The sequence below is a fragment of the Phoenix dactylifera genome, chromosome 11 (assembly GCF_009389715.1).
Source record: "Phoenix dactylifera cultivar Barhee BC4 chromosome 11, palm_55x_up_171113_PBpolish2nd_filt_p, whole genome shotgun sequence".
NCBI classification, from domain to species: Eukaryota; Viridiplantae; Streptophyta; class Magnoliopsida; order Arecales; family Arecaceae; genus Phoenix; species Phoenix dactylifera.
Genome location: NC_052402.1, coordinates 1,469,366 through 1,531,264, shown reverse-complemented (window position 1 = coordinate 1,531,264; position 61,899 = coordinate 1,469,366). Strand labels below are relative to the sequence as shown.

At 43.0% G+C, this 61,899-nt stretch overlaps 7 protein-coding genes across 10 annotated transcripts in view; 2 read left to right on the top strand and 5 right to left on the bottom strand.

The window, feature by feature from the left end:
* The window catches only part of LOC120112309 (pentatricopeptide repeat-containing protein At4g01030, mitochondrial), a 3,263-nt gene extending 3,037 nt beyond the window's left edge, over positions 1 to 226 (bottom strand). Inside the window, exon 1 of the mRNA XM_039131201.1 lies at positions 1 to 226. This exon is cut by the window's left edge and continues 3,037 nt beyond it. Coding sequence (XP_038987129.1) covers positions 1 to 91 — 91 coding nt within the window. The 5' untranslated portion in view covers positions 92 to 226.
* A 1,996-nt stretch (positions 227 to 2,222) lies between these two features.
* On the bottom strand, positions 2,223 to 14,033 carry LOC120112308 (polypyrimidine tract-binding protein homolog 1-like). 4 transcript variants are annotated; one of them, XM_039131199.1, is made up of 12 exons: positions 13,911 to 14,024; positions 9,988 to 10,208; positions 9,688 to 9,897; positions 7,519 to 7,581; positions 7,359 to 7,432; positions 7,179 to 7,274; positions 5,896 to 5,953; positions 5,697 to 5,801; positions 5,529 to 5,610; positions 4,140 to 4,252; positions 2,532 to 3,090; positions 2,223 to 2,452 (listed from the first exon to the last, which is right to left on the bottom strand). In XM_039131199.1, exons 2-11 carry the CDS (start codon positions 10,171 to 10,173, stop codon positions 2,554 to 2,556), a joined length of 1,524 nt encoding a protein of 507 aa, XP_038987127.1. In that variant the 5' UTR covers positions 10,174 to 10,208; positions 13,911 to 14,024; the 3' UTR covers positions 2,223 to 2,452; positions 2,532 to 2,553. The 4 variants fall into 4 exon arrangements, with proteins under 4 accessions (XP_038987127.1, XP_038987126.1, XP_038987125.1 ...); XM_039131198.1 differs by having other exon boundaries at positions 2,223 to 3,090; positions 9,988 to 10,198; positions 13,911 to 14,033; XM_039131197.1 differs by having other exon boundaries at positions 2,223 to 3,090.
* A 3,574-nt stretch (positions 14,034 to 17,607) lies between these two features.
* Positions 17,608 to 18,374, bottom strand: LOC103708333. Its single transcript, XM_008793210.3, has 3 exons — positions 18,237 to 18,374; positions 17,943 to 18,090; positions 17,608 to 17,845 (listed from the first exon to the last, which is right to left on the bottom strand). Exons 1-3 carry the CDS (start codon positions 18,311 to 18,313, stop codon positions 17,783 to 17,785), a joined length of 288 nt encoding a protein of 95 aa, XP_008791432.1. The 5' UTR covers positions 18,314 to 18,374; the 3' UTR covers positions 17,608 to 17,782.
* Positions 18,375 to 29,674: 11,300 nt separating this feature from the next.
* On the top strand, positions 29,675 to 30,939 carry LOC120112499. The gene is made up of 2 exons (XM_039132050.1): positions 29,675 to 30,352; positions 30,457 to 30,939. Exons 1-2 carry the CDS (start codon positions 29,675 to 29,677, stop codon positions 30,937 to 30,939), a joined length of 1,161 nt encoding a protein of 386 aa, XP_038987978.1.
* A 2,214-nt stretch (positions 30,940 to 33,153) lies between these two features.
* On the top strand, positions 33,154 to 35,229 carry LOC103708334 (pentatricopeptide repeat-containing protein At2g13600-like). The gene has a single exon (XM_008793211.4). It carries the CDS (start codon positions 33,154 to 33,156, stop codon positions 35,227 to 35,229), a length of 2,076 nt encoding a protein of 691 aa, XP_008791433.3.
* A 4,118-nt stretch (positions 35,230 to 39,347) lies between these two features.
* Positions 39,348 to 41,001, bottom strand: LOC103708336 (MYB-like transcription factor ETC3). Its single transcript, XM_008793215.3, has 3 exons — positions 40,862 to 41,001; positions 40,683 to 40,770; positions 39,348 to 39,662 (listed from the first exon to the last, which is right to left on the bottom strand). The coding sequence occupies exons 1-3, from the start codon at positions 40,914 to 40,916 to the stop codon at positions 39,530 to 39,532; spliced, it is 276 nt and encodes a 91-aa protein (XP_008791437.1). The 5' UTR covers positions 40,917 to 41,001; the 3' UTR covers positions 39,348 to 39,529.
* A 14,475-nt stretch (positions 41,002 to 55,476) lies between these two features.
* LOC103708335 (transcription factor CPC-like) lies at positions 55,477 to 57,429 on the bottom strand. Its single transcript, XM_008793212.3, has 3 exons — positions 57,213 to 57,429; positions 57,034 to 57,121; positions 55,477 to 55,811 (listed from the first exon to the last, which is right to left on the bottom strand). The coding sequence occupies exons 1-3, from the start codon at positions 57,352 to 57,354 to the stop codon at positions 55,679 to 55,681; spliced, it is 363 nt and encodes a 120-aa protein (XP_008791434.1). The 5' UTR covers positions 57,355 to 57,429; the 3' UTR covers positions 55,477 to 55,678.
* Between the last annotated feature and the right edge of the window lie 4,470 nt (positions 57,430 to 61,899).

Here is a 61,899-nt window from a genome sequence, read left to right as displayed (position 1 = left end):
AGGCGGGAGCGATCCTTCTCTTTCTCGAGTTAGCGGACGGCTTTATGGGAGAAGACGACATGAAGCGAGGAAGGGAAACGGTTTGCTCCATGAAAATCCAAAATTCCGCTGTTAAAGAGCTTGGAGAGGAGAGGAAGGAGTAGATGCAGGAAGAGAGAGACACCGTGCACCACTTGTTAGATCCCGAATGGATAAGGATTAAGGCCCGTTGCCTGTCACCAGACCGCAATTGCGGGAATGGGTTCGACTCTCCACACCTAACGGTGCTTGCACCCCTCTTTTGTTTAAAAATATCGTACGAATACTTGTGTATAGAAAAATTTTCTGCGGTGCAGCAGTTCTTCGACACCAACGTAGCTGCCTAGTCCTGCTATTGGCATAATGATCGGTACACCATAGGCTGACCAAACCCTATTCTCTCGTACTAGGGTTGGCTCCTCGCAGTTCTTCCTTTAACACCAACGATAGATAGGAACCGAACTGTTTTACGATATTCTAAATTCAACTCGCATATCACTTTTATCGGCGAACAATCAAACCCTTGAGAACTTCTTCAACCTTAGGATGTGATGAGTCGACATCAAGGATCCGTCAATAAGAGCTATTAGGAGTCATCAACCTGTTATCTTTCTCGGACCAGAATTTTGGACTGTCTAACTTGGCAAGTTTCAAACTAGGATCCGGCTTGATAGACTTAGAAGCCATTTGTGAGACAGAAGCCAGCTCTGGATGCCTAGCTGGATAAGTCAATACAGGAATATGGCTATTTCTGATTTTTTTTTTAAAAAAAAAAATCCTTCTTATAGAGCTATTGATGCAGGCTGGAAACCGGCTAATCTAATCCAAAAAACTGACCCAAAATATAAGATTCGGGTGATGAAAAATAAATCCAATAAACTATTGGATTGGGCTGGACTTTTAAAATTATACCTAAAGTATTATCCGGTTAAACATAACCATATTGGAAGAAAAAATTTATACATAAACACACGTACATGCACCTACCCATCCATACACACATAGTCGTATATATAAATATATAATTATAAATATAGTATATAGTTTCTCCTTTTGCGAGGCTGAAATCACTGCCGCGTGAAACTCTACTATCAGAGCCCGGCAACAAATTGTGCGAGGGCAGCGATGAGGAAGGGAGGAGGCAAAAAGGAGGTGGAGGAGAAGGATCGAGATGAGGTCCTGGATAAAGTCCGGCTAGGATTTCGCCGATCCAATTTGCAATTCAGATTGGGCCAGATCAAGTCTCCAATATATCAGATTAAGTGGGGATGTTGGTCAGGTTGGGTCAGGACCCGACAGCATACTTGTCTACGCCCATCAAGTAGAAACTCACGAGCAAATTCTTCCGGGAACCATTAAATGTTAATTAATACGCATCATTTCTTAAAAAAAAATCTTTTCTTACAAATTACAACTTAATAATTTTTTTAATGCAAAATTCGCAAGTTCCGACGTACATCGTGCGAAACAACCCTGCTTTTGATCAAGAATTCAAAATCTACATAACTTGACCTAGTTTCGGGCTATCAAACCGGGACTCGCGTATGGCACAACTTTCAAATCGAGACGGTAAGATGCGTGAAGAGTGAGTGGTACGAGGATTGGAAAGCGACCTGAAAGGCTCAGCAGTCCTTAAAAAATTACAAACATTTTCTTTAGCTACTTATATTTGTTATTTTAGCCCCTCCATAAATATTGCTTTCCACTTTTTACTCTCTCTTTTTTTAATAATATTATTATAACCATTCCCCCTACGCAAGGATTTCATATGAAATCGGGGAGGATCTTCATCCTCCTCTCGAAAGAAAAAATAAAATAAAATTTTGCAAAGGAACCAATTTTCCGCCTGCATGGAAGTTAGAGCAAAGAAGAGCCCCCTTCCAAACGAGGCGAGGCATACAAAGATTCAGCTCAAGGCTTTTTCAGCCAATGCTTCCCCCATAGCTCCATCGTCTGAGAGATATCATAGGCACAAGAAAGTTAAACCTAGAACAAACATAATCTGGGAACAGGGATTTTATTCTCCAAGTTTTCAATGAAGCGCAACAGAAAAGATCAAATGCTTACCTGAAGCAAGGTTCACAAACTTCTCGGGCAAAGCATGACTCGGACTAAATCCCTTGTTGCAAAGCAACCTGTCCTGTTTGCCATCTGCCCAAAGTACTCATATTCTATATTCCTCCTCGTCACAAAAATTTAGAAAGTTTGATGAAATATGAGCAACCAACAACACAGTGGCTTGCCAAATATACCCATTGATCTATAACTTGATGAGAGATCAGTTTTGAGCTTTCGCAATTTAAGCTTGTTGTAATTACATCATGAGTTTTGAGCATGCCCTTGTATTACAGTTTGATGCATCCATCTCGAGCCACATGGGGCACATTCATGTTCGGCCCGCTTAAAAGGAATGCACAAAATTAAGAACGAGAAACTGCAGGACAATAAAAAGATGTTTGGTGCATGACAGCTGAGATGGAAAGATCAAGCAATGGTTGTGGAGTATAGAATACCGTAGCATTGCAGAAGGTTTGCCTAACGGCTGTAAGGCAGTGAGAATGGCATGGGGAACCGTTGGCTTCCTTGATCAGGAAACTGCATCATCTGTGTACCCATACCTGGAGGCATGGCCCTCTGTTGACTTCCTTGACCAGGCAGCAGCTGCACCATCCGAGTCTGAGGACCCATAATACCTGGCACGGCCCCTTGTTGGCTTCCTTCACCAGGCAATGGCACCACCTGAGGATTCATACCTGGTCGTGGCGGCCCCAGTTGGCTTCCTTGACCGGGCAAGGGCATCATCTGAGGACCAACACCTGGAGGCATAGCCCCTTGATGCATGTACATTTGATTCTGTAATTGGGCAGGTAAAGGAGGTACTGTGCCAGCTCCTGTATCCCAGCTTGCTCCAGGCTGAGGCTCTATCATTGCATTGGGGGGTGGATATGGAACACTGTTGTATGGAGCTGTCCCACCAAGCCCGGGGATCGGCTGAGGACCAAGAATTGATGGCTGGTTGCTCATCGTGGCTGTGTTTCCTCCAGTATAGTCTCTGCCTCGATCATTGTTAATCTGAATCAAGGCATGTCCATCATATATGTTAATGTTTTCCCGTCTACAACTTACATGCCACTATGCCAGATGAGTCTAGAATTAACTCTTCCTTTAAAGAGCTTGATATTTAAACTGACTCTAACGTAAAGCATAAAATCGTAATCTACCAGGATATCATCACCAGCTGAATACTTAGTGCACGTGCAAAAACAATTAAATCATGAGTTTCATGAAAAAATCCTATATACGAATTAAATCCTAGTGATGTGTTTCGCAGGTGTACTGCACATTCATCTTAATATAAACACTACCATGCAACAAAGGAGACATAGGTATAAATATTGATGTAATAAGAGGGGAAGATATTAATGAACATAATCATATACCTGACAACCACAATCTAAGCTGGCCCACCAGTAATTAATAGTCTAGTTGTGCAAAATTACCCAGATATGCTCCTAAATTTTAAATACAACTCCAAGTAATCTGAAGGGAAATAAATGTCAGCTGGTACCAAACCTTGCAGGCAGGATAGTAGGACTACCTTTGGCACAATAGCAAAAAACATAAACCATGGGCAAAAAAAGAGCTGTGTAACAGTCTCAACATGCATGTATCTGCTTCTGGATTCTACTTACATGACCAAGTGCACAGTCCTGTATATGCATGCAGACATGCCGCAGACATGCCCCACGTGTACATAAACAAGCAAATAACTAGATATTCCTCAAAATACTATGAAGCAAAGCAACTAAACTACTTTATGCATCCTATAAATAATACTGGAGATTGCGCAGCACTTTGCTAACCCCACATACCGGCTAGAGATGCAGCAACTTCCCTAATACCTTCATAAATACTGAACACAAAATTATTGCTCCTATAATTTCAACTTATGACCAATTAACACTGGTAAATTTTATACAGTGGAAAGAATATTGTGATGGTTTCTCAGCTAATGGGATTAGGGTTGTAATTAACTGCTGCTGTACTCAACCATACACTTACAAGTTATAGAGACAGTTCAACAACCTTTGGGCTGCAATTGCATACTGATTCAATTTTACCTTTACGTTCAGATTGGTATGATGTGAATATGTCAGATGAAGCTTGCAAAAACCTCCCCCATAGATACAGTGTCCTTCTAGGGATTCCTTGGCAGTTCTAGCAGTCCGAATGTCTGCAGTGAAAGCATATGACTAACAAATGACTGAGAGAACCACTCACGTCCATTACCATGCACAATCAACAAAATATTTTCAAATAACATTTTAGTTCCATGTATGAATAAAAAGAGGGAAAGAATAAATGGTGTTCAGCAGCTGAACAACTTATAACGCAACTAAAGGCAATCCTTCTAATCATAAAATATGTTAGAGTTTGGCAAGTACTTGCAGACAAGAAATTATTATATATAAGAAACACACGTAATGATTGCAAACAGCTAAGAAGCAAGATTAACAAAAAAACACACAATGTTAAGAAACAAACTGACTAGTTATTTAGGCTTCAACTTAATTTATAAGATAAAATCAAAAAACAGATGGGACCAAAAAGCACCATAAGCATGAGTAACAACATTTTCCATTCAAAGACTGCAGGGTTTTCAGCTTCTGGATAAGCTCAAGTTCTGGGACCTCTTGCAAAGCCTAGATGTTGTACCAATAGATGAGCAACCTCTCAAGAAGCATGAATAAATTTTTAAACAATTATAGTCATTTGTTGCAAAACATAATGAAAGGAGGAAAACTGTTGCATATAGTTTTTCATGCCCCAATGAACTTTGCCACATTTGATAGATTAGGAGAACTTTAACATGACTTAGAAAAGGCCACTTAAGAATAATTAAAACCCTTCATGCTTGTGCATCAATTTAAGGTCTCAGCCAGCAAGTTAAATATGAGTTGTGCCAATAATTGATATCAAAATATTTTGGCTAATAAATCTAGTCGCGTAATACTGGGATGTTATTCAATGTAGACAAGCAGGACACTCCTCATGCTATCAACCGAGCATATGTTATTTTCACCTCCCGAGGATTCCAAAATGAAGGAGATAGCATTTTACTTTAACTGCACAGAGATTTCCTATCATTGCAGAGTAGATGGCATGATTAATAATGATCACATTACAGATAGATTGTTCAGGAAGATTATTTACATAACATCACATGGCATACAATTAACAGAAATAGCACGTCATTCATCAATCAAAAAGCAAACAGAATATAATATCCATGCATGCTTACAAGAGAACAAAAAGAAGACCCACATGGAACATTTATAGCATTGGAGTTTATGTTTTAAAAGACTACAACACAACAAAGAACATCACTCATGTAGTGTAACTCTATGATACATTCCCAAGGAAACAAATGCTACAATTTACCAGTCAAAGATATCCTACAGAAATAAAAGGCATAACAGCCCATTGTCAAAGTTGCTTCTTGTATTTACCAGCGTACTGAATTAGGGCCTGAAATCCTGAATTCTTCTCAAAAATAGCAATCTTTTGAACAGTGCCAAATGCAGAAAAGACCTGTCAAAGAAAAAAAAGACAGAAATTAGTAGGAGTTGCATTTCAGCATTCTTAATTTGATTAGCAGATGGAAGTGAATGAGTTACCATGTAAAGAACATCAATAGTAATAGCATACTGCATATTTTCAACTGATGCAAGAAGAACATTGCTCTCTGGTTCTTGCTTTATACCATCCTGACCTAAAACAGGCTGCATTGATGATAGAGAAATATAAGAGAACATATGGCATCAATCATGGTGTTAATTAAATGAAAAATAGATCACCTACTGCCAGTTGACTTGCCTGTCCACTACCATCAATAGCTGATGGAGCAACCGGAAGGTAAGGATTTGTGTAGTCCCTGATGAAAATGGCATCAGTAACCACAAACTCAAATGAATAAAAAGCGCAACATACTAAAATTCATACAGTTCAAAAGCTTAAAGGAGGGAGAGCGCTATTGGTATGTGACTATGTCTGCATTTATATGTTGATTCCTAGAATGGAAGGAGAAACATAGGAAAAAACTTCTTTTCCGAGCCCTTTGTGTGGCATTAAATCAGAAAAAAACCTAGGAACTACAAATAGCATGCAGAATTTATGGTGTTAAATGTGGATAGAACAATTTTGCGTGGAAGCTAGATCTTGACTGGCCAAAAAAGAAAAAATTGCAATGTTTAAAGGGCTTGCATAACCATATTTATTGTTTCAGAAATAGAGATACTTTTTGCATAATAAGTCAGGACCAGCATTTTAATGGCAAAAATATGGGAAACTACCACATTCGATATATGTGCCAAGTAACCTCATATAGCACTAATACAAAGCACACCTGTCTCCAAGGCTTTCTAGTGGGTCAAGAAGTTCTAGGCCTTTTAATTGAAAAGTTTCACTTCTCCCATATGCAGTCAGTTAAATAAATGTTGAAAAAGGAATATATCACCTGACACATCATCCATTTCACCAAATTTCTCAAAAATACAACATGTAATGGAATTTTTGAAGGACTTGTTTACAGAATCAAAGTTATTACTCATCCAAGTAAAAATATTTTACAAATCTATCTGATTAGTTAAATGTAAGAATCACAATTACCAGTGCACAGAATGCATGGTTATATGCCAATTTAGAAAAGAAAAAAATAAGGTAAAAATGAATGTTTTATGATCAGCACTAGAAGTCCAAGATATCACTATTCTAATGAAGACTGATGTCTCAATATCAACACATAATGGCCCAAGTTGCCAATATAAAACTGAACCTCGAATATGTGCAATTGGCAAACACTAATTGTTGTTTTTTTTTTGTAGGGAAGGGATGCATGAAATTAAGTTGATGATCTCAGCACTGGCCCGCCAGGAAAAAAAGAACTTGATATGTTTTAAAGAACTGCATGCTTCAAAACCAACCTCTAGTTGAAATCGCCTTGCATGTTGACATAAGGGGAAAAAAGGAATTCTAACATAAAATCTAGCTTATCTGATTCATAAAGGTAATTCAAATTGAAAGGCCTTGCAAGAAAAAATTTGTGCAAAATTTTCCTAAATGTTCTCTCAAAGAATCAGTGAGGTGTTAATTCCAATTACCTGCTCCTGTGACTCTGAAATTTCACATTCAAATCTGTATGTGCAGAAAAAGTTATCCTCAGGGCACAAGCCCCAACATGCTCTTGAAGCAAGTATCTGCATGTAAAGCATGACGATTTTTTTTTACCTTTTTTTCCAGGCAAGCCTTAGTAAAAAGAAATATAACATTGCCTACTCTACCTAGGAATACTCCTTCCATCAAGGGCATTTTTTGCTGTAGACGCAGTTTCAGAATCAGAAAATTGAACTAGCGCCTGTACACAAGAGAATCCATACATTACAACATAAAAAAAAAGCAGATTCTAATATAGTCACGGATAGGATAGGCCAGAAACAATACCTGGAAACCTGCTGTTTTCTCAAAGGTAGCAATCTTATGAACAAACCCAAAAGCCGAGAAGACCTACAATGCCACATTTTTCAAATTGTCTCAAAAGGACTCAGTAAATGACCTTGTAAAATGTAAAAAAGAAAAAAAAAAGTTTCTTTCCCTAACTTCACAAAAAGGGTCAGCACATATTTACAGAACAAATTGGTTGTACAAAACTTAATGTGTACAGAGTATAGACATTAGCATGGAAGTGCAGCCAACAGTTATATATAAAATTAAACCAAAGCAGCACATCAATGGAAGAAATGAAATAAACATAAGTACATGGGCGCCTCATAAGAGTGATTAGTACATGCACAAAAAGAAAGATTTCCTTCACAAGCTGATACTTAAAAAAAAAATTATGGATCTAGAATGTTTCATCATATCTTGTGGTTCGAGACTCACATTTCCTTGCAATTACAAGCATATTTGATATTCTTATTTGTTCCTGATATCATAGATCTTTTTGATAGTAGAGGGCATGACAGCAACAAGCCGCATATCATAATCAAATGAGTGCTAATCAACTTCTTCTAAGAAGCCGAGAAAGTGTGCTGGATAAATTTACCAAAATAGTCTTTACGTGGACTGAAGATGTAAGAAATTCTTTGAAATCGAACGGCAATGCAAGCACCTTATAACTAAGGATTGCAGGAACTTCAAGAACCTGTATCAAGCTCTGTCATGGCATGAGGTTTTCATTTCATTGAGAGTTAAACCCTCAAGACAGACCTTTCAATGCCCTTAATAAGCTTAGGTCCCAACAGAAACTACATGGTTCCTTTTTGATTTTGCTTTTGGAGAAAGATACTCTTGTTATATCAATGTTCATCTTTGTGTTATTTGGTCATGGTTCCCAACATGTCTAATGACCAGTTTTTATAACTCTTTATTCTTCATCCAGTTCTTCGTTAGTGCCAGCTTAACTCTATAGAAGTATCCAGACACAACCAACATATCTTTGATGATAATCAGCACAACAAAAATTTTGCACTCAACCACTAGCTTCGCGTCAGTTGTATCCTGGGGGCATTATCATGCATACACAACATTTCAGGCGATATGGTTGGCATTTTTCAGTGTCCACACTCCATTGACCAAATGAAATACTTCAGACCTCCATGTGTCTTGAAGCCAACTCATCTTCTGATTTTCTTTCCTTCCCACTTGCATCACCAGTTATAAAATATTTTCATGATTTGATATTTTGTTACATTATCTTGTGCAATTGATAGACTTCACACATAGATACCTGCTAATAGGGAGCAAAAAGGGCTCCCAACACTTACTTTATATCCTTGGTGATTTAAATTTGATTTAGTTCTCATGCATTAAAGACCTTATAATCAATTGAAATTTGAGTTGTTTATATTGGTAAAAAACATTGTGAAGGTCTATATCTGCATTGTAAATTAATACGGACAAATTAGTTTAGTTGGTCATTGTCTACAGCAAATCTAAAAAGGCTAAAAATACATGTGCATCATCTAGTTTTATAACCGTTGCCTAATGCTAATGTGAATATACAATTTAACCACTTGAAGGGTAAACAAGTATTCACAGTTAATATATACTATATTAGACCAAAAGGTTAGAAAACAACAAAAATGATCAGCACATACATTTTTTCCTAAGGAAAAAACAAAAAGCTTATTTTTAGAGGCATGAGAATAAGATTACTTATAGTTGCACTAATTCTACTAAGAAGAATCACTTTTGCATATATAGCATGTAAAACAGACAAAATCACTGTCAATGAAAAAGAGAAGTTTAATGTTGCTAAAAACAGGGATACCTAAAAAAAGGATCTGGAGAGAAGGATGAGGGATAAAGAGAAGAGAAGAAAGCAAACAGCCTAAAACTACAGAAGGATAGGAAGAGGAAAAGGGTGAAGGGGCAGTGGTAAGCAAGGGAGAGGAGACAAACACACATGCGCTTTCTCCCAATGCAGTAGGCTGTCATCGAAGATGATTCCCTGACATAAGCCTGCTGATCCATTTAGATTGGTGTCAAAGAACAATAAGCTACTCATAGAGAACTCTATCATAATCATTATCATCCTGTAAACGAAAATGAGCTATTATAAACAATTAAGCCCTGTGCCTCTCATAACTAGAAAGGTAATAATTTTCTTACCACATGTAGAACGTCAATGCTGACATCACCCGCTTCAACACCCTCAATTGTAACTAGCAATACATTGCTTGGAACATCCCCTGTAGTTTTGTTATTGATGATTTCTTGCCTGTTGGAGTATTGAAGATAGACAGTTTTTCCACGTAGCTGTGCTGGTTCTGCTGATGAAGCATAATATGAAATCATTGCAATTGCTTGATTTAAATCTGCCTGCAAAAAGAAGATAAGAGCACAGCAGGAAAAGTCATAAGCTGACCAAACAAGAAGACTGGAGAATGGTGATAACTGCACAATACCCACAAATTCAATAAATGCTTGATTCCGGTTAGCTCCAACATTGGACTTCGTGTTCACAATCTTACCAAATGGCTTTCCTAATTCAATTAGTTCTTCCTCAGTACACTCCCATGGTAGGTTTCTCAGATGAATTACTTTAGATGGTGGTTGGGTGTTGCGGAACTGGAGCTGACTGGAGGCAGAAGCCATCACAGCTCTGCTGCAAATGATGCAACTGTAATTATCTAGCAAAAATAAACCCATATTAATGCTTCTATGCATGGGATTTCCTCCACAGATATCTCAAAAAGTTTACTAGATAATACATAAAACTGGCTTTTCATCACAAAAGAGCAACGAAAATAGAACATTATAAATAAAGATAGCATCATAATCATCTCAAATATGTAAGGTCAATGGCAATATTGCTCATTTGCAATCTGTCATATGACAAATTACTTCACAAAATTGATTGCCACCAATGTTTCTCAGTATGCATATATGTTAAAGACAATAAGGATTTGTAGGATTCATCTATTGTGTAATTAAGACAGGTAAATAAAATAAAGTAGAATCACAATTACAATTAATATCTGTCAATTAAGTTGTGTATCATGCTGTTATCTGAGAACAGAAAAGCCTCATTTTTAGTAGTGTTTCCATGAAAATGAGTCATCACCACCACCACCCAAGCCTTTTCCCATCAAATATGGGATCACCTACAAAGCATGACTATATGTTGAAAAGGCTATTTAGACTGACCAGATTTTACACTGCAAATCTAGGCAAGAGAGGGGATTATCATGAAACCTGCATGGCTTCTTGGCAGTTAGGGAAATCTACAATATCAGTTGTGATCCAAAGTCATCAAACAAGGAGCAACTCTCCAAAATCCTCCTAACCTTCAAAAGAGTCTAGGCAAAGAAGGAAGGAAGGGGACAACTTGTGATGTTGGAAGTTATGTTCATCTCAAAGGCTAATAAGCCAAAGAATCATACTAAAGCAACCCCAATAAGATTAAAGTCCCCGCTGAATTTGAACATTATTAAATACATCACAATCTATTTTTTGGTATAATATTTTAGCATAATGTCATAGGTTGATATATATGTGAAGAAAGTTTTCTACTTAAGGATATTCATTTGAAGAAAACTACCAGCAAATATCAGTAATCTAACAAAATATAAAAAGTAAGGTCATGGAATTTTTAACATAGAATTAAAACTTCGTACTTCTCTTAATATTGCTTTACTTAGGTAAGTTCAAGACTAGCAATGAGCCATTATTGTAGCTATTAAACCTTCTAGATATAAGGATCTGGCTTGCAATGTGTCCAATCATCAACAATTTTCCATTTTCTCAATTATAATGATATCAATTGAGGCATAATGTTTATTATTTTAAATTTTAGGATTTTGGCATAGATGTCAATGAATCAAAAAACAAGAAATTTTCAAATCCAATGTAGAATTTTTATCACTCTGACCAACAAGTCTGGATCCAAGATAGTCTGAGCTCCTAAGAATTAATTTAAAACTAAATAGAATACTTCATTGGCACTATTATCCATGAAAACTGCAAACAGAGATCAAGGTCAAGAGAAGAAGGCAGCTCAAAGACCAGCATTTCTCATGATTCATACTCACAACATGATAGCAAGAAAAACCATCTTTGCTGCCTTTAGCTCTTCAGGCGCTGAACACCAAATGTATATATCTTAATAAGGCTAAAAAACATTGTCTCTAAAATAATTTCCCAAAAAGTCACAACATATAAGTCAGTGGGCTCCATTTCCCTTCACCTATTGACATGAGAACATCTGTTACCCAGTCATATCTAAGGCTTGTCTAGATGACCAGATGCTGCATCCACAGGATATCTCCTGCATGGACTGAAGCTGAGAGATGAAAAGGCAGGGAGAGAACAGAATGGTGCTATTAGGGAGATCAACAACAACAAAAAATCCCAGGAAAGCAAGGATGACCAAGAACTGCCATTTAGAAGGACCTGACCTCCCTATTTTTTTCAGGATACAGTGTGACTCGGCTACCTCCAACTGAACAACTTCTTTCTTTACTTGTCTCTATGCCCCTTCTCACCTTTGGTTTGTGCCGAGGATAGCTTCTGGAAATGACGTGCAGGCAAACTGCAAGCCCATATATTATTGGAACAAAAATTTTCTTATCATTGATGCAAAAAATGAATTGCTTTTTCCACCATCAGACCATTACAACAATGCTTATAAGATATACATCAAGAAGTTCCATGCCTATTCTAACTCAAATCATGCTATGACCACATAAATAAGTATAAGAATAGCAGATCAAAATTATCCAAAAATTCTAAGATCTCACCCTTCAAAACATTGTCAAAACTTCGGGCACAAAAGCACTCTTCCTGTTAGGCTCCCAAGAAACATTCATAAATTTTGTCTTTATATTAGGAAGCATCCAAGAGGAAAGCTTATTTCTTAAAATCAGACTTCAGCAGTGTTATCTGGACACTTCAAATTTTAGGTTCTTTGATGTGTTGGAACTTGGGACACTTCATCACACTCTCTAACACTTCCTACCATCCAATCATTATGTCACCATCATTACATGTCCACTTTTAACAAGTATCAACTCTAATCAATTATTTTATCAAATTTTATGAACTTAACAAACATAGGTCTAGCTCCCTGTTAATTATATGTTGCAACAATATGGATTTAGAGATACATAAGACATAGACATGTCCCCATGTCCGATTTCCAAAAGATTCCTATATTGGATTATTCTCATTCTCAGACTTAAACATCTGACACCCTTTCCAAGTAAAATTGGACTTTTCTAGTTGCCAACATAGTAACATATGTCAATATTAACTGTATTGACTCTTAAAATTTTATTTATAAACACTCAAAACTAATCTATCCCAAGTCTGAAAAAATAGTCCACCCGATCATTTTAACTCATCTTTCTAGATATCACAGACCCCCACTATTCATTAGGATCCATTTGCCAAGCAAATCGCTTTTCCTTTTTCTCATCCTCTAACTCCCAACCTCTATTCTATTTACCTGGAGAGACTTGTGTGCCAATTAACAGATAAATTAATATATTAAGATTGCACAAAAAACACATATATTGATAGGTTAGTATAGAAATCTGCTTTCATATCTGTATGCAGAAGCTATGACTAAGAAAGGTATATTTGCAAGGAAGATGACATTTGAACAATGACAGGCATGATCGTCGTTGCTCCTCTAACAATGGCAAAAGTTTTGATGAAATTTCACAAATATGAACTATTTATCCTTTTATGTCTAGCGCATGCACATCAGGCAAGGCCTTGATTAAATTCTCATATAAGCTCCTATCAGAATCGAACTTCAATGAGCTGATCCTATCAAATCAGGGCACATGTTCTTCCAGATTACATAATGGGAAGAGTTATTTGGATGCAATGTAACATTAACCAGACCTTCAATCTTTCCTGGTCTCTAAGTGCCAAGAAATAGTTTATGCCTTATGCCCTAAGTAATTCTTCAATAAAATCCATTAACCAGTTATTGGCATATTCCATAAAAAGCTTGTCCTCTCTCTCTCTCTCTCTCTCTCTCTCTCTCCCCTCGCTCGATGTCTGGAATCTTGACGCAGATTATCACATATAGAGCAGCAACATCTGAAAAACTAAAAAGAATAAGCAAAAGAGGGGGAAGATCCAATCTTGTCAATAAAGCGACATTAAGGGTCCCGTGAAGAACGATGTGCATAAATAATTTCACATATAAAAAACTCTATTACAAAATCCATGGCGCCGCCAGAAATATAAAAAGAAGACAACAAATTATAAAAAAAAATTCTCCCACGGTTTCAAGATCATTGGAAGAATGATACATAGAATTGGATGAAAAAGACGAGAAATAAGGCAGATTATACTGAAAAGTAAGGAATGAGGGATGCCTGAAGCAGATTTACGGCGGGCTTCGAGCGATCAGGAGAACGACGGAAGGGTCGACGAGGGATTCTTGAATCCCCTTTCGTTCTTGCTCCGTTTTTCCGGAAGGGCTAGGTTTAGGGTTTATTTTTATAATTTTTTAGACGGGGTTATTTATAATGTGGCCGCAAACGTGCAGCCGTACCGGTTCCCGAAACGATGACGTGGCAACCTCTCCACGATGGTCTCGTAACTTTTGTAGAAGGCGTAGCGGTCTAGAGGACCCGAGATTGAACCCAAGGGTGGGCTTGATCCGTCCGGTTCAATCCAACCGGATAGACCCGTCAAAGTCAAGGTGCATCTGGACTCGGCCCACCTGGCCCAAATATTAAGACTGTAGCGAGGAGTAAGTGATCGGACCGATTAGTATCGGCCCCAGAATTTGGACCCGGAGTTGGCTTAGCCCAAACGGAACAAATATGGATAACACAAACAGAACGAAGAAATTATGAGACTCTAAACCGAAACAGAACTGTAACATAGGAGGTGATTGAGATCACTTGGTACTTAGCTATTGTTGAGATCACGGATGAAAAAATAAATAGATAGATCATCATTGATACTTGTTGGATAATTAAATTTTATAATGGTACTATTTTTGTTATTTGTTATGAATTTTGATCATTATTTTTTAATGATATTGAGATAGTAATAAAATTTCACACCATGCATATTCTCTAAGACCTTGTTGTCGGGTGCATGCGCATGGTCGATTCGGATACTGGTTTCAGGGTGCAAGAGTTCCAATCATAGTTTCCATATCTAAAGTCATTTATGGTGGGTGGGTTAGTGTGGGTTGGATGATTCCAGTCGATAGAAAAGGTGCCTCCCGTGGTATTTAATCGGGTCTCAACTTCCGCTTCTTAAAATTCCTCGCAACATCGTTGTTAAGATAATTAAACAAAAGGCCTTGATAGCACGCTATATTTTAGAGCTTTCACATTATGCATAGTAGTAAGCAATTTTTTTTTTTCCCTTGGAACTGGGATGGGAGAATTGCGGTTTGAAATCTAAGCCAGAGTGATGCTGGAGCTAGATTTTTAATACTAATAATCCAAAGAAAGTTTACCAATCATACTAGTTGGCATGCTGAAGTCTCTCAGACTAATGGGTCTTGGATTTATCAATTTGCACATTCCTCATCGGTGCATGATAAGCTCTTTGCTAAAATTACCATTCATCTCGAAAACTTAAATTAGTAGAATGAAATAGATTTATTTATATATTTTATATTTTTTTATACTCGCTTTTCTTCTTTTTTTTTTTCCTTTTTCTTTTTTGCTTAGGAAGAGAAGTAGGGCCGTAGGGGGGAGGAAGAGACCAGCCCACCCCCGCGTAGCAGCTCTCACTGGGCCCCCGCCCCGTCAGGAGCAAGTTTGATACGGGTAGACACCGTTTTACTCACATTCTCCTCATCCGAAGATGAGTACGTCACACGTGGCACCACCAAGATACAGGTGGAAGGAAATCATAACTGCCAACGAGCCAACCGGGCGTGGGGCATCCGGTCTCCGAATTTAATCGATGCCTGCGTATTTCAAATCCGGATAGCTCGGACAAAATTATCGCCTCCTTACTATCCAGCCACCGTCTTAGTGGCTTTTTATACTCTTGGTTCAAAGTTCAGACTTGCATTTCTGCCTAATCCCTGTACGAGTTGGAACATAAAAGTTGTCACCGGCCCAACACAAAGGTTACTGGGAGCCAAACTGAGATGGCAGAGCAAACTCATATCATTTGCTCAGCCACCCTCCGCAACGTCATATCATTTGGGCTTAGGAATCTTTTTGGGTGCGCTCAGCCAATCTTCCCATCGACACGTGCCTTAGTACCTACGTACAACACTGCGACTGAGCCAGTGGTGGGTCTGGTCCTGCCAGACCAGTCTTATAGAGTCCCATCAGATCGGGTTATCTTTCGCGTGAGGGGATGATTCACCTTCCTGCAGAACGCCAACAGTTGGATACCCATTATGCTTTCAGATCCGTGCAATATGCAATTCAATGATTGATATTGCCCAAGAAGGTCAATTATTCTTTCCATGTGAAATATACAACTCGAAACCTAGCAGGCCGAGAACTGCAATTTTCGGTTTGGGATATGCCATAAGCATCTCTCTTCCCTACCAATTGGAGTCGCTAGGTTAAAATGTCACGCAGGAGGCACTTGTAAGCTCTCAGTAGGTAGAGAAATCATACTCCACACTACATACACCAGTACAGTCGTATATGCTATCAATTACCAAGATGTATTATTATAAGTTCCATTCAACATGCGCTCATCTAAATAATAGGCCCACAGCAATGTGTTTCGATGATTGTTGGCGTATCCGGCCATACGGTGCACAGGATATAATTTTTTCATTGGATGAGATCATGAACTTGGAAATGGCTTAGATTGCCAATAATTGCGACATGAGAGCATGAATTGCAAAATCCCCTTGCAGCAAGGAGCAATCATGAGTGTGAGGAGATGCAAATTGTTGCAAGTGCAAACCATTTGCACCCTATATCATTTCACATGTACTTTCAACTTCTATCTTGATTCACCACCAGACATGATTTGCCGATGCCGCGCGTACTTTAGCTTCTAATGGTGTATACATTTAATCAATCCTAGTAAAGTAGCTTAGGTTTTGAGAACGGCTAAAAAAATGTCCGAGTTTGAGCGACAGATGGATCATGTTTTGTACAACCGAGTTCTGGCTCAGTAAAAGGAGCTCAGTTCAGTGGCCCCTCAGAAAGCACCAAGCACTCGGAAGAGCGTCCCATTCTTGACCAATCGCTAATAACCATTGTCGTCGTATATGACTTGCTTACGTATGGGGTTTACAAAGATGAACATAGTTTTCTTATTCGTTATAAAATAGATGGGGGGGGAGAAGAAGAAGGATTATTTAATTCCAACCTCATTTTTCATCTCTTGATTTTGTTCTACAACTATTAATTGCATCAATCTTAACTGTGCATGGCATTTCCTCTCAATAAACCAAAGCTAATGCACCAAGATTACGTAGCCTCAGACGTAGGTCCTGCTAGGCCTTATGGGCAAAGGACATGCAATAGTTGACAACTCAAAACATTTCAAAGTTGATCAAATCCACATGATCTTGTCGACATGAAATGTCCTCTGCCATGCAACAACTCCCATCTAAATCTGCAACAGAATTGTAGTTCAGATGCATGACAACGCATCCTCTCGACATGTCATCCACAAGCTGCTTTCTTTTCACTTTATAAGGAGACGAACATATTTCCATAATAACAAACGGGGAAAAAATAACTTTGCATGCAGGAAATTCAATTATATATCAGGGCAAACTTTAAGACAATATGACAAGGGGGTAATATGATGCTATTGCCTAAGTACATAGGTTACACTAAGCCTATTTAGCAAGTTATCTGACGTAGATCCTACCAGAACCCTATCTGCCGAGACTTACCAATATAACTTGCTCATGAATTTCTCTATACTTAATATTTAGCTCCACATTATTGCTCAAGAAGTACGTAATTAGTTCCATGTTAAGTTATTTAGCTCATACTTAACTTGAAAAGAAAAGGTAAAAATATTCGGATGCAAAAACAATGAGACCTGTGAACACAGCTTGACGAAATTAAACATCGAAGAAAACAGTCTACTTGGTTTACAGGCATCAATCTTGGGGATTGGAAAGATTCAAAAGCAATACATACCTTGAGCGCCCCAAGGATCAGTCACATAAAATCTTTACGTACAATAATACAAAACCTCGTAAAGTTTGCAACTAATATATTACTTAAACCCAACTAAGTTCTTTAGAATAGATCTACTCCTAGGCTTTGATTCATGTCAAGCATCAAACAAGCTCTTGGTTCTTCTCCACAACCCTCACTTCCTTTGCGGATCTAAGAATGGCTGCCTACAGGAAGCAACAGCAAGGATCTCAACAGGCATGAGATAAACAAGGATGCAGTAAAAAGATGAACACAGTAGGTCGCTGCATCTGACTGCCTTACCTGATCATCAGTTATTTCAACTGCAAACCCATCAACGATAGCCAAAGAAGATCTCTTCCTATAGGTGTTTGGTCTGAGCAATTTGGCTAGCAGCTGGTCATGTCTGTTGCTTACATATCGATCAAGCTCCATTGCTCCTTGTTTCTTTCTATCAAGGCACCGCCATAAGAAGAGAAGTAACTACTACTGCTGGAACTCGAGAGAGAAATCGAAAACATCGGGCAGAATAAAATGCCCACAAAATGGTGATGCTAAAAGACTTGAGAACAAATTGAGAGTGTGGCGAAGGCAAACCGATCTGCTCGCAGGCGCTCATACTCGGGATCAAAATTCATGAAGACAAAGTAGACATCTGCCGCCGAGCTTCCCATTTTCCGTGCCACGATCTCCCCTTCTTGTATTATATTTGCGCAGCAGCTCAAAATCGGCAAGCCTATAGATCTTCCATGGTTGGTATTTATAAAATGGGGACAGTTGTGATGAGTCCAAGAAATACTTATCAACCTCACTTGTATTTGTGGAGAAAATGACCTTAGATTAACTAGTAATAAGCTTTATTGTGCTTAGCCAAAAAAAAAAAAAGAATATTGATGTTGAAATAAGTAACAGGGCAGCAACATCGTCAACATGGCCATGTAGAACAGTAACAGATTACTTTACTTGTTGGTGCTTGCTGACGAAGGAAATGGCAATGCATGTCATAGGGGATGTTGGGGGAAAAAATAGACCACCCCACACGTACAATTAAAGCACCCAAGGGAGGCTTCTTTCTCCCAAGGGAGGCTTCGGACTTGGAAATACAGTCCCTCTCTCTTCTCCAAAATTAAGCCCCCCTCTGACTTAGGCATCGGAGGGCCGGCGCCGGAAAGCCCGGCCACCGGCTTCTTGCAGGTTCCTCCGGAAGGAGCCGCACGCCGACGATCCACCGCCCACCGTTCTCGCTCACAGGCCCCCCCGGAGGACACCGCCAGACGACGAACCGCCGTCCGCCGATTCTCCCACCGGAGCTCCTCCTCCTCGGTTCGCGGCCGCCCCCGGGTCCAATTTCCAGCAACAGTTGGCGCTAGAGGAAGGGCCTGAGTCGTGGCCATGAAACTAAGGAGCAGAGGAGTCTCTGATACCTCCCGGCATCATGCTCCAAGCCCCGGGCGCTCAATCCAGAATCCACCACCAAGACCTCCGGCAGATCAAGCTCCACAAGTCCAACCCGAGCACTTCGACACGCTAGTGCAGCAAGTCCAAGCGCTAGCCATTGTAGCCCAAAGCCTGCAACAAGTGGAGGCTCCTCCTGTGCCGCCTCCACGGGTTCATGTTAAGCGGAGGAAGAAACTTTCTCCCGAGCCATCTCGAATCAGGCATGGCTCCCGCTACAACGACGTACGTGGGGGCAACTAGTGAGAAGTAGTAGCCCAAGTCTCACATCAACGAGTTGGAGGGAAAGAGAAATAAAAGCTGAGGTCTGGAGAAGGAGAGTTATGTACTCCCTCCTCATGGGTGTAAGTCCTTACGACGGCGCTCGTGACGTTGCTCTCCTTCAGAGCGTCACCATCACCGAAGCCCCGGCCGTGCACAGAGGGCTGCCGAGCTCATCCAGGCCAAGCTCATGCAGGCCGAGCCGAGCTCAGAAGGCCGAGCTTGTCATCCACATGCTGCAGCCACGACCTGCAGCAGTCTCATCCAGGCCGAGCTCATGCAGGCCGAGCCGAGCTCAGAAGGCCGAGCTTGTCATCCACATGCTGCAGCCACGACCTGCAGCAGTCTCATCCAGGCCGAGCTCATGCAGGCCGAGCCGAGCTCAGAAGGCCGAGCTCGTCATCCACATGCTGCAGCCACGACCTGCAGCAGTCTCATCCAGGCCGAGCTCATGCAGGCCGAGCTCAGAAGGCCGAGACCAGAAGGCTGCTGAGCTCATAAGCCCGAGCTTAGAAGCCCGAGCGCAGAACACCCCTCCCAGAAAATCGAGCCAAAGAAGGCCGGTGCTGAGCCAAGTCCTGAGGGACTTCAAAGCTCGAGAGCCATCAAAATATCTCCAAAAGGTACAGGACGCCACTTTGGCTTCAAATAATTTCAATATTTTATCTATTTTCAGGTCGGAGAATCCAAAAAACGACCTACGGGTATCTCTATCTCCAACGTCGCCCCGCTCCGAATAAGGGCGCACGATCGCCAACGAATGAAGTCCATCTCCCGTATGTCTCCAAGATCGGATTCCCGACCAAGCTCGGATCCCCCAGTTAAAGGATTAACGTCATGCTACATCAACTAATCGAGCTCGGCTCGATCTCCATCGACTAATCGAGCTCGGCTCGATCTCCATCGACTAATCGAGCTCGGCTCGATCTCCATCGACTATCGAGCTCGGCTCGATTTTGGCTTGATCGTCAACAGACAAGGCCAAAGAAGGCCGCTGAGTCAACCTGGAGCACTTAACTCCAACTGCATGAGAGGTACACCCTACTTGGCACGCACATCTCCATATATATTTGGCTATGTTACAGGATGATCGACGACTAGACTACTTCCTTCGCCCGAGCCAAAAAGCTGCTCGAACTCGGAAGTCGGGGGGTAGTGTTGGGGGAAAAATGGACCACCCCACAAATGCAATTATAGCACCCAAATCCATCAGCAAGATCGAGCTCACCATGCAGGCCGAGCTCATCATGCAGGCCGAGCTCAGAAAGCCGAGCCGAGCTCATGCAAGCCGAGCTCAGAAGGCTGCCGAGCTCATCCATGCTGCCGAGCACAGAAGGCTGCCGAGCTCAGAAGGCCGAAACTAGAAGGCTGCCGAGCTCGGAAGGCCGAGCTCCGCAGGCCGAGACCAGAAGGCTGCCGAGCTCAGAAGGCCGAGCTCAGCAGGCCGAGACCAGAAGGCCGAGCACAGCAAGCCGAGACCAGAAGGCCGAGCACAGCAGGCCGAGCACAGAAGGCTAAGACCAGCAGGACGAGACCAGAAGGCTGAGCTGACCTCAGAAGGCCGGCCTCGTCATCTATATGCTGCGGCCATGCCCTGCAGCAGCCTTACCGCACCATGTTTTACTTGCCGGCCACGCCACGACACATTAATCAGGAACCATACCCTGCTACGACTGTCAACACCTCATCATTCCCAAGAATGTACTGCACTGCACGCCACAAGCAAGCTCTGGCTGCACGCCATCTCCTCCCATGATGGGAACGGGCCATCCACAGCAACTCATTACTTCCACGCCCACGTCCAATCGTGACGGTAACCCATTAATTCGCCCAGTCACATCACAGGTAACACTCTCCCTATAAAAGGGGGCTTCTTCCTCCCGAGGGGGCTGGAGGCTTCTTCCTCCCGAGGAGATTTTTCGGACTTCACATACAGTCCCTCTCTCTTCTCCAAAATTAAGCCCCCCTCTGACTTAGGCATCGGAGGGCCGGCGCCGGAAAAGCCCGGCCACCGGCTTCTCGCAGGTCCCCCGGAGGACGCCGCTCGCCGACGGATCGCCGTCCGCCAGTGTTCGCCGGAGCAACAGTTGGCACCCAGTGAGTGTAGGGCGGCGTCCTCCAGCAACAGTTGGCGCTAGAGGAAGGGTCGGCTTCTTGCAGGTCCACCGGCTTTTCTGCAGGCACCCAGACGGAGGACGCCGCTCGCCGACGGATCGCCGTCCGCCAGTGTTCGCCGGAGCAACAGTTGGCACCCAGTGAGTGTAGGGCGGCGTCCTCCAGCAACAGTTGGCGCTAGAGGAAGGGTCGGCTTCTTGCAGGTCCACCGGCTTTTCTGCAGGCACCCAGACGGAGGACGCCGCCCGCCGACGGATCGCCGCCCGCCAGTGTTCGCCGGAGCTCCTCCTCCTCCTCGGTTCGCGGCCGCCCCGGGTCCAATTTCCAGCAACAGGGGACATGGAGCTTGGTGAGACACAGTGGTCCTATATATCCTGAAGCCTCATCCCATGTAACCATGGATCCTGCTCCATAGCACACAAGGTGACCATGTTGGTATAGTTGCTGCGATGAACCAGGCTATCTGAGAACAACTCGTTCTCGGAAAGTTGTTTGGGCTCGTTCCACAAGTAAATGAATGTTTCAAGCTCAATTAGTTACCGACAGTTAGGCAACTATAAGCTCGAGTTGCTTAGGCTTAGGTGAAGTTAATCTTCAACACTAACCAAGCTTGTTAGGTAGGTTCCAAACTTCATACTGTCCTGAAATGGATGCTTGATCAAGCTATTGGACAAGCTTGTGCCCGGTGAAAATATACAACTAAGAGTATGTTTAGATATTTCTATAGAATTGAGTTGAAAATTCTATAGAAATCGGGTTTATTGGCCTATCTAGCTTGCATTTTCTAACAATTTGTCCAAATCCAGTCCAGATCCTAATTTTTGGCAGCAGTAAGAACAAAAATTTTTGTTTTACAGGATTTGAGCTGGGTGGAGCTTAGTTGACACACGGCTATGCTTTAATGGACAACTCAATCTACGAATCCTACAGAATTTTTAGGCTAATTCTGTAGGAATAGCCAAACTGGCCCTAAGTTTAAAAAAAAACTGTGTTTCTCTCAGCTTGTTTGCAATCCTAGGTACCAACATGCTAAATTGTTTTTGATAAGAAATGATATAAACGCTTGAGCTACATCTATCGCTTGTGCGCACCTTGCAATTGTGTTCCGCAATGACACCATCTTATTGGATACATGGTTTTGTTTCATTGCACAAAGGAAACTCCTCTGGCTCAAGGTGGCGGTTCGGTTCGGTGGAAGAAGCTGTAAGAGCTGTTAGCGGTAATAGGCACTTCAATGAAGCAGCAGCAGTAGAATGATCATTAGTGGATACAACACCAACAACAACAGCAGATCCAGAGGCGGAATGGACAACAGACTAAGACTCCGTTTGGGGGAGCTTTTAATTAGATGAAAAAGAATGTTTGGTAAAAATTTCGGAAAGCTGTTTTAGCTTTTTCAAAAAACTAAAAATAGCTTTTTGGAAGAAGCTCCATTTTGGAGCTTTCCGAAAACGTTGTTTTGAGCTTTGTCAGAAAGCTTTTTTTTACCAAAATATCCATAATAAAATATAACAATTACATATTTTGTCCTTTTATAAAACTAAAAATCTGCTGGAGTCCTAACAAAGAACCCTAGCTGTAGATCAGACTCCCTTCCATAAAAAAAATGTATTCTTATTTTCTATTATTATTTTATACCTTTAATGTTGTATTATACTATAAATATAATATTATATTATATTATATCATAATACATTAATATGTTATATAAAATAATTTAATATTATGTTATATTATGAGAAATTAATATATGCTAATAGTTATAATATTTTATACCTTTATTATTTTATTATACTATAATATAATATAATATTATATTATATCATAATACATTGATATGTTATGTTAAATAAATTTATATTATATTAAATTATTATGCTATAGTATACAATATTATATTACTATATTATAATAATATTATATTACATTATAGTAATATTATACTATATTATATAGTTATATATTAATATATGTTATATTTTATTATGCTCGGTTGTATAATACTATGCAATGTTCTTATTTGGATTGGTAGTTTCGGACCGCCACTATTTTGGAAAGCGCATGGGATGAGCGCGTGGGCTTGTCATCACTATGGAGAACGTGGCCAGGGCCGCCCCGAGCCCTAGGCGACCGAAGTGGTCGCCTAAGGCCTCGGGCCAATGGAAGGCCTCCGGGAGGCTGACCAAAAGGAAGCAAAGGCCCCATGTAAAACGGGAATAGGAGCTGGCTCTGAGTCTTCCCCCTTGATGGAAGGGAGGTGGAGAGTTTCCTGGCCTGCAGAGGGGCAATTTGGGAAGTTGGGGATAGTAGTTTTGTTTTTCGTGGAGAGAAAGAGAGAGGAGGGATTTGGTTGGCTTGATACACGTCTGAAGCCACTCTTATCTTTCATCTTTCTCTTTTTTGGTTTTGGTCTTGGTTTTCCTTCCCTCACATTACTCCTGATCCAGCTGGGCCATCAGGAAGAAAGATAGGGGGATTGGAGATGGACTTCTTGGAGGGTAGAGAAAGAAAAGGAGGAAGGGGGGGTTGAATGGCTGCTGTGCTGTGATGTTGCAGTGGCTGCTTGGGTACTCACCTGAAGGGGAGAAGGTGGGATGGGACTTTTATTAATTAGATGGAGTGAAATTTCCATAATGCCCCTACTTTCTCTTATAGAGAGGTTCCTTTCTGGACAAATTCTTTTCTTGACCATGAAGTGCCATGGGAGAAAAAGCAACGGCTAGTTAGAGCGAGAAGCTCCGGTTCTTGAGAGAGAAAGACAACGGCTAGTGGGCCGGCGGGAAGTCGGTCTGTGTTCCGGCTGTCCGGCGGTAACCACGGCGGGTTGGGCAGTGCTTCTGTATTACGGCTTTGTTGAGGGTCCTCGGTGTAGCCGGCGTTTAGCTTGGGTGCGCGGAGGAAGTAGCTGCCGGGCCACCCGGCTCTGAAGCCGGAGGGTAGGGGCCAGACCCCTGGTAGCTCGTGTCCCGGGTGGTGTGAGCAGGCGACATCCCGGCGGCCGGCGAGGTTAACTCAGTCTGCTCTGTTTTGGCTAACCCCCCTGTCTTCTTACAGGTGTGATGGATCGGAAGGGTAAACAACCGATGGGGCAGGTACCGGAAGGAGCGGCGAGAGGACCTGGTAAGGAACACGATCATGGACGAGGGGAGCGCTCCGGCGCTTGGACGCGGCCGGGGCCGTGGGTTACTCACTGGCCCACGGCCGCGGAGGTGGAACGGCTGAGCCGTCGCTTCCCGGATATCCTCCGGCTCCCGGAGGAACCGATAGCGGCGGCCCGGCGTGAATGGCGAGGGCGGGCGTTGCCGGCTCGCACTTTTGGCCGCCGCGTCCCGGCGGAGTGGGTGGCCAAAGACGTGGCGGCCCGGGCAAAACTAAAGGATGTGGTGGCCGTCCCGCTCGCGGACGACCACCTTGCCCTGCGGTTCCGGTCGACGGAGGACCGGGACCGAGTCCTGAGCGAGGGCCCGTGGGTGGTGGCGGGGCAGCTCCTCGCCATGAGCCCATGGGTCTCCGACTTCGAGCCCGACGATGGTACTGTGCAGAGGGCCCTGGTTTGGCTTCGTCTGCCCTGCCTGCCGCCGGAGTACTGGTCGACTTCGACCATTCTCCAGATTGCGGCTCGGGCGGGTCGGCCGATAGCGGTTGACGGGGTCACCGAGCAACAGAAATCGATGGGGTTTGCCCGGATCAAGATCGAGGTCGCTGTCAACGAACCCTTGTTACCGGGGGTTCTGATTCAAGGGGAGACGAAGGTGCGTTGGCAGCCCTTCGTCTTCGAAAACGTAGCCGCACTCTGCTCCCGTTGTGGGCGGATGGGCCATGGGGAGGCGTCCTGTCGTTTCCCGGTGGCCGGCTGTGCTGCGGAGGGTCCGGCGTCGGGGGCAGAGGCCCCGGGGGGTGGGTCGGACCAGCCGCCACCGGCTGGTGGAGTGGAGAACCAAGGGCCAGTTTATGGCCCTTGGATGGTGGCGACGCGGAGGAAAATCCCGCGTGAGAGTCGTCCGCCGCGGCCGGGGGAGAGGACCGGCACCGATCCGGGACCCGTGTCGTCCTTGCCTCGGCCGCCACCCCCGGCGGCCCGTCCGACCTCGCCGGCATCTCCTGTGGACACGGACGGCTGGCAAAAGCCGACGAAGGTCGCGCGCCGCCGGTCGCCGTTGGCCGGAGGAGGGGAAGGGCTGCCCCCGGTACCTCCCATGGACCACCATCGGACTGCCCTGGTTGATGAACCAGGAGACGGTTCGGCCGAGTCCGTGGCTCCGGAGCTGAGCCAGCGAGGCGACTCGCCCCCGCCGCGGGTCGACCCTGGGCCGAGCGGGGTGGGTAAGGCCGGGGCCTAACCCAAAGAAGGCCCAGGCCCCAAGCGGGCCTTGGCCCACAAGGGGGCCTGGGTCCGGTGACCCAATTGGCCCAGCAGGCCAATCGAGCACAGGCCCAGCGCGGCCGGGCCCAGAGGGCCGGGCGCCGGGGCCGTGGGCCAGCTGGCGTAGCCCACGGCGCGCCTCGAGCTGGTGGCGCGCCACGAGCTGATGGCGCGATCCGAGCCGGTGGCGCGCTCCGCGCGGACGACGCGCCCCGCGCGGACGGCGCGCCCCGCGCGGATGGCGCGCCCGAAGTGGGTGTTGCGCCCCGCGCTGGGGACGTCCTCCCGGATGGCGTCGGAGGGGCGCGTGGGTACGAGACCGCGCTTGGCGTCGTTGGCGATCGGGTTGGTGGGCCGTTGGCTGTGCAGGGCCAGCGGGCCTCTTCCACGATGGGGCCGCCGGATGACCGGGTTTTGGGCCATGGGGATGGCCCGCGAGTCCAGGGACCTCAGGTCCGCGATGTCGGGGGGCTACAGGGCCAGGGCACGCGCAGCCTGGGTTCCCCTGAGCCGGATATTTCGGCCCAGGACGAGCGGACCTTGGTCAGGGGTCCTGAGGCACCCTCAGGGCCCTTCCAGTACAGCCCACCCTGTCGGGAGCTGGACTTGCGGCTGGGGATCCCCCAGGATGCTAGCCAGGACCTTCCTATGTTGGGTGCAGGCCTAGATGGGGTTGTTCGCTTTGGCCTTACACCCCTGACCCCGGGCGTGCTGGAGGACACCACCCCAGGTAGGTGTGTGGTGGGGGACCACCCCACCCCTCGCCTGGAGGAGAGCACGGCCGTGGCAGGAGGGGGCATGGACCACTCTACTGCCCTGCAGCAGGTCAGGGCGGCAGTTATGGGGGTTGTATCCACGACCGCCGATGTGGAGGAGCAGCGAGGCTTCATAGGCGTTGAGCCTATGGATGGCCCCGCGACTCTAGGAGAGGAGGGGTCAGAGGCCGACTATGTGGACTGTGACCCATGATGATTCTCGTTTGAAATTGTAGGGGGGCGGCCAAGCCGTCCTTTATGACCTCTTTCAAACGGTTAGTGCAGGTCCATTGTCCGGAGATCTGTTTCCTCTGTGAGACCCGATTATCTGGCGAGGGGCTCGGACGTTTGAGGCGGCACCTTGAGAGGGACTGGCAGACCTATGCGATCGACTCTCGGGGGCTGTCGGGAGGTATTTTGGTTCTGTGGAGGCGTGGAGTGACGACAGTTGATGTCTTTCACAACTGCCCCCAACAGGTAGTCATGGTCGTGTCGAGACCTGGTGTTGCCCCGTGGGTGCTGTGCGGTGTTTACGCGAGCACGGACCACAGGGTCAGGAGAGTCCTTTGGCAGGAGATCACCAACCTAGCCGCTCAGGGTATCCCGACGGTTGTGGTTGGTGACTTCAATTGCATCCAGAGTGAGAATGAGAAGCGGGGGGGCGCTGCCTTTACTGATAGAGTGGATAGGAGGGAGTTCCGTAATTTTGTGTCGCGGAATGGCCTGGTAGACTTAGGTTTCTCGGGACCACAGTTCACTTGGTGTAATAATCAGCATGGTAGTGCTAGGGTATGGGAGAGATTAGATAGGGCCTTAGCGTCCCCAGATTGGATCCTTCGATTTCCCACGAGTAGGGTTACTCACCTCCCTCGGATTGCCTCGGATCACTGCCCTCTGCTACTCTCTACATCATCGAGTCCCACCCACCACAGCCCCTTCCGCTTTGAGAAGGTTTGGCTGTCGTACCCCCAGTCCTGGGACATTGTCCGCGACGCGTGGCGGATCCCGGTACACGGGGATGCCATGCAGCGGGTTTCGCGCAAACTTGAGTTGACCAAGAGGCGCTTGCGCCGTTGGAACCGTGAGGTTGTGGGTAATATTTTCCGGCGTTTGGAGGTGATAGAGACCTCGATCGCTGAGCTACAAAGGAAGGAAGACCTAGGGGGCGTGCTTCCGGAGGACGATATGGTTGACCTTCGGGGCCTACTTGCGACTCATCATTCGCTGCTACGGCAACACGAGGTCTTCTGGAGACAGAAATCTCGGGTGCAGTGGGTAAGCGAGGGTGACCGTAACACTAGCTTCTTTCATCGGACGACAGTCATCCGGCGACGTCGGAGCATGATCCATTCCCTGCACGATAGGTCCGGCCAGCGGGTGGAGGGTGAGCCTGCCATTCGACAGGTCTTGCTTGATTTCTTCCGCGCTAGATGGACAGAGGATGAGGGGGCCTATGATGGTCACTACCCCCTCCGGGTGGACGAGGGTATTGGAGAGGTCGAGTGCGCATCTTTGATCCGACCGGTTATGGCACAGGAGGTGCATGAGGCGGTCTGGGCCTTGGCAGCAGACAAGGCCCCGGGACCCGATGGTTTCCCCCCTTTCTTCTTCCGGCATTATTGGGGTATTATCCGACCAGCAGTGGTGGAGGCCATCCAGTGCTTCTTCACCCAGGCTGCGATGCCTGAGGATTGGAAGGCCACCTTCATCACGCTTATGCCTAAGCGTCAGGATGCGGATGAGCCTTGTCACTTTAGGCCCATTAGCCTGTGTACAACCTTATACAAGGTTGTGGCAAGGATTTTGGTGGGCAGGATGAAGCCCCTTTTACCTGGCATTATTAGTCAGGAACAGGGGGCTTTTGTAGCTGGTAGAAATATTTCTCACAATGTTATGTTAGCCCAGGAAATGATATGGGATCTTCGGCGGGCTTCGGAGCGGCACAGCTTGATGGCAGTCAAGCTGGACATGGAGCGGGCTTACGACAGGATCAGGTGGAGTTTCCTTCAGCGGGTACTGGAGGAGCACGGCTTCCCCAGGCAGTGGATTGGATGGATTATGGGGTGTGTCCGGGGGCCAAAGTTTTCTATCTTGGTCAACGGCACTCCATCGATTTTCTTCGAGTCCACGATGGGATTACGACAGGGATGTCCCTTATCCCCTTATTTGTTTATCATCTGTGCGGATATTTTATCCCGTGCTTTGCAGGGAGCGTGTGCCAGCCGGGAGCTGGAGGCCTAGGTGCCAGCACCGGGGGCCCGCCCTATATCCCATTTATTTTTTGCTGATGACTGTCTTCTCTTGGCCAGGGCACGGATTTCAGAGGCACGGGTCCTACGCAGGGTGGTGGCAGACTATTGCGTGGCATCCGGTCAAAGAGTAAACTTCCTCAAGTCGGCTATCTTCTTCAGCCCCAGCACAGAGAGCGGCGTCAGACAGGAGATCAGAGGGATACTGCAGGTACCGGAGCAGGAGGGGACGCTGACCTACCTTGGCGTCCCTATCACGGGTCGGAGGCTACGGGTGGCCGAGTGCTTGGGCTTGGTGCAGCGGGTCCAGAGCAGGCTGGAGGGATGGAGGGCATTTTCCCTATCCATGATGGGGAGAGTGACATTGGTCAGAGCAGTGCTGGGATCTATTCCGGTGTACCTTATGGCCAACACAGTAGTTCCGAAGACGATTCTGTTGAGGATCGAACGCCTTCTTCGGAGCTTTCTGTGGGGGTCATATAGTGGAGGCCATGGAGTGCATTTGGTAGCGTGGGAGCAGGTCTGCCTTCCTACTAGCGAGGGTGGTCTAGGGGTGCAGTCCCTCGTTCAGAGGCGTGAGGCACTCATTGCCCGGCACGCGGCCCAGTTTGTGTTAGCGCCACACAGTTTCTGGAGTCAGGTGATGGCAGCCAGATATGGTCGGGGGCCTCATCAGTAGCACGGACCGGTCGACGAGTCTCCTTCATGTGGCGCGAGATCGGGAGGTATTTGCCATCAGTTGCAGCACACACCAGGTGGTTGATCGGCGATGGCCAGAGTATTGATGTGACCAGTGATTCATGGGTGGACACCCTTCCCCTGAGTCGCTGGCCGACCATGGTAGATGCAGAGGCAGTGGAGGGGCTACGGGTGTGCGATCTCCTAGCACCAGGAGGGGCAGAGTGGGATGAGGCCAGGTTACGGCTGCTCTTCGGAGTACATCTGGCTGTGAGGATTCGGTCTCTCCCGCTTCCAGGTTGTGGGGGGCCGGATGTCAGGGTATGGGGCACTTCGAGCCGGGCCGGTGTTAGACTGGGAGACCTATCCCGTGCTATTCAGCCAGAGCACGAGCCGGGGTCAGATTGCGCTTGGATCTGGAGGTCCGGCCTCCACCCGAGGGCAGCTCTCTTTTTGTGGAAGGTGTTCTGGGACCGCCTTCCGACGAGAGCAGTGTTGAGCAGGCGTGGCTGGGGGATCCCTGCGGAGTGCGGGACGTGCGGAGCTGAGGAGACAGTGGACCATGTGCTCTTTCAGTGTACTTGGGCGATGTCGACATGGCAGTGTACAGGGATCCCGCAGGGGGCCCGATGTGCGCGGATTCAGTTCCTTAGTATGATGCGGCAGTGGCTAGCGAGTCCGCAGACTCATGAGGAGGGTATCAGAGCGACTTGCACGGCCCTTCAGATCTGGCTGGCAAGGAATGCTCGTACTCTCGGCCAGCGTAGGGTGTCACCGAGGTTTGTAGCAGAGTTTGCTCGAGCACAGGCCACGGAGATCAGCCATATCCCTTCCACAGTTAGACCTTTGACAACTCGGGACACCTGGGGTTCCCCCTTGCTCCGGCAGCTCCTCAGACGGTGTTTTTCACCTGGGAGCCCCCACCCCCGTGCTTCCTCAAGGTCAACTTTGATGGGTCTGTGTTGGATGGCGGCTCGAGAGGTGGTGCAGGTTTTGTCATACGGGACCCGCAGTCCAGAGTTGTGGCTGCAGGCGGCTGCCGCTTGTTCGCTACATCAGTCCCGGGAGCTGAGCTGCACGCTGCCTGGGCGGGGATTCGACATGCACGGGCGATGATGCGGACCAGCCCGATTATTCTGGAGGGCGACTCAGCTACCGTTATTGGATGGATTCAGCAGGGGTTGAGGGGTGAGAGCTCAGACCACCCCTTGATCCGCGACATAGTCAGGATGATGAGAGATGGGGGGGCCACCCAGGCCATGCATGTATTTCGGGAGGCCAATGGGGCGGCTGATTGGGTAGCCGCCTATGCGGCCCACCATTCGGGTTACGCCCTTTGGTCAGGGGAGGGGGAGCTGCCTTTGGCACTCCGTGAGATATTGTATTTTGATCTTATTGGGTGTATTCATACACGGTCTGTATGAAGCACCCGTTTCAGCAAAAAAAAAAAAAAAAAAAAAAAAGTGCCATGGGATAACCTTTTCCTACTCTGCCCTTGCTTGACATGGTAAATAGTATTGCCAAGCATTACCTCAGTTATTTAATCAGTTTTATAGACCCTTCCTAAAGCATAATTACTTTTCCGTACTCCTACTCAAAAATTATATTAAACTAAAAATATTTTTTATTTATCTTTATTGTATACATGCATTTCTGTTGAAATAATGTACTTGATGGATTTCTATTTTCATATTTTTTTAAGTATTTTATACTTATTAAAAAATTTTATTATTAAAAAAAGATCTTATTTACTGAATCCGTCTTAGGCCTCCAAATGTATTGAGCCGCCCCGGAACGTGGCGCGGACCAACCGGCACATGAGGGATCAAAGAGGTAGGGCTGGATTTAGGACCCATTGGGGCGAGCTGGACCTCATAGGGGATCAAAAGGAGGGCTGGATTTAGGACCATGCAGTTTTAAACTATATGAAACAATAAAATTTAGGTGGAGAAGAATGAAATCAGTCTTACTACATTCACAAAAAAAAAAAAGAAAAAGTAAATCAGATATTATGAAAAAACTAAGAAGATTTTCTTTAAAAAAAATTCAAAGTGCAAAATCTTTAGACGTACGACTATGTTTTCTAGCTTTTAGCTTGCATACATTCCTCCTTCCTGTATCTTACTTCTTTCATGATGCCATCAGCGTTAGCATGATGTGATTGTTGGAGTGAAGAATCTGCCGGCACAAGCGGTCCAGTTATTCCGCTGGTGGCCTTTAGGCAAATTGCTTGCTTGCGTGTCCTTCTGGGGGCTGCTGTATTGCTAGCTGCATTTATCTGTCATGTCCGGAAACCTGTCGTCGTGTGCTGTGATCCAAATCGTGTCAGTTCACAAATGTATGCCCAATAAATTTCACCCCCAAGGTGGGGTCTCCAAAAGCAGACGCTCTTAACGTTGACGTCCCAGTAAACCCCCCGTCCAAGAAGGAGCCTCGGCTAAAAGGAAATTCGGCCACGGCCATTAGTCGGAAGAGCCAACGGATAATGGTTGTGCGATACTGTTTATCTTTTGCGCCGAGATATGTGGAAAATGATAAAAATTGAAGGAGTCTGGTAGGCCAAGCATGTGTTACATGAAGCTAATGAAGCTGTAGACTGGATGGCTGCTTATGTAGCCAGTCACTTCGGTAATATTCTGTGGGCTGAAGATGGAAAGTTGCCACTGGCACTCCAAGATATTTTGTTTTTCGATTTTATTGGATGTATCCGTACTCGTCAGGTATGATCCATCCGTTTTAGCAAAAAAAAGAAAAAAAAAAAGAGCCTAGACTTGTCTGGTTTGAAAAAATAAAAAAATATAATTAATAAAATAAAAAAATATTATTTATTTGTTTTTAAAAATAAAATTAGTATTTTTATAAAAATAAAAAATTTCTATTTTACAAAAGATACGAGGAAGTTACTTTTTCACCTGTTAAAAATTAAATTTTTTTCTCCAAAAATACTTTTAAGCCATCAAAACCTTTGGATAATTTTTTTTTCTTTATTAAAAATATAGTAGAGAATCATCATCTGACATATGTGCTGTATAAACTGCTTGCAGTATGCATGAACCTATTTATCTTTTTTCAAAGTTTCAGCCCTTATCAACCATTTTTCTGCACTGAAGTGATGATCGGTGGAAGATCCTGTTGGACAGACCATCTTAACCTCTTAATTATCTATAGACATCTTGCTTCCCCAGCTCCATTTCACCACTAAAATAAAACCGAGAGTTCTGCAAGCTTTTGAGAATAGCAGCCGGGTGCTGCCAGTTGAGATGCAGACCAGCCAAGCTATAAATACCAAGCAGTTTAGACTTGGCTAAGGAAGCACAGTACATGTACTTGGCGAGCTTCTTATCGAGCGAAGCCTGGGTTTCTTGTTATTTCTGCAAATTGGAAGTATCCAGGCTTGGCACTTTATGAGTTAAGCTTCAAATGAATGGAAAACGGGCTGCCAGCGGTCGGGGCTTCCGCGACGGGGGCTAAAAATGGCAACGAAACTAGCGGCCTGTCTCGCTCGCGTACATGGTATCATGCTTATCAAACCCCATGTCTTCCGACACTGGAAGCACAAGCAATTCCATAATCCTAAACTCCCATCCACCTTTCACCACAATGGCGTATGCCCTCTCCGAGAAACCATCTCTCTTAACATGCAACTAAGCCGCTACATCAACAAAGGCGATTTAAACTCCGCCCGCCAGCTCTTCGACGCAATGCCCCAACGAACCGTTGTCTCCTGGAACGCCATGATCTCCGGCTTCGCCAAGTGGGGAAGAACCGAAGAAGCTCTCACCACGGCCTCCGCCGTGCATCGGAGCGGCATGAAGCTCAACGAGACCACCTTCTCCTCCCTCCTCTCCGCCTGTGCTCGCTCTGGCTCTCTCCATCTTGGCAAACAGACCCACTGCCTAGTCTTCAAATCCGGTTCCGAGGATTTTGAGTTGGTGGGCAGTGCTTTGCTTAACTTCTACACCTCGTGCTTTGATATCCATGCTGCGTGTCAGCTCTTTGACTTGCTGCATGGCCGGAATCCTTCATTGTGGAGTTTGATGCTGGTTAGCTTCGTGAGGTGCAATTTATTAAGTGATGCTATGGATTTGTTCGACAGGATGCCGTTCCGTGATGTTGTTTCATGGACGGCTCTGATATCAGGCTACTCCCGCAGTGACGGAGAGTGCGGCAAGGCTTTGGAGCTGTTTCTCAGGATGAAAGCAAGTGGTGAAGTGGTGCCGAATGAGTTTACTTGTGATAGTGTTTTGAGAGCTTGTGCACAGTTGGGATCTTTGGATTATGGGAAGATGATTCATGGGTGTTTAACTAAATTTGGGTTTGAATTGGATCGCTCCATTCGTGGCGCTCTTATTGATTTCTACTGCAGCTGTGATGCTGCCAATGATGCCAAGAGGATTTTCGAGCAACTAGATTCTCCATGCTTGAGCACTTCGAATGCTTTGATTGCAAGTCTTACTTCGATGGGTAAAATTGGAGATGCCGAGCTGGTTTTCAATCAGATGGTTGAGCGTAACTCAGTTTCATACAATTTGATGATTAAGGGCTACGCTTTGCATGGAAGGATTGTGGATTCCAAAAGCTTGTTTGAGAAAATGCCCTGCAAAAATACAGTGTCTTTGAATGCCATGATGTCAGCGTTTCTCCAGAATGGTGAGTTTGAGGAAGGCTTGAAACTATTTGAATGTGTAAAGGATGAGAGGAACACCGTGACATGGAACTCCATGATTTCAGGATATGTTCACAACGAGCAGCCTGCGGAAGCTTTAAAGCTATATGTAGTTATGCGCCATTCATCAATTGAATGCAGCCGGTCGACATTTTCTGCGCTGTTCCGTGCCTGTGCAGCAATTGGGACTCTCCAGCAGGGGAGAATGCTTCATGCTCATTTGTGTCAAACGCCGTTTGACTCGAATGCTTATGTTGGGACATCTCTTGTTGATATGTATGCTAAATGTGGCAACATCGCCGATGCTAGGACTGCATTCAGTCTGATTCTTTCACCTAACGTGGCCTCATGGAGTGCTCTCATCAATGGTCTTTCACATCATGGGCTTGGAATGGAAGCAACATTAGAGTTTGGGAAGATGTTAAAACACCGAATAGATCCTAATGCAGTTACTTTTGTAGGGCTTCTGTTGGCTTGCAGTCGTGCTGGTATGGTTGATGAGGGAATGAGATTTTTCTACTCCATGAGGGACTGCTATGGGTTGGTTCCAACCGTGGAGCATTATACATGTGTAGTTGATCTTCTTGGTCGATCAGGCTACATAAGAGAAGCTGAAAATTTCATACGTGAAATGCCAATTGAAGCAGATAGTGTTGTGTGGGGAGCTCTGCTTAGTGCCTGCTGGTTCTGCATGGACTTGGAAGTGGGTGAGAGAGTGGCTGAGAGAATGTTTTGTTTGGATTCGAATCATCTATCTCCCTATGTGGCTATGTCTAATATTTATGCTAAATTAGGAAGGTGGAAGGAGGTGATGAAGGTGAGGAAGAGATTGAGAGACCTCAAAGTAAAGAGAGATCCCGGATGTAGTTGGATTGAGGTGAAGGACACAGTTCATGTATTCTGTGTAGAGGATAGAAATCATCCACAAAGAGATGACATTTATGCTGTTCTAGAGGACTTAGTAGCCAATATCTGCTTTTATTCTGAATCTTGCTGTACTCTATATAGTAATCAAAATAATGATGTTTATTTTCCTCAGTTGCGGTGAGGGGCTTAATTGGTGTCGTCTACCGATCAATCTGTTGCATTTCCAATTAGTTAACAATGCACTTGACCTGCCAATAGAGCTACTATGGTGTTGGTCTTATATAGCTTGCTTGGCTATTTTTGCACTCCATTTATCTTCTTTAGGAAGCTTTTTAATCCTGACCTGTTTATGTATTCAGCTTTGCAAATTTTGTGGGATGCAGTCAAAGTCAGCTATCTAAATTATGTAAGTTCCTATGAATCAAATATTTTTTTGTGCGCGCCGACACATGCACGTATGTGTGCATGCATGGAGTGGCTCGTCTTTCATAACTCACACCTTCCAGGATTCTTGTCTCCGTGAGAAACATGGCTTATCTCTCATAGTTCATAGCTACCGGGATCTTTGTCCCTAGCAGAAACATGATCTCATTAATGCACCATGCCTAATGGCATATTTTGCATATGCCAATTTACATTCCTTCAAGGCCGAGAATTTTTGTATTTGCTTTCACAATGTTTTCATCATGGTAGTATTCTTTTGGAAAAATATTGTCAATGCCAAAGTTCGATGCTAGTCAATTCACAGAGAAACGCTGATTTGCACACAAAAAAAAAGAGAAAGGCTTGTCGAATTGGCTCCAACTGAATCCTCCGATGCTTATTATAACAATTCAGTATCTCATCCAAAAAGGCTAGCCAAAAGATATTATTTAGGTTCCTTGATCCTGTATAAGTATCCAAGATCTATCCAACGAATAATCAGTGTGGAACTAAACATAAGCCCGTACGGGTCCTCACACTTATATCAGGCAAGGCTTTGAAATAATAATGACAAATAGAAAAAAAATATAAGAAAAAATATTAGTGTAGTTTGCTTGGATTTGCCGGCCTGAATTGCTCGACCTGAAGTGCAAAACCTAGATTGCTCAGTCTGGAGAGCTCGATTTAGAGAGCTCGGCCTGGAATGCTTGACTTGGATTGCTCGTCCTAGAGAGCTCAACTTGGATACTCGACCTAGAGAACTTGATAGCTCGGCCTTACCGCAATAGCTCGATCTTCGGCATGGTAGCTCGACCTCAATGCGGTAGCTCGGCCTCGGCATGGTAGCTTGGCCTTCGACGCAGTCACTAGGCCTTCAGTGTGGTGGTGCAGTAGCTCGACCTTGGCCTTCGATGCGGTAGCTCGATGTTCGGTGTGGTAGCTGGGCCTCGATGTGGTAGCTCATCCTTGGGCTCATTAGCTCAGCCTTCTGAGCTCGTCCTGATCGGCCTGATTCTAATAGGCTTGATTCTGGTTGGCCTTCTGGTTGGTGGTTGCGCGTCCCTTGCGCACGACGCTTGTGTCTCGAGTGGAAGGGCATCCTCTAGAAACTAACATGTTGGTCTCTTAAGATGCAAGTCCCATGCAAAGAGAAGGTGATGCTTAGGGGCAATCATAGAAGAGGATTAGACACAGAGGTAGTCATGGGAAATTGAGAGCCTCTCCTTGAGAGCCTCTTACCATGGGAGTCTCTCGTCATCTTTTGCTTGAGAGTCTCTCGCCTCCCCCCATAGGGATACCCTGGCCCTATTTATATAGAGAAGGGAGCGTAGATGCGTTATGACTTAGAGGCAAAAATCAAGGGATTGCCGTAACCTCTTTTTTTATCTGAATTCAAATCTATTGCTATATCTTTTTTATTTAGATCCCTTCAAGAATTCAAATTTGTTTAAAATGCTTGCCTAAAACCGACCTCTTTATCATGAATGGACAAGTGGCAAGCATTTTAAAAAGATTTGATTTTTTTAGAGGGATCTGAATAAGGAAGAAGATTACAGTAGATTTAAATCTAGATTAGAAAGAAGGTTACGACAATCTTTTAATTTTTACCTTTAAATCGTAATAGATCCATGCTCCCTTCTCTATATAAATAGGGCAGGATGGGGGCAGCGGCGCGGGGGGGCTAGGAGCTCGGCATGACTCCGATTAGCGGTCGCACATCTTGTGTACACGACGCTTGCATTTCGGGTGATACAGAAGGGCGCTCAGCATGGGAGCTCGGCATTGCTTCGATCGATGGTTGTGCGTACCTTGTGCACGGTGCTCACATCTCGGGTGGCACGGAAGGATGACCTCTAGGGACTCACAACCTGATCTCTATTGGTGCGCCCTTTTGTATCACTCGAAATGCAAGCATCATGCACGGTCTAGGAGCTCGTCATGACTCCGGTCAGCGGTCGCACATCTTATGTGCACTATAGGAATATGATTTTTGAAAAGCAGATTCCTAAAAAAAGGATACCTGAAAAAGTATTTTTGGCATGTTTGGTTGACCAGGAAAAAGTGACAGATTTCCAAAGTGCTTATGTTTGGTTGACCATCCACTTTTCTGAAAAAAGTTATGTGTAATTCCTATTATATCCTTAACAAAAATTAGGTCTTTAATGCTTTGGATCAAATAAAGATAGCTGACGGGCCTTTTTGGAAAAAAAAATATTTCGATTTTCGGCTCACGAGAAAGTAACTTTTCCATGTTTCTTATGGGAAAGACTTTTCTATGAAACGTGAGAATTATATTCCAACGGAAATACAACTTTTTTGTCTCTCTTTTTTGAAAACTCCAACTAAATAAGAGGCATCTCTTTACTTTTTCATTGGCCAAACTTTTCTCCCTCCTTTTCCAGCGAACCAAAGGAGCTCCAAAGGTTTTCTTTTCCCAGCACATTTGGGAAAGTAACAGACTCTTAGACTGATTGACTAAGGCCTTGACTAATTGACTAATAAACACAAAGGACTGGAGTCCTCCGGAAATTACAAATTATGTTCCAACAGTACTCTCATGCTGTTGAACTCATCTTTTATGTGTCGCTCTCCTACATGAACGGTGACTAGCTAGCCATGGGGGCTCCCCACATAAGCTCAGATTGCCGTTTTACATTTGCCATGGAATAATTCGCAAAGATCGAGGAGAATAGAGTATTCATATTTGCAGATTCTAGATTGTATGAAGTGCTATGTCGACATTGAATTTACTAAATAATTGAAATAGTATTGGTTGAACTATTGATGCTTAGACTCCTGGCCAAGACAATTTAACCCTACTCTCGAGAATGGTATGCAAGGTTAGATTCTTGGCAAGGCAAGTTTACGCGTTCGATAGATAGAAAGAAAAGTCTTTTCTTTTATATCTCTTAAAAAAATATTGAACTTAGAAAAGTCAAAATTAATGCAAACTCCTCAATTTTGATTTTATTGCGATTGTTGGATGCTGCATCCCGAGCATTGGGGTTTTAGTGGCTATAGCATCGATGGTTTTCTCTCCGTTCTTTCTATCAGGAAACAAAAGGAAACCAAGCAGTATTGAACTTTGGCAAGTCAAATTCAAGCAGAGTTCAACTTTGGTTTTCTCATGTTTTAATAGAAATGAACCACTCTAACTTGAGCAAATTTAAGCTTGACGGGTACGTCTTTTGTCCAATATTATAATTGACATACCTAGAGTTTCTAGACAAGGTTATTAACATGAAATACAGTTTGAATACCCTCAAATACAATTCTAAGGTTTCCATTCTGGATTTCTTAAGAAGAACCCCACTGCCGGCCTAAAAATGCCATGGTAGACCTTTTTTGGATTCATAACTATTAAAATCACTTTCAGCCTTCTAGGTCTTATTTGTTTCAGCTCTCCTCCCATGCGTTCACCAGTTACGCCTATATTCCAGTCACCGAACCAAAATTTCTTTCAATACTATGTCTAGAATTTCTCAGCCCTTCCAAGATCTTATCCAACATTTCCTTGCCATGTTTGAGCTAGCTTATATCCCCCGCGGGTGGATGAGGTCAGGATTTCTACCTGAAGGCGTACTTTTGGATCATACAGCAGCTAAAGCTGGACACAACTTAATTCTCGTTGGTCAGCCTGCATGCCATGGTGAATTGAACTTGGTGACCTAGACAAAGCTTGTCATTGAAGCAAATAGCAGAGCCCCCTCATTTGGTGCACGTCGGCAACTGGCTTAGGATAAATACAAGCAGTTTTTCTTATAACTAGGAGAAAACATATGGTAGGGAAAAAGAAGTTTGGGAAGGATGGAGGAAAGCGTACGTCCGAGGCAAATATCGTGGGCCATGAAGCGGGTCCTCAATGCAATGTACTAGTTGATCTTCTCACGCAGAAACACCTAAGATATTAAAAATGCAGATGATGCTACAGAGGACAGACGGTCCATTACCATACGATGGACCATAAAGTGGGTCCTGAGCACAATAATTGAAGGACACGCCAGAGAAATAACACATACAGATGATAGATATTGCAATGCCGTCGGCATCGTCCATTTCTAATAGAAATTCTGCTCTCGGCCTGCTCTCCTCAGCCTCTTCTCAGCAAACCGCTCCCCATGCCTCATTATCCAAAACCTCTCTATTTCTTCCGGTTTCCTGCCTGGGATCCGACCTGCTATGAGCGTCCACCTGTAAAGTCCCATATCATATTCATGACTTTTGTTTGGGAAAACAAGGGTTTTTCCGCAGAAAAAAAAAAAAACATCTGGTAAAGCTAAAACTATTACAGGCTCTGAAGATATCTATAACAGCTACTGCTATGGATTGATGACTGCATACAAATCAGTTGCTGGAAGTTGTACAATTTTGTTTTTCTTTTCCATGCATTTGGATAAATTACTCTTCCTGATTCTCTCCGACGAAGTATATCCATTTTTGTTAGGATGAAAGGGGTTTCTGTAGGAGATCATGTTTGCTATCATGTGCCAATTCAATATGTTGTGCGACTGTCTTGTTCCAATGCAATGCATGGACAGTGTAAGACCCATCTTCAGACAGGTGAAGGTGAATCCCATATGGTAGATGTTTCCTTGCCATTTCCTAGTTGTTGATGAAGTATCCAATCAAAAGCAATAATATTTAGATCTAATATGGCTTGGCTTCCAAGAAGAGAATAAAATATCGCCCACCCAAATGCATGGCATTTCTTAACAAACAAAAAATCATCATAACATATTTAAAACCAGTCACAAAATGTTCATTCAGTCGTTGGTCCATGTGAATGCCTAAAAGGGTGCAATATTTGAAGCGAATCATGTAGGGTTATCCATTGTTTTTCTTTTCTTGTTCTTTTCTTTGTTTTTTTTTTTTTTTTTTTGAGGTGGAACGGAGGAAATGAAATTAAGCACCTCCCCCAAAATTTATCTACTCCTGGAAAATTTTCCAAATTGGATGTTCTGAATATGCCTTTGTTTCAGATTACTGGACCTTAGATCATTCTATTCTTAATCGCTTTTCTTGCAGAGATGGGATGGGAGAGATCTGATCAGTCTGCCTTCACTTTAGATCAAACATCTATTTACAGGCATTTATCAAAACAACATCTCATCATTCATATGTCATGCTATTCAAGAATCCAGAACTCATTACCCATGCATGCCAAGAACAGCAGATGGAGAAGATATGGTGGGTTTATATATATATATATACCTCTCACCTACGAGCCTATACATTCTGTAAACGAGGTCTTCTTCTTGTTCTGAGAGGTTGATGGACTCCCACTCGGTGCGTGTCACCTCTGCCACCGATGAATGATACAAAAGGCGATAGTAGTCATGAAGCCGTAAGCAGAGCAATCAGTTGAAGAGCAGAGAGAAACAGCCTGATACCTTGAGAGTCACCATCTGAAGTCCTGGGCTGTTTCCCGCACCTGCAGTTGTCCATAGCTCCAGAGCGAATGGAAAACGGAACCAGAAGACTTGAAAAGCGGAGGAAGCAAACAAGCTAGTCCATAGGATGCTTCCGCTCCGTCTTTGTCAGGAAGCAAAGATGCGCAAGTTGGTTAATCCGTGTTGGATTATGTGAGGATTTGTACAAGTATATATTTAATCTCATATCCGTTATTCACTGGGAAAATCTCTTATATTTATACAGAATCAAGAAATTTCAAAATTATCTTCTAACTAGTTATTTTAGGTGAAGTTTTGGATTGTTACAAATAGTATTGAACGGACCTCACACATAACCTATATAGACTAGTAGATATTGTGGCACGGATTCAACGAGCCTGACCACGGATCGATCCTAGACGGAGACAAATAACTTATAACTATGAAATAAGATTTTTTTTCATATTTTCTATATTTTTTAAGAGTGGTCCAAGAGCTAGTTGAATGAAATGCCACTCGAGTACTACATTATCATTGGTCATGTCTGGGGCAATGCAACCAAATTGCCCAAGCCCGACCCATACATAGAGGGAGAGAAAGGAGGAGAAAGGTGAAATATTTACAAATAACTTTTAACTGCAAGATAATTTTTTTTCATATTTTCTATATTTTTTAAGAGTGGTCCAGAAGCTAATTGAATGAAATGCCACTCGAGTACTACATCGTCATTGGTCCTGATTGTACGTCCGACCACGCCTAAGCTTGATATGTATAAAATTATTCCAACCCAATGATGGCCAGATCAACCTTCAACTCAGAAATCCACAATCATCAGGCCCAACACAACCAAACTAATTGACCCAAGCCCGACCTGTACACAGAGGGAGACAGAGGATGCGGAGGAAAAAGGTGAAGTATTTACAAATAACTTTTAACTGCTTGATAATATTTTTTTCATATTTTCCATATTTTTTAAGAGCGGTCCAGAAGGTGATTGAATGAAATGCTACTCGAGTACTACATCTTCATTGGTCCTAATTGTATGTCGGACCAGGCCTGAGCTTGACATGTATAAAATTATTCCAACCCGATGATGGCCAGATCAACCTTCAACTCAGAAATCCACAATCGTTAGGCCCAACACAACCAAATTAATTGACCCAAGTTCGACTCGTACATAGAGGGAGAGAGAGGGGGAGGAGGAAAAATGTAAAATATCTACAAATAATTTTTAACTGCTTGATAAGATTTTTTTTCATATTTTCTATATTTTTTAAGAGTGGTCCAGGAGCTGATTGAATGAAATGCCACTCCAGTACTACATCGTCATTGGTTCTGATTGTACATTGGACCACGCCTGAGCTTGATATGTATAAAATTATTCCAGCTCGATGATGGCCAGATCAACCTTCAACTCAGATTTCCACAATCGTTAGGCCTAACACAACGAAATTAATTGACCCAAGCCCGACCCGTACACAGAGGGAGAGAGAGGAGGAGGAGGAAAAAGGCGAAATATTTACAAATAACTTTTAACTGCTTGATAAGTTTCTTTTCATATTTTTTATATTTTTTAAGAGTGGTTCAGGAGTTGATTGAATGAAATGCCATTCCAATACTACACCCTCATTGGTTTTGACTGTACGTTGGACCACGCCTGAGCTTGATATGTATAAAATTATTCTAACCCAATGATGGCTAGGTTAACCTTCAACTCAGAAATCGACAATCGTCAGGCTCAACACAACCAAATTAATTGACCCAAGCCCGACCCATACACAGAGGGAGAGAGAGGAGGAGGAAAAAGGTGAAATATTTACAAATAACTTTTAACTGCTTGATAAGACTTTGTTCATATTTTCTATATTTTTTAAGAGCGGTCCAAGAGCTGATTGAATGAAATGCCACTCCAGTATTACACCATCATTGGTTCTGATTGTACGTCGGACCACGCTTGAGCTTGATATGTATAAAATTATTCCAACCCGATGATGGCCAGATCAATCTTCAACTCAAAAATCCACAATCGTCAGGCCCAACACAACCAAACTAATTGACCCAAGCCCGACCCGTACACAGAGGGAGAGAGAGGAGGAAAAAGGTGAAATATTTACAAATAACTTTTAACTGCTTGATAAGATTTTTTTTTCATATTTTTTATATTTTTTAAGAGTGGTCTAGGAGTTGATTGAATGAAATGCCACTCCAGTACTACACCGTCATTCATCTTGATGATATGTTGGACCAGGCGTGAGCTTGACATGTATAAAATTATTTTAGCCCGATGATGGCTAGATCAATCTTCAACTCAGAAATCCACAATCATCTAGTCCAACACAACCAAATTGACCCAAGCCCGACCCGTACATAGAGGGACAGAGAGGAGGAGGAGGAGAAATGTGAAATATCTACAAATAACTTTTAATTGCGAGACAAGATTTTTTTCATATTGTCTATATTTTTAAGAGTGGTCCAAAAGCTAATTGAATGAAATGCCCCTCTAGTACTACATCGTCAGTGGTCCTGATTATGTGTTGGACTAGGCCTGAGCTTGACATGTATAAAATTATTTTAGCCCGATGATGGCCAGATCAACCTTCAACTTAGAAATTCACAATCGTCTGGTCAACACAACCAAATTGACCCAAGCCCAACCAGCACATAGAGGGAGAGAGAGGAGGCGGAAAAAGATGAAATATTTTAAATTTTTTTGATAGAATTGGATGAGTTAAATAATATAAAAATAGATACATTTGTAAAAATAAAAAAATAAAATATTTAAAATTGAGACGGAAGAGATGGTAAAAAATTCCAAAAGCCCGTCCCATGATTGGGTATATAGCTTACCATCGGGAGTTGAATCCTGTTTTATGCAAAAGATAACACCCACTCCAATCACACTCTTTTGTGTACCATTTAATGCCTAGTGAAATGCATGGCTTCATTCTCAAAACAAAAAAAGAAAAAAAAACAAACAAACAAAGAAGAAGAAATGGATGATGGCTTACCTACAGGTTTGTTGAAAAAATAAATTACTCCATCTTCGGCGCGTGCACCAAATAAAAAGAGGCATTTAAACTGAGACTTTGGAATCGTCGTTGGATGCTATTCGTCACTTTTCACAGTTTTCTTTTGGTGGCCAGTGGGATGACTCAGTAAATTACTCCATCTCCATTCATTATTGATGACTTGATGACTCGTCCGGTGCGACGCATGCATGGTCCAGCATCTAGATCAGGCTGATCAAGTAGAGCGGGCCCTGGCCAGGCCATCATATAACCTGTAAACTAATGAAGAAAGACGAATCTTCTTCTTTATAAAATCAGATGTTTTAAATAATATAAGTATAGATATATTAATAAGAAGCAAAAAATAAAATATTTAAAAATTGAGGTGGAAGTGGAACATATGTCCAAAAGTTTTAAAGAGTAATCTTTGTATGATTGGCTACATAGCCCAGGTCCGAAGTTGAATCCTCTTGCATGCGAAAGATACATCCATAACCCGATATATTTTGGTTCTCGGGTTTCAGGAAGGATCCCTGGATACCGTTGGCGACGCCTCGATTCTGAAAAGTCGGATGCTATTCCAATAAACATGTGAAGGATTCACCTTTATTTTCACAAAAATGTTATTACCTCGGAGGCAATTTTCTAGCGCCAGCTTTGCAATAGTCACGTATAGAGAGAATTGGTGGGTCAATATATACATATATATTCAAGTATTTTTAACTGTCAATGTATAACTGGTCTCACAACCAGATACGTGGGCCCCCTCCTCCTGTTCGGGGTTCATGGGATGGATCATGGCCTAGAAAATTTCTACCAGGGTAATATCATTTTGCAAAAGTACGAATTGGAATCTAACTTTCTGTGTACTGCGGATTTACCAAATATATGCTGATTTTTTACCCCTCCAATCTCATCCTTCTTGTACAAATGATGGATTGGGCCACAATACTTTGGATCGCGCTAATGTACTATAGCTAGGTGGGCTGTCATGTCTCTTTGTTTTCTTTTTTTCTTCTCCTATCTCACTTATTTTGGGCCCGTTTGGTTTGCAAAAAGAGAAGAAAAAAAATATGGTCAATAAAAAAAAATAAAAAATATTTTATATTTAGTTAAAGTTTTCGAAAAGTCATTTTTTCACATGCTAGGAATTAGAATATTTTTTTTTTTACAAAAATGCCTTAAGATTTTAAATAAAATAGGATAAAGTCTTTTTATTTATTAAGGATATAACACATATTTTTTATAATTTTTCTAAAAGAATAGATGCTCCATCAAAACATTAATTATTATAAATTATATTATGTTTCAATGATCAACTAAACATGTAAATTTTATTTTTTTAAGACATCATATATCGAGGCATGAATTTTTTTTTTAAAAATATTCTAATAATAAATTTTTTTCCTCAAACTAAACTAGTCAAACAATTGTATATCTAATGAAATGTATGATGGCTTACCCCACAGGTTTGCTGAAAAAATAAAATACATTGGCAGCTAAACTGGTTCCTATGCCGACCATCGGTACCAGGATTGTCCCTTCTAATTAAGCACAGGCTTTGAAATCGTCGTTGGATGCTATTCCTCACCTCCCACAGTTTTCTTTTGTTATTCCTCAATTACTCTATCTCCATTATTGATGATGCCTTGAAAGCTACAATGATTTAAACGCGCATCCGCGGAGGAATTTCTCGTGTGTATGCACGAGAATGGTAGCATTACAGCCAGTATTCATCCAGTAGGGTTGCACGAAGGGCATGGCGTTCTCGCACCAGAAGTGTGAGGCCAGGCCCATGGCCACCGTGCCCTGTGGCATGAAGCAGCGACGAAGTCAAGTCTTTTTCTTCCTCCTCTGAATACAGCGAGAATCGAGGACTTCCAGGACAAGCCGAGTTCGTCTAGGACTCGGAGACCTCGCCCATATAACCTCCCCACATGTTTTTCTCCTCCACTAGCGATCATCAAACTCCTTTCTCTCTCTTTTTCCTGTTGAAGTTCGCGGCTATTTGTCATTGTGCCCGCCAGAAATCGAGGCTGGAGAGCTTGCCAGAGCCAAGGTAAGGCCCCGACGTTCTTCCCCTTTATCCTCTATTAATTTCTTCCACGGCCTTAAACCACCGTCGCCGATGGAGAAATTCGTCGGAAATTGGCCGGATTCCATCTCCCCTATTTTTACCGGTCCTTCTTCCTCTCTTTCCAACCACCATCACCGCCGGCGACCTTCGCCGCCGGCGTTCGTTGCGGAGGGCCTTATTCCCTTCCCTGCATCAGCCTCTGGCCAATTCCGGAGTCCCAAATGCCGACGAGCGGATTGGGATCCAAGGACAACCGGACCCAAAACTCCCCTATCTGGCCATATTTTGGGTTGGATTCGGCCGACCTGCCACCGCCGCCGGCCGCCCTCTACTGCCCGCCACCGCCACCAAGTCCACAGCCACCAGCCGTCCTCTCTCTCTTATGTTTTGCCGAGGAAAAAGAAAGAAAAAAAAGAAGAAAAGAAAGAGGAAGAAAGAAAAAAAAAGAAAAGGAGAGAGAACCACCCTCTCTTTCTCTCTCTTGTTTCCTCCCTCTCCTCTCTACTCCCCTCCCTCCACTTTCTCTCTTCTCTCTCTACTTTCTCTCTCCAAAATGTCCCAAGAAACTGGAGTCAGGTCATGTCGACTGGTCTTTGAACTCGAGTTGACCACTGGGAAGAGGCCTTGAACGATACTCGGCCTTGTCAAGGTCCATGGAACCCACTAATGATGAATTGTATTAAACGACCATGGCCTGATCGAGTCCATGCCCTATTATTTGTCGATCGAATTGCTCAGGCCTGACCCATCCAGAGTCGTCAAATGCTCGTCCCTATTTTTTTATTATTTTAATTAGATGAAAAATCATCAAATAGAAATTGATTGTGCTTTCAATGTTTTTAATAAGGTTAACTAAATTGCCTAATGAAGTTTGATGGTCTAAGACAAAAGAGATAAGTAAGCCTTCTGCTCTTTACTAATTTTCGAATGATCATGTCTTCCGTGCATAAAATTCTGCTTGGAAAAATATCATGCTTTTCTTAAAACTATGGATCAGCATATGTGTTATAAAAAACGTGTTTTAATATGAAAAATAGTTTCATGAATGATTTGATGAAAATAACTTTATTATAAAATATAAATTTAAACATGCCATTTAGAATTTTTCATCTATTTATGCGTATGTTTTATGAAAAAGATATGAGTATTTGACAAACTCTTAAATAACTATGTACGACCCTCATCAGCGGATATAATAGTTAGTAATGGCCCTCACCAGCGGGTATAATAGTTGGTAATGACCCTCGCCAGCTTGTATAATAGTTGGCAGACTGTGACATACAGTCGATTACAGCCCTGTCACGGATATAAAGTGACCGTAGCACGAACATCTATGATCAAGATTTTTGAACTAAGATATGGCTAAATGGAAGAATAATGATTTACGAATTTATTTGCAAAATATAGTTGAGCTATGTTTATGAAATATAAATAATTTATGCATGCATGATTTGCTTTATGACCTGTTTTTAAATATACTTGTACTATGAAATGTTTATTTTAAAATATCTGTTATTTTTCTTAAATGATGCATTAACATGAAAAAAAAATTTATGCTTGATCCGGCAAGGTAGTGAAAGATTTACTTACGGAGCTGTGACGCTCATATACTTCTATTTTTATTTTTCTCTTTCTAGACGAATAGGATTGATGGGAACGAAGGATAGTTCAGGCTTGGAGTTTGCGCTAACAAGCTTGGCGATCTACATAGCAAAACACGACTTTAGTTCTTCAGTTGATTATGAATTTGTAATTAATGATTTTCTAAATAAGTAAAGATTATGGGTTTGGTATTTATTTTTAGATTTAGACGTTTTGAACCAGTATTGATTGAATTTAATAGATGATGAACTTATACCTATTGATTCTATTATTTTTTTTTTGAGATAGATTTGAAAGTCAAATGTAATGTTGGTTTCGTATTATCGTGGGCTGTACCTCTCGGATCTAGGGCGCGACAAATTATGCTCCAAATCTTGGTCACGACATGAAGTTTAAAATGAGAAAAAACAAAGAGGGCACGTACCACCGGCCATACTCGGCACGCTCCACACGTTCAGAGTAGTAACAATTACGTGGTGGCTGCATGGCAGTTTCTCTGGCGTGGATCATGCGAGGCGTAAAGCCGTAAAGGCAAGCAGTAAAGTTCGAGGTTCGTCGCTCAGTTTACATGAGCCTTACAAGCTACCCTTGGAGGTAGTCTCTGTTAGTGTAGACAGCGGATCGAGGGTTTATAAGTGAATAGGAAGAAAACAAAGAGAGAAAATCTGCAGAATTTTGCTGTAAACTTGAATTTTCTTTCTGATACTAGGCTGTCTCTTGAACCGCAGATCACTATGAGCAGAATTATATAAACAAAGAGGATATTGCAGAGCTGCTGCTCCTACAGTGTTTCTGAATATGTCTACTTTTCTTAGCTTACCAAGGATTGACCTCAGGACTATACTAGTTTTCTGACTCACTAGAAACATCTACTGCATCAAAGTATATTAGTTTTCTTTTCCCAGCACATTGGGAAAGTAACAGACTCTTAGACTGATTGACTAAGGCCCTGACTAATTGACTAATGATCACAAAAGACTGGAGTCTTCTGGAAATTACAAATTACGTTCCAACAGTACTCTCATGCTGTTGAACTCATCCTTTATGTGTCGCTCTCCAACATGAACGGTGACCAGCTAGCCATGGGGGCTCCCCACATAAGCTCAGATTGCCGTTTTACATTTGCCATGGAATAATTTGCAAAGATCGAGGAGCATAGAGTATTCAAATTTGCAGATTCTAGAGTGTATGAAGTGCTATGTCGACATTGAATTTACTAAATAATTGAAATAGTATTGGTTGAACTATTGATGCTTAGACTCCTGGCCAAGACAATTTTAACCCTACTCTTGAGAATGGTATGCAAGGTTAGATTCTTAGCAAGGCAAGTTTACGCGTTCGACAGATAGAAAGAAAAGTCTTTTTCCTCTTATATCTCTTAAAAAAATATTGAACTTAGAAAAGTCAAAATTAATGCAAAGCTCCTCAATTTTGATTTTATTGCGATTGTTGGATGCTGCATCCCGAGCATTGGGCTTTTAGTGACTATAGTATCGATGGTTTTCTCTCCGTTCTTTCTTTCAGGAACAAAAGAAACCAAGCAGTATTGAACTTAGGCAAATCCAAATTCAAGCAGAGTTTTTCAACTTTGGTTTTCTTATGTTTTAATAGAAATGAACCACTTTAACTAGAGCAAATTTAACCTTGACGTGCACGTCTGTTGTCCAATATTATAATTGACATACCTAGAGTTTCTAAACAAGGTTGTTAACATGAAATACAGTTTGAATACCCTCAAATACAATTCTAAGGTTTCCATTCTGGATTTCTTGAGAAGAACCCCACTGCCGGCCTCAAAATGCCCTGGTAGAGCTCTTTTGGATTCATAACTATTAAAATCACTTTCATCTCCTCTAGGTCTTATTTGTTTCAGCTCTCCTCCCATGCGTTCACCAGTTACGCCCATATTCCAGTCACCGAACCAAAATTTCTTTCAATACTATGCCTAGAATTTCTCAGCCCTTCCAAGTGTAAGTGGGTCCAGCCCACTTGAGGAGGCCCAATAGCCCATTAGGGCTTAATCCTTGTTTTTTTGTAGGACCGCTTGGGAGACCGCGTGATGAAATAAAGGGACGTGTGAACCTGAGGCTGGCGGCACATCAAACATAAAAACTGAAGGGCTTGCGGCTGAGAAACACGGAAAAGAAAACAGAGAAAGGAAGGAGCATACGGCAGAGAAAAAGAAAAAAAAAGGAGAAGGGCGCGAGAGAAAAATCCAAAGATTTGCGCACGCCCTACGGAAAAAGAAACAGGTTCTTTTTCTTGTTCTTTTTTTTTTTTTTTTTCTGGATGTGATTTTCACATGGAGATTTAACAAATTAGGTTTCAATCTAAGAGTTGTATTGGATGCTATAGGGAGTTTATAGTATTCATTGCTAGGGATCTCATTACATTCTTGAGTTCATCATACTGTGGTGGTTTGGATGAGATCATTGTTACTCTTAGGGAGGTGATATTGGAGTTTTCCCAATTTGTTGTGAACTCAAGTTTTGGGCATAAACTTGAGGATTGTAAACTCTATATTTATTATAGTGGATTGATTGGATTTGCCCCGTGGTTTTTTCCCTCTACACTGGAGGGTTTTTCCACGTAAATTTGGTGTGTTTTTCTTTCTGCTCTTCAAGTGTTTGATATATTGCCTGTGTGAATATTGCTTCTAGTTGGCTTTGGTTTTGCCTTAGTTTATTCTGCAATGTCCCTGTTTTGGCCCCAACAAGTGGTATCAGAGCTGAGGTTGTGTGGGTGTGGAGATATTGTGGAAGTAGATGGAGAATTCTTCTGGTACTATGATGAAACTTAGTGCTTCTAATTATTCTATTTGGAAGCCTATGATGGAGGATATCCTTTACTGTAAGGATTTACATGAGCCCATTGAAGGTGCTAATGCTAAGCCAAAGGACATTAGTGATAGTGACTGGAAGAAGATGCACAGGAAAGCTATTGGGTATATCAGACAGTGGATTGATCTCAGTGTGTTCCATCATGTATCTCAAGAGACAGATGCCTACAGTCTTTGGATGAAGTTAGAGGGTCTCTATGAGAGGAAGACAGCCCAAAACAAAGCCTTTGCAATTAGGAGGCTTGTGAATTTGAAGTTGAAAGAGGGAAAATCTGTTGCTGAGCATTTGAGTGAGTTCCAAGACTTGGTGAATCAGTTGACCACAATGAAGATAGTGCTAGATGATGAGTTGCAGGCATTATTACTGTTGAGTTCATTGCCCGAGAGTTGGGAGACTTTGGTGGTGTCACTTAGCAACTCTGCTCCTGATGGGGTGCTACAACTTACTCTGGTGAAAGATAGTCTGTTTAATGAAGAAACAAGAAGAAGAGACATGGGTAAGGACAGTGCACAGGCTCTTGTTACAGAAAATAGGGGAAGAGGTAAGAGCAGAGATTTCAAGGGGCGCGGTACTTACAGAAGTCAGTCTAGTACAAGAGGAAAAATCAAGTGCTACTACTGTAATAAAGAGGGTCATATGAAGAAACACTGCAAGGCTTGGAAAAAGAAATTGAAAGAGAAAAAGAATCAGAAGAAGGCCAACAATGAAGACACCACTGTTTGTGTTTCAGATGAAGCAATAGCAGTTCTCTGTGTGGGAGAGGACCAGTGTTGTCATGTTGCAGATCCTGATGTGGAGTGGGTAATTGACTCGGCATGTTCCTGTCATATCACTCCAAGGAGAGAGCTCTTCACTACTTATAGAGCAGGTAAATTTGGCAGGGTGAAGATGGGAAATGACAGTTATGCTGATATTGTGGGAATTGGTGATATTTGTTTTGTTACCAATGTTGGATGCTCCTTTACACTCAAAGATGTGCGACATGTTCCAGATATGCGTTTGAATTTGATCTCTACTAATGCTCTTGATATAGCTGGGTATGATAATTATTTTGGCAACAGAAGATGGAAACTATCGAAGGGGTCCATGGTATTTGCTAGAGGAAAGCTTTGCTGTACACTTTATAAAACATAAGTCAAGTTGTGCGGTGGTACAGTGAATATGACTGAAGACGATGCTTTACCAGATCTGTGGCACAGACGGCTGGCTCACATGAGTGAGAAGGGATTGCAGATTTTGGGAAGGAAGTCCCTCATTCCTTTCCATACAGGTATGTCATTGAATCCCTGTGATTATTGTTTACTTGGCAAGCATCATAGAATTTCTTTTCAAAAAGCCTCTAGTAGAAAACCAAATATATTGGATTTGGTATATTCTGATGTATGTGGTCCTATTGAAGTAGAATCCTTAGGTGGTCGTAAATATTTTATTACCTTTATTGATGATGCTTCACGAAAAGTGTGGGTTTATGTTTTAAGAACAAAAGACCAGGTATTTCAGTGCTTCAAGCAGTTTCATGCCTTGGTGGAGAGAGAAACAGAGAAGCAATTGAAGTGTCTTCGTACAGATAATGGAGGTGAATACACATCTAATGAGTTTGAGAATTACTGTTCAGAGCATGGTATTAGACATGAGAAGACAGTTCCTGGTACCCCACAGCATAATGGTGTTGCAGAGAGGATGAATCGCACCATTATAGAAAAGGTCAGATGTATGTTGAGGATGGCTAAACTGCCTAAGTCATTCTGGGGTGAAGCTGTACTTACTGCGTGCTATTTAATCAACCGGTCTCCATCTGTTCATTTAGGTTTTGATATTCCTGAAAAAATGTGGACAGGGAAGGATGTTTCCTACTCTCATTTGAAGGTATTTGGGTGCAAGGCATTTGCACATGTGCCTAAGGAACAACGAGCAAAGCTTGATGATAAGGCTATTCCTTACATATTTGTTGGTTATGGAGATGCAGAATTTGGCTACAGGCTATGGGATCTAGAGAAGAAGAAGATCATCAGAAGCAGAGATGTGGTTTTTCATGAAGACCAAACTTTGGCAGATTTTGAAAAAGTAGAGAAGCCCAGTCAAACAGTTGAAGGTGTTCCTGACTTTACATCTATCTTTTTGCCTCCAGAAAGTGCCACTGATAGAGAAGAGATGCAAGTTGAAGACCAAGGTGATGGGCCAGTTGTTGATGAGGACGATTTGTTTGAGCAGAGGGAGCAGTCTACTCTGCCAGAGAGTGTTGAGCAGGGGGAGCAGCCTACTGCGGTAGAGCCTCGGGTTAGGAGGTCTACCAGGGAGCGTCGTTCATCAACTAGATACCCTGAATCAGAGTTTGTTTTGCTTACTGAGGAGGGGGAGCCAGAGAGCTTTCAAGAAGTGCAGACTCATAAGGACAAGCAGAGCTGGGTGACGGCTATGCAAGAAGAGATGAGTTCTCTACAGAAGAATGACACTTATGAGTTGGTAGAGCTTCCTAAAGGTAAAAGAGCTCTAGGAAACAAATGGGTGTTCAAGCGAAAGATGGATGGTGAAAAGTTAGTGAGGTACAAAGCTCGATTGGTGGTAAAAGGCTTCAAGCAGAAGAAAGGTATTGACTTTGATGAGATATTCTCTCCAGTTGTCAAGATGAGTTCCATTCGAGTTGTTCTAGGTTTGGCAGCTAGCTTAGATCTTGAACTTGAGCAATTAGATGTGAAGACGGCTTTTCTCCATGGTGATTTGGAGGAAGAGATCTACATGGTTCAGCCAGAAGGATTTGAAGTAAAGGAAAAAGAGCACATGGTTTGCAGGTTGAAGAAGAGTCTGTATGGGTTAAAGCAGGCTCCAAGGCAATGGTATAAGAAGTTTGATTCATTCATGGTGGGTCATGGCTATACCAAGACAGAGGCAGATCATTGTGTGTATGTCAGAAAATTTTCTGATGGTAAATTCATTATTCTCTTGTTATATGTAGATGACATGTTGATAGTAGGACAAGATGTTCAGTTGATTCGCAGTTTGAAGGTAGAGTTGTCCAAGTACTTTGACATGAAAGATCTTGGTGCAGCACAACAGATTTTGGGTATGCAGATTTTTCGTGACAGAAAAGCTAAGAAGCTGTGGTTATCACAGGAGAAGTATATTGAGCGAGTACTTGAAAGGTTTAACATGAAGCAGGCTAAACCAGTCAGTACACCTCTTGGTAGTCACTTCAGACTGAGTAAGAAGACTTATCCTTCTACAAAGGAAGAGAAAGATAGCATGGCAGTAGTTCCTTACTCCTCTGCAGTTGGAAGTTTGATGTATGCCATGGTTTGCACACGCCCAGACATTGCTCATGCTGTTGGAGTTGTTAGCAGGTTCCTTGTTAATCCTGGGAAAGATCACTGGCAAGCAGTGAAGTGGATCTTCAGATACTTGAGAGGTAGCTCCAAGATGTGCTTGACTTTTGGGGGCTCAAAACCAATTTTGGAGGGCTATACAGATTCAGATATGGCAGGTGATCTTGATGGAAGAAAATCTACTTTAGGGTATTTGTTTACTTTTGCAGGGGGAGCTGTATCTTGGCAGTCGAAACTGCAGAAGTGTGTTGCCTTATCTACCACTGAGGCTGAGTATATTGCAGCTACTGAAGTAGGGAAAGAGATGCTTTGGATGAGACGATTTCTCCAAGATTTGAGTTTGAAGCAAGATGAGTATGTAGTTCATTGTGACAGTCAAAGTGCATTAGATTTGAGCAAGAATGCCACATATCATTCACGTACGAAGCACATAGATGTGAGATATCATTGGCTACGTCAGGTAGTTGCAGAACAGTTAGTATCACTACAGAAGATTCACACTGACAAGAATCCAGCTGACATGATGACAAAAGTTGTGACAAGAGAGAAGCTGAAACTTTGTGCCGGATTGGCCGGCATGGATTCTAACTAGCAAGTTAGAGTACAGTCTCCTTCCTCTGTGGGCTGGAGGGGGAGATTGTAAGTGGGTCCAGCCCACTTGAGGAGGCCCAATAGCCCATTAGGGCTTAATCCTTGTTTTTTTGTAGGACCGCTTGGGAGACCGCGTGATGAAATAAAGGGACGTGTGAACCTGAGGCTGGCGGCACATCAAACATAAAAACTGAAGGGCTTGCGGCTGAGAAACACGGAAAAGAAAACAGAGAAAGGAAGGAGCATACGGCAGAGAAAAAGAAAAAAAAAGGAGAAGGGCGCGAGAGAAAAATCCAAAGATTTGCGCACGCCCTACGGAAAAAGAAACAGGTTCTTTTTCTTGTTCTTTTTTTTTTTTTTTTCTGGATGTGATTTTCACATGGAGATTTAACAAATTGGGTTTCAATCTAAGAGTTGTATTGGATGCTATAGGGAGTTTATAGTATTCATTGCTAGGGATCTCATTACATTCTTGAGTTCATCATACTGTGGTGGTTTGGATGAGATCATTGTTACTCTTAGGGAGGTGATATTGGAGTTTTCCCAATTTGTTGTGAACTCAAGTTTTGGGCATAAACTTGAGGATTGTAAACTCTATATTTATTATAGTGGATTGATTGGATTTGCCCCGTGGTTTTTTCCCTCTACACTGGAGGGTTTTTCCACGTAAATTTGGTGTGTTTTTCTTTCTGCTCTTCAAGTGTTTGATATATTGCCTGTGTGAATATTGCTTCTAGTTGGCTTTGGTTTTGCCTTAGTTTATTCTGCAATATCCCTGTTTTGGCCCCAACACCAAGATCTTATCCAACATTTCCTTGCCGTGTTTGAGCTAGCTTATATCCCCCGCGGGTGCATGGATGTGGTCAGGATTTCTACCTGAAGGCGTACTTTTGGATCATACAGCAGCTAGCTAAAGCTGGACACGACTTGATTCTCGTTGGTCAGCCTGCTTGCCATGGTGAATTGAACTTGGGGACCTAGACAAAGCGCTACGCTAATAGTTTTTCATTGAAGCAAATAGCAGAGCCCCCACATTTGGTGCACGTCAGGCAACTGGCTTAGGATAGATACAAGCAGCTTTTCTTAGAAATAGGAGAAAACATATGGTGGGGAAAAAGAAGTTTGTGGAGGATGGAGGAAAGAGTCCGCGGCAAAATATCGTGGGCCATTGAGTGGGTCCTCAATGCGATGAACTAGTTGATCTTCTCACGCAGACAAACCAAAAATATTAAAAATGCAGATGATATTACAGAGGACAGGCGGTCCATGACCGTACTATGGGCCATAAAGTGGGTCCGGAGCACAATAATTGAAGGACACGCCAGAGAAATAACACGTACAGATGATAGATATTGCAATGCCGTCGGCACCATCCATTTCTAATTGAAATTCTGCTCTCGGCCTGCTCTCCTCAGCCTCTTCTCAGCAAACCGCTCCCCATGCCTCATTATCCAAAACCTCTCTATTTCTTCTGGTTTCCTGCCTGGGATCCGACCTGCTATGAGAGTCCACCTGTAAAGTCCCATATAATATTCATGACTTTTGTTTGGGAAAACAAGGGTTTTTCCTCAGAAAAGAAAAGAACATCTGGTAAAGCTAAAACTATTACAGGCTCTGAAGAGATCTATAACAGCTACTGCTATTGATTCGATTGATGACTGCATACAAATCGTTTGCTGGAAGTTGTACAATTTTGTTTTTCTTTTCCATGCATTTGGATAAATTAGTCTTCCTGATTCTCTCCGATGAAGTATATCCATTTTTGTTAGGATGAAAGGGGTTTCTGTAGGAGATCATGTTTGCTATCATGTGCTAATTCAATATGTTGTGCGACTGTCTTGTTCCAATGCAATGCTAAGACCCATCTTCAGACAGTGTGAAGGTGCATGAATCCCATATATTAGATGTTTCCTTGTCATTTCCTAGTTGTTGATGAATTATCCAATCAAAAGCAATAATATTTAGATCTAATATGGCTTGGTTTCTTAGAAGAGAATAAAATATAGCCCACCCAAATGCATGGCATTTCTTAACAAACAAAAAATCATCATAAACGTATTTAAAACCAGTCACAAAATGTTCATTCAGTCGTTGGTCCATGTGAATGCCTAAAAGGGTGCAATATTTGAAGCGAATCATGTAGGGTTATCCTTTGTTTTTCTTTTCTTGTTCTTTTCCCTTTTTTTTTTTTGAGGTGGAACGGAGGAAACGAAAAAAGCACTTCCCCCAAAATTTATTGAAGAAAGAAATGTAGGGCTTATCAAGTCTACTTTTGAACCAGCACCAGGTAAGGTTTGACCCTCTTGGCAAAACATCCATGGTTGCTGGGGCATGATTGCCTGCCAAGTTTAATTTGTTGGCTTGAAGATGAAGAGTGATTATTTTGAGCTTTTCCCTTCTGAATTTTGTTGGTGAAGTGCAAGAAAAATGAGGGCATAACATAATCTACTCGTAGAAAGTTTTCCAAATTGGATGTTCTGAATCTGCCTTTGTTTCAGATTACTGGACCTTAGATCATTCTATTCTTAATCGCTTTTCTTGCAGAGATGGAATAGGAGAGATCTGATCAGTCTGCCTTCACTTTAGATCAAACATCTATATATTTACAGGCATTTATCAAAACAACATCTCACCATTTATATGTCATGCTATTCTAGAATCCAGAACTCATTACCCATGCATGCCAAGAACAGCAGATGGAGAAGATATGGTGGGTTTATATATATCCATATACCTGTCACCTACGAGCCTATACATTCTGTAAACGAGGTCTTCTTCTTGTTCTGAGAGGTTGATGCTCTCCCACTCGGTGCTTGTCACCTCTTCCACCGATGAATGATACAAAAAAGCGATTGTAGTCAGGAAGCCGTAAGCAGAGAAATCAGTTGAAGAGCAGAGAGAAACAGCTGATACCTTGAGAGTCACCATCTGAGGTCCCGGGCTGTTTTCCGCACCTGCAGCGATCCATAGCTCCAGAGATGATGGAAAATGGAATCAGAAGACTTAAAAAGCGGAGGAAGCAGGCAAGCCAGTCCATAGGATGCTTCCGCTCCATCTTTGTCAGGGAACAAGGATTCGTACGTGCATACGTTTGAGTTGTATTTTTTTTTTTGGTCAAAAAATGAGTTGTATCTTTCCTTCGCACGCAATCACTCTTCGATCACCCACCAAACAGTTCGCAAAGCGGGCAGCTTGTGGTCCAATCGTTGCTTCCGCATGCATGAGGACGGTTGGTTAATCCCTTTTTTTTTTAACGGATGTATAATACAAAATGCATACGGATATAATCAAAAAAAAGTCAAAAAGCACTATATCCCGAGCGCACCAGGCAGCTCTGTCTCGCCCATCCAAAGGTGATCCTCTGAATGGTTGGCGACAAACAACGCCACCCAATCGGCCGCCACATTGGCGTTCCGAAATACATGCTGCACCTGAACACTCATCCCATCACAAATCATAGCCCGGATATCCCTCAGCAGTGGATGGTAGTCGTCGACCCCCTCGGCGGCCTGCTGGATCCAATTAATGATCGTCATAAAATCCCCCTCCAGGAGAACCTCCCTCGCCTGCAAAACATGTCGCGCATAACACAGATCCGACCAGGCCGCTTGCAGCTCCGCCCCGGGCACCCAGATGTCGAACAGCTGGCAACCTCCAGCAGCAATCATTCTGGAGTCCGAACCTTTGATCATAAAGTCTGCACCTTCTCTCGTGCCTCCCTGCAGGAAGCAATCCTGGAGTCCTTCTTTGATGCGAAAGATACCGAGAAGGGATGATTAATAACCTTCAACTGCGAGATAAAATTTTTTTTCATATTTTCTATACGTTTTAAGAGCAAAGTTACATTTGATGTCAAGAAAAAGTCTTATTATGTTGCAGGAAAAAGTGCTCCAGTCAACAGGAGCTAATTTAATGAAATGCCACTCCAATACTACATCGTTATTGATCCCGATTATATGTCGGATCAGGCCTTAGCTTAATACCTATAAAATTATTTCAGCCTGATGATGGCGGGCTCAACTTTCAACTCAGAAATCCACGATCCTCTTACCCAACACAACCAAATTGACTCAAGCCCGACCTGTAGACACGCGCAGAGAGAGAGAGAGACTACGAGGAGAAAGGTGAAATCTTTTTAATTTTTTGATAAAATTGAATGAATTAAATAATCTAAATATAGATACATTTATGAGGATTAAAAAAATAAAATATTTAAAAATTTAGACGGAAGACATGTCAAAAATTTCAAAAGGCTGTCAAAGTATAATTGTCTATATAGCTTACCATCGGGAGTTGAATCCTCTTTTATGCAAAAGATACACCCATGACCTGATATTTTGGGTCTCGGGTCTCTGGGAGGATCCATTGATCGGGCCGGTATACTTTGGCTCGTACTTGGTTGCCGTAGCTACGTGGGCCTCTTGGTCTCTTTCTTTGCTCCACTCCAATCTCGCTCTTTTTTGTACCATTTCCTGCCTAGTGAAATGTATGGTGGCTTCTTCGTTCTCGAAAAAAAAAAACAAAAAAACAAAGAAGAGAGCACTCCTTCGGGCAGCAAATATCACCAGAGCTACCACATCAGTCTTCTCTAAGTTGGCCAGGGACATCTGAGACCCCCCTCATGCTACCATAGCACCCAGGACAACTCTTGTGTCTTGGGAGCCCAGACCTCCAGGCCATCTTAAAGTAAACTTTGATGGTAATGCATCCGGTGATGGAGATAGTACAGGTATTGGTTTTGTGGTTAGGAGCTAGACTCTAGATTGATAGTTGCTGGAGAGCGAAGTACCGCCGGCTTGTTAGCGGTCGGGGCGGAGCTCAAGACGGCCTAGGAAAGCATCTCCTATGCGAGGGAGGTGCTAAGGGCGAAGTGCATCCTTCTTGAAGGGAATTTCGTGATGGTAATCGATTGGATTCAAAAGGAGGAAATGGGGGATGACAACTCCTTGCTTTGCGATCTCCGACGGATGGTGGATGACTGCAGCGCCTTTCGGACTGTGAACGTGTATCGGAAGGTAAATAGAGCCGCCAATTGAGTCACCACCTATACTGCCCAGCACTCAGAAGATGTTCTCTAGATAGACTAGGGGTCGTTCTTCCAGTGTTGAGTCATTATTTTTTTTTTTTGATTTTACTAGCATGAGTGATCATTATAAAAAATAAAATAAAAAAAATAAAGAAGAAGAAATGTATGATGGCTTACCGCCTTAACCCACATGTTTATTGAAAAAAAAAAAAGGTGACAGCTAAACAGGTACCGATGTTTTTAGCCAAAAGAAAAAGAAAAAAAAAACAGGTACCGAGGTCGGTCCCGAGATTGTCCCTTCCAAACAAAGAGGGGCGATTGTCCAAATAAAGAAGGGCGATTAAACACAGGCCTTTTTTTTTTGTTTTTCTTAGGAAAAGGAAAGAGGGGTTGAGAAGGACCTTACCTGCATGGCAATTCCCAGTGGCCCCATATCTACTGAAAAGTATTTAATGTGGGTAGAATATTTTTTACTTATATCCTTTCCATCTATAGCAGAGCCCTACCAACGTGATAGTTCTATTTCCGTATGAGTATATCACATCAGCACTATCTAAATGACGGCAGATCAAATAACGGCTTTATCGGGCAAATTAAATGGAGACATCTGATCTTCACATTTAATCAATGTATGCTCGTTTTGAATTTGGACCACCTCGGTGAAATATATTATGTGCTGCTATTGTTAAACGCAGGCTTCCGAATCGTTGTTGCATGTCACTTTCCACTGTTTTCTTTTGGTTGTCAGTGGGATGACTCAGCCAATTACTCCATCTACATTCACTATTGATGACATGATACTCGTCCTATGCGACGCATGCATGGTCCAGCATCCACATCGGGCTGATCAAGTAGACTGTGCCCTTGCTTGGCCATCATACGACCTGTAAACTAATGGATGGATGGATGGATGGAGAGAGAGAGAGAGAGAGAGAGAGAGAGAGAGAGAGAGAGAGAGAGAGGAGAAAAGTAAATCCTTGCACGAGGAAGGTGAATTTTTTTTATAAAATCATTTGAATTAAATAATATAAATATGAATATATTTGTGAGAAATAAAGAATAAAATATTCAAAAATTGAGATAGAAGATACACCAATTTTTTTTTTGAAGAGTAATCTTTGTATGATTAGCTACATAGTCCGCGTCCAAAGTTGAATTCTCTTTTATGTAAAAGATACACCCATAATCCGACATATTTGGTTCTCAGGTTTCAGAAAGGATTCCTAGATATCATTGGCGACATTTTGATTCTGAAAAGTCGCATGCTATTTCAATAAACATGCAAAGGATTCACCTTTGGTTTCACAAAAATTGTTATTGCCTTGGTGACAATTTCCTAGCGCTAGCTTTGCAATAGATACGTAGAGAGAGAATTGGTGGGTCAAAAATAATAAATATATTCTAGTATTTTTAGCTGTCCATGTATAACTGGTCTCACAACCAGCAACGTGGGCCCTCTCCAACTGTTCGGGCTTCATGGGATGGATCATGGCCTAGAAAATTGCTACCAGGGTAATATCACGTTGCAAAAGTACGAATGGGAATCTAACTTTCCGTCTACTGCGTTTTACCAAATATATGCTGATTTTTCCCCCCTCCTATCTCGTTCTTCTTATACAAATGATGGATTAGGCCAGAATTACTTTGGATCACGCTTATGTTCAATAGCTAGGTGGGCTTTCGTGTCTGTTTGTTCTTCTCCTATCTCACTTATTTTGGGCCCGTTTGGTTCACGAGAAGAGGAGAGAAGAAAATATGGTAAATAAAAAAAAAATAAAAAAAAAATCCCATATTTGGTTGAAGTTTTCAAATAGTCATTTTTCCACCGGCTAAGAATTAGCATAACTTTTTTTACAAAAGTGCTTTAAGCTTTTAAATAAAATAGGATAAGATCTTTTTATTTATTAAGGATATAATATGTATTTTACATTATTTTACTAAAAAAATAAATGCTCAACCAAAACATAAACTATTATAAAATATTTTATCTTTTAATGGTCAACTAAATATGTAAAAATAAATTTTTTCAGACATCATATATCAAGGCATCAATTTTTTTTAAAAGATATTATAATGATATTTTTTTTCCCAAACTAAACTAGTCAAACTATTTTATATAGATGATTGTCTCCTACTGGCCAGGGCGAGGGCGAGGGCGAGGGATGCGCGAGCCCTCAAGGCTGTGCTGGTAGATTATTGCGAGGCTTCAAGGCAAGGAGTGAACCTTTAGAAATCGATTATCTCTTTCAGCCCGAATACGGAGTTCAGGGCGAGGCGGGAGATCGAGGAATCCTGGAGATGCGGGAGCAAGAGAGGCCATGGAGCTACCTAGGGGTGCCCATCACGAGGAGCAGGCTGCGGGTGTCAGAGAGCTCAAGGCTGGTGCAGCAAGTCCAGGACATGCTGGAGGGCTGAAGGGCGTCATCTCTTTCTATGATGGGTACGTTGACGCTAGTCATGTCGGTATTATGCTCCATGCCAGTCTATCTCGTGTCCAATACTGTTGTCTTTAAGGTAGTGCTGATAGGAAAACAGACTTCTTCGGAACTTCTTGTGGGGTTGCACGGAGGTGGC

Coding starts and splice junctions, on each gene's coding strand:
- LOC120112308 (XM_039131198.1), bottom strand. CDS start 10,173: ATGGCTTCTGCCTCCAGTCAGCTCCAGTTCCGCAACACCCAACCACCA. Junction 4,253..5,528: donor GGCCCTAATTCAGTACGCTG/GTAAATACAAGA, acceptor CTTTCACTGCAG/ACATTCGGACTGCTAGAACT. Junction 3,091..4,139: donor ATACCAATCTGAACGTAAAG/GTAAAATTGAAT, acceptor GCCTTGATTCAG/ATTAACAATGATCGAGGCAG.
- LOC103708333 (XM_008793210.3), bottom strand. CDS start 18,313: ATGGGAAGCTCGGCGGCAGATGTCTACTTTGTCTTCATGAATTTTGAT. Junction 18,091..18,236: donor GAGCGCCTGCGAGCAGATCG/GTTTGCCTTCGC, acceptor GTGCCTTGATAG/AAAGAAACAAGGAGCAATGG. Junction 17,846..17,942: donor TTGAAATAACTGATGATCAG/GTAAGGCAGTCA, acceptor TGCTTCCTGTAG/GCAGCCATTCTTAGATCCGC.
- LOC120112499 (XM_039132050.1), top strand. CDS start 29,675: ATGGTAGATGCAGAGGCAGTGGAGGGGCTACGGGTGTGCGATCTCCTA. Junction 30,353..30,456: donor TCAGCCATATCCCTTCCACA/GTTAGACCTTTG, acceptor TGCTTCCTCAAG/GTCAACTTTGATGGGTCTGT.
- LOC103708334 (XM_008793211.4), top strand. CDS start 33,154: ATGCAACTAAGCCGCTACATCAACAAAGGCGATTTAAACTCCGCCCGC.
- LOC103708336 (XM_008793215.3), bottom strand. CDS start 40,916: ATGGACAACTGCAGGTGCGGGAAACAGCCCAGGACTTCAGATGGTGAC. Junction 40,771..40,861: donor TTCAGATGGTGACTCTCAAG/GTATCAGGCTGT, acceptor CATCGGTGGCAG/AGGTGACACGCACCGAGTGG. Junction 39,663..40,682: donor TATAGGCTCGTAGGTGAGAG/GTATATATATAT, acceptor GGGACTTTACAG/GTGGACGCTCATAGCAGGTC.
- LOC103708335 (XM_008793212.3), bottom strand. CDS start 57,354: ATGGAGCGGAAGCATCCTATGGACTGGCTTGCCTGCTTCCTCCGCTTT. Junction 57,122..57,212: donor CTCAGATGGTGACTCTCAAG/GTATCAGCTGTT, acceptor CATCGGTGGAAG/AGGTGACAAGCACCGAGTGG. Junction 55,812..57,033: donor TATAGGCTCGTAGGTGACAG/GTATATGGATAT, acceptor GGGACTTTACAG/GTGGACTCTCATAGCAGGTC.